Here is a 72089-nt window from a genome sequence, read left to right as displayed (position 1 = left end):
TTTATTTTTTTATTTCTATTATTTTTATTTTTTTTAAATCCTCACCTGAGGATATTTTTCCATTTATTTTATTTATTTATTTATTTTTCCTAGATGCTCCTAGTGGGAACCGAACCTGGGACTCTCTGATCCTCAGGCCAACGCTCCAACGGCTCAGCCAAATGGGCCAGGGCTTTCCATTTATTTTTAGATAGAGTGGAAGAAAGAGAGAGACTTCGATGTGAGAGAGACACATTGATCGGTTGCCTCATGCACAACCCAGACCAGGGCCAGGTATCAAACCGCAACTGAGGTACATATGTGCCCTTGACCAGAATCAAACCTGAGACTCTTTGGTCCATGGGCCGACACTCTAACCACTGAGCCAAATCGGCCAGGGCTCTTTGTTCACATTTCTAAAATAAAGAAACAGACTTAAAGAGATAAGGAATTTGGTCAAGGTCACAAAACTCCTGGGCTTGGACAAAAACCTAGAACCCAAGACTACGCAAGGGTCCTAGATTACTTCCACCTCTGGCAGTAAAACATAATCCAATTATATGGTGCCTGGCTCACCCACTCAGAAACATTACTCATGAGCATTAGTATATCAGGGTCGTACTTAAAGTGCAATCAATCAATTGGAGAAGAAGTGACAAACTCAAAGTCAAGTGGACGTTCCTAAGTGGTAGGAGCCTTCTTAACCACTGAAGGGCAACTGAACCAAAGGTTTTGTGCATAACTAACTGGTCTGAAGCGCTTAATTTTATAACCATCTGCCTACCCTTATGGCTGTGCTGCAGTAGTGATGACTATCAGTCCCAGACGGTACTCTGGAAATCCTGAAGCTCCATCCAGCTACTTCACAGTTGTACTTACATGTATGTGCGTCAAACCAGGATCGCAGCACCTGATGCCTTACTGTTCCCAGGCTGGAGAATTCCGGTTACTGGGCCTCGCTTGAGCGAATGAACCGGAAATTACTTCTGCTCTCAAGGTTTCTGGGGCTAACGTCACATTTGCCACTCACTTCGGGGTTAGGGTGGTAGCATGTTTAGTAATTTCTTCTGCTTTATTAGTCCTCCTGTTTCTTATCTGATCTCCGAAGTTCCTTTCAGGCCAACCAAACACACGCACCTCTGTGGTATTTCCTTTTATAAATTCTGACCATAAAAATTCACAGTACAAATCTTGCCATAAAAAAGCTCACATGAATCCATGGGTTTTTAAGAATAATAAAAATAAGATACCTCAAACTGAACCTTTCATACATTCAATTTCATTTCCTGTTACAAATGAAGAGGCTTACAGTTAGAAAGAAAACTATAAAAAATTAAGAATGTTCTTTGTACTCACTGGGTTTAGGATCCATCCATATCATTAGTTGCTCAAGACTTGAGAAAAATTATTAAAGACCAAGCCCATAAGCAAGACAAACTATTCAAATTTCTTTCCTCCTGCTAGGGGATATTTTTTCCTCTTATAAAAATATCATTAAAATACCTGCGATCATGAAAATCTGCACACCTCATTTCAAAATGCCAAATAGCATAGGTTTGGTTCAATTAAAAATCAATATGTTGTTTTGGAAAGTTTGCATTACTGCCTAGAGAGTGATGAAATTCAAGGTTGGGAATGTATTTAAATAACAAATTGGCAGCTAACATTCATTCAGTAAGCGTGACCGAGATGTGAGCTGTCCACACAAAAATGCATGCTCCCCCTTCTAGAATGTGGTAGGTTTTCTGTTCAGAGGCATCTTCCAAGTCAGTGACTACATTTCCCAGCACCTATTTGCATAAAGACATAGTCACATGACTAGTTTACACCAATAAAATGGGAGCAAAATGATGTGTGTTACTTTGGAGCTTGGGATCTTTTTAAAGAGGGAGATGTGCTTTCTTCACTGTCTCCTTCCACCTGTTGGACCCTTGTGGATGGCGGAACCACAAGACAGAGGATCCTGAGTCCCTGAAGGCCACCTCCACGCAGTAACACCCACAGTGGACTCATGACTGACAAAGAACATTCTATAATGTCAAGCCATTGAAATTTTGTCTCATTTTTTAGTAGCCAGCATTACAGTAATTGAATACTCTGGGCAAATACGTTTCCATCACTAGCATCCATTTTTTATTCTGTCCAGAAAAATATAATGTTTGGAAAAGCCAAGTTCTTCATTTAATATAGACACAATTAGGTCTCATCCACACCTTATGTTTAACCATACTGCCTGCTCTATGATAGCAGTACAAATACTACTTCTTTTTAAAAAAAAATTTTTTTTTGTTTCCTTATTGATATTAGAAACAGAGAGAAAAGGAGAAGGAGAGAGAGATAGAAACATCGATTGGCTGCCTCCTGCATGCCCCTCACTGGGGATTGGGTCCACAACTTGGGCATGTGCCCTGACAGGGAATCGAACCGGCAACCTCTTGGTGCATGGGTCAATGCTCAACTACTGAGCCACACTGGCCAGGCCAAATATTACTTCTTTGGAGAAGTCTACTCTATGGTCCACCTAGTTTTATTCAACTTTTTAGTGGCTACAATAGCACCATTTATCTATCCTTAGCAATTATTACAAATGTAATTTTACATCTAACTTTTGTAATTATATGAATGATGTCTTTTCTCCTTACTAGACTGTAAGATTTTTCATTTCAGAAATAATGTTTTCTTTGTTTTACTCAGCATTGTGTCTACCATGTCTAACACACAACCCACATGTAGTATCCTGAATATACATCTGTTAACTGGATATAATGAATAAATAGTTCAGTGTGGTATTAGGACAAATAAAGACCAGAGAAGGTAAAAAAAAAAAAAATGATAAAAGTACTTTTATGGAACTTAGACTTTTCTCTTTTCCTTCAAGTTAATCACTAGTCTTTTGCTGTCTCAATGGAGAAAATCGTGAATTGGCCAGTGATAAATTGGCATTATAGAACATAAGTCAAATCATAGCAATACTTTTATTTTATTTTATTTTATTTTATTTTATTTTATTTTATTTTATTTTATTTTATTTTATTTTATTTTATTTTATTTTATTTTTATCCTTACCCGAGGACATTTTTCCATTTTTTTTGTTCAGATAGAGTGGGAGGGAGAGAGAGGAAGAGAGAGAGAGAAACACCGACATAAAAGGGACACACCGAGTGGCTGCCACCTGCATGACCATCCAGGGCCGGGGACAAACTGCAACCGAGGTACGTACCCTTAGCGGGAACCGAACTCGGGTCTCTCTGTACCGCAGGCCGACGCTCTAACCGCTGAGCCAAACCGGCCAGGGCCGTTTACTTTATTCTTAACAAAAGACTATATCCATAATATTTTTCACCCAAACTGTCATTTTTTTTACTCCACTAAGAACATAATCACTGGTGCCCAAAATATTACAGTAACATTTGCTGATGTTATGACCTGTAAACTTCCCCCAGGACGTTAATCATTATAACAGCACGTGGAAAGACACGGCATCACGGAGACCCTGTCTGGCAGCCGTAGAAGTGGTTGGCCTGTCGGCCCCCGAGGAGGAAGTGTGACTGTCCCGAGTGAGGCCGAGGGAAGAACCTGGGGATACACAAGCCAGCCTCCCCCGGGGCCCCCGCAGTCAGGACACACCGTGCTCTTCCGGCTTCCAAAACGTCGGCGCCGAATCAGGGCCAGGTCACATCCCCCCGACGCTTTGAAAGCGTCAGGGCTGGCTGTGAGGCAGGAATTCTGGGGGACCCTGTGCTATTACTCAGGCCGAGATACCTCTTACCTTCCCACACCTGTCCCGATGCATCTGGTTAGCGCTAGTCCCTTGGGGAGCTGAGTTTAGTGATGACTGCCTTAGAGAAGCCTTCCTAACATCCTGCCAACTCCATTCCTGGCCAGACCTCGCCTCCGTGTGTGAGTTATATACTGCTGCCTAACAAATGACCCAAAAGTAGTGATTTAAAACAACAAGTATTTATCATCTCACACAGATTTTTAGGGTCAAGAACCCAAGATTGGCCTACCTGGCTGGTTCGGGCCTAAGGTCTCCCAGGAGGCTGTAGTCAAGTTGCCGGTCAGGCCTGCGGTCATCAGGAGGCAGGGGGTTGTCGGGAGCTCCGCTGAGCTGTCAAGTAGCCAAAAATGAAAGCGACAAGCCCTGGCTCATTTATTAGGATGGTGTGAGCGAGAGGCTGAGGCTGGAGAAAGCATGACCCCTTGCGTGACTGCCCCAGGGAATGGTGCACCGGTCAGGGAGCAGGCGGGTCAGCACAGCAGTGGGGCGGGCTCCGGGCTGAGGGGCTCCCGCAGAAGGCGGTCAGAGGAGAGGGAGACCGGAGGGTCCGGAGTAGGAAGCACTGGGTACTGAGCACACAGGATCTGCGGTTTCCTCCTCGCCTCCCCCTAAGGAGGCTCGGCAGAGGTGTGTGAGGAAGGCCTCTGCCAAGGCCCCAGAGGAAGACACCTTGGCAAGGAGGTGCCCCGGGGAGGAAGGCAAGCATGTGCAGAGTGAGCCCAGCCAAGAGCCGAGTCCTTGGCTGCAACTCGCTTCGGGACCGCAGAGCCTCGGCTGGAGGCCGGGCCTGGTGCAGGGAGGGCAGCTTCTCCCACGGCCGCCAAGTGGTCTTCGTGACTGCGACCGTCAGGCCTGAACCATCACACGCGGGCTTTTCACCGGCAGCCGACTCCTCGGGTTCTGCCTCCGAGCTGGCTCCCTGGCACAGCTACTGGCAGGAAGTCTCCGTCTCTGACCACGTGGACCTCGCCACACGCTGGCTGAGTATCCGCACGACATGGCAGCTGCCTTCCCCCAAAGTGAGTGATCTCAGGGAAAGAACAAGGAGGGAGGCACCATGCCTTTGAGGACTGAGTACAAAAGTCATGCATCGTCGCATCTGCCACCTGCAAGTCCCTGAATCCATCCACACTCAAGGGAAGGGGAATTAGATTTCATTTCTTGAAGGGAGGACTGTCAAAGAATCTGTGTATTTCTGTTAAAGCAACAACACTTGAGGAGATCATCTCAAGGTTTAGATTAAGAGCAAGAAGAGGAACTCTGCTGTTGGCCATATATTTAAGTCACAGTTTGGTTGACACTTTTTTTTTTATCCTCACCTAAGGACACTTTTGCATTCATCTTCAGATGGAGCGAGAGGGAGAGAGGGAGGAAGAGAGAGAGAGAAACATCAATGTGAGAGAGACACGTTGACTGGCTGCCACGCACACAACCCCAACCGGGGCCGGGGACAAACTGCAACCAAGGTACATGCCCTTTGCGGGAACGGAACTCGGGTCTCTCTGGACCGTGGGCCGACACTCTAACCACTGAGGCAAACCGGTCAGGGCTTGGTTGCCACTTTTGACCTCCGTTTGTCGGGTTCTGGTTCCAAATCCTGAACACAGAAGAAGATATCACCGAGTATCACCTTTAAGTCCAATAAGCCTGGTTTCCACAGAAATTTTTTAAACTATTAACTCATTGCACTTAATGCATAGATTTATAAATCTATCACTTCAATGACAGAAAAAAATGTCAAGTTATTCATGCATTCATTTGATTGATTGATTGATTATTTCAGATTTTGGCAGACTCAGAGGTTTGTTATAATGATCTTAACTAAGATTATTTTCTCTTTAAAACAGCCAGTATTAAATATCCAGTACAGCTGACATGAGCGTTCTAGTGAAGATGGAAGGGCTGCAGTCAGGAGTGTGTGTCAGCCTAAGAGAGCACACTGAGCAACTTTTCGACCATGGTTTCGGAGGGCAAGACCCAAAAAAGCGAAATGTTACAATGGACTCTTCTCTCTGGAATGCTAACAAACAAGTGAACCGAGGTTAATTTATTTATTACTGGAGGAAGGATGACAGCAAACAGACTTGGAGGGCGTGGGGTTTTGTTTTATTTAATGTTAGGAAAAGCCAGGGAACCACCACTTCCTCTCTACTTACAACTCTTGGGAAAGCGTAGTTACTGGAACAAAAACTCAGTTTATAAACTCTGCGAAGGAAATAAAAGCAACTTGACATCGGTGGTGGCATCACGTTTTACATGGGATTTCCTGGATAACATTATGCAACACGTTGTTACTTGAGATCCCTTTCCGGTGTTGTGAAGTGGCTCATCCAAACAGAATGTACGAAATCCCCTACAGCGTTAGGGAAAGTCACTGGCCTATGGACAGCTCAGCGTCCCTCTTCCAATGGGCTGCTCGGCTCTTAGCTCTGCTGTTCGTTGTTCAGAAAGCAATTTTTCTGTTTCTTTTAGTTGTGTAAAAATTTAAAATATTGCCAACTAAAACAAGTCTCAAGTAAGAAACATCATAGCTGTCGGTTTCCTTTTCTATTTGTTAATGCAGATGATCTCTGTGTTTTCCACATGTGCGTCCCATCAAGGAAGAACTGTGGTCCATCTTGTCCATCGCTATCTCCAGCTTCTTGCTCCATGCGTGACTGACTGGAGTAAATGAGCGAATGCTACCCGTTAGGACAAATTATTGACCGGCCATGAGAAGACAAAGAGGTATTTTTACTATGAATTCCGTGCTGTAGATGGGAGGGACTTTTCAGATTCAGTTTTGAAAAAAAAGTAGATGAATAAAACACTGCATCCTGCTGGCCGGTTTGGCTCAGCGGTTGGAGCGTCAGCCTGCGGTCCAGAGAGACCCGGGTTCGGTTCCCACTAAGGGCATGTACCTCGGTTGCAGTTTGTCCCCGGCCCTGGTTGGTCGTGCGGGTGGCAGCCACTCGATGTGTCCCTTCACATCGATGTTTCTCTCTCTCTCTCTTCCTCTCTCTCCCTCCCGCTCTATCTGAACAAAAAATGGAAAAATGTCCTTGGGTGAGGATTAAAAAAAAAACACACACACACAAAAAAAAAACACTGCATCCTAACTACTATGCAATCTTTCATTCCTTCAGCTGTCAGGACTGTTTTGATAGTTATCTTATTCATAGTTGCAAAGCTTTTTGAATATGGAAAGGTCCAAATGCATGCTGAATTTTAAACATTTTAGCAGTGAAAACTCTGCATTCATTTGAATACTTGGTGAGCAGGGGGCACAGTGATGAACTAGAGAGATCTAAACCCCAACAGCTTGCATTCTAGCACTGAAGAGAGGTATCAAACAACTAGTTACACCAGCACGTACTGGGTTCTAATTGTGATGGGTGAGCACCGGGACAGCAGAGCGGCTACGCGGCACCTAACAAGAGGACCCGAGCTGACTCGGAGCCAGGGGGTCTTCCTTGATGCAGTCACGTCTGAGCTGAGTTCTAGAAGATGAACAGGACAGAAGGTGGGGGTTATGAAAGGAGGAGAAGGCTGGTCCTAGGCAGGGAGCAAAGCAGCCAAGAAGTGTCTGAGCAGACGCAGAATACGCTGCATTCATGAATCTGAGAGAAGACCTGGGACTGGAGTTCAGAAGGCCCATCGTGGTGCTAATGAAGGGCAAAGCTATCTGAACAGACCGACTTTCTTAAAAGACGGCTCGGGGGCCTGTTCTGAAGGACGATGCTGTAGAGCAATTCCCCTGCGACCCTCCCTGCGTTGCGTACAGGAGACCGCGACCTGTCCGTGGGCCACGGCGGACGCTCGAGAGGGGGCTGAACGAGGGCCAGCAGCACCGGCTGGCGGGACGATAGGCAGGCTGCCAGGAGCCTTGGGCACGAGGAGCGACCACGTGGTGAGATGTCGTCCGCCCTCTTTATCATCCAGGTGCTCCCGAACTGGGCACAGAAGCGGTCTAGAACCCAGAATCACCGACAGGCACAGGCAGAACAAAAGCAGAGAGAAAAACCTGTTCTTTCTGGCCAGGGACTGGGAGAGAGAGCCCCAGTCCTTGCTCCCCCCTGGGCCTGCACTGGACTATCCACCGGAGCTGGAGCAGCAGGAGGCCCCGACCAGCCCAGGGATCACCACACAGCCCAGCTCCCAGGGCAGCATCCGCAGAAGCCTGCCTCTCCTGCCCTCCAGCCAGGACCCCGAAGGCCCAGGCCCAGTGGCTCCCACTCCCCTATTCCCTTGCAGAGGTGACACCCGGTAGCCAGGGAAGGACCCTCCATACCTGTAGATGGCAGCAGCAGGGGGTGGGCAGGAGCCTGTTTCAGTCTGCATGGGTTGCTATAACCAAATACCACAGACTGGATGGTTTAGACAACAGACACTTTCTCACAGTGCCAGAGGCTGGAAATCCAAGATCATGGTGCTGCCAAGGTCCTGTGGAGGACACTTTCGTGGTTTCTAGGCGTTAGATACGGGGAAAGGATGTGTATGGTTATAAAGAGATAACGTTACAAGTACTACGATGGTACAGTCTAGTCTCTTGATTGTGAGGGTGGTTACCCAAGGCTACACATGATAAAACTGCACAGAACTGCACACATACACAAAGTGCAGGAATAACCGATGAGATCTGAATGGACTATATCAATGTTAAATTATTGGTTTTGATATTGTACTATAGTTATACAATGTGTTAGCACTGGGGGAGGGGGAGGAAAGGATGCACAAGACTTCCCTGCATGTTTCTTGACAAGATCCTATGAATCTGTAATTATTCAAAATAAAAAACTATTGAGACAGAAAATAATGGGGGGAAAAAACCTCATTTGGAGTAGGTGAAGGTAAATATTGTTTTGGATATGTTCATTTTGAAATACTGAGAAAGTACACTAGCGTAAATGTTATCAGCTGAATGTATGACCACTGCTCAGAAGGAAGGGTTAAAATATATAAGCTTGCCCAGTTGGTGTGGCTCAGTGGTTGAGTGTCGACCCATGCACCAAGAGGTCGCCGGTTCGATTCCCGGTCAGGGCACATGCCCAGGTTGTGGGCCCGATCCCCAGTGGGGGCGTGCAGGAGGTGGCCAATCAATGTTCTCTCTCATCGATGTTTCATCTCTCTCTCCCTCTCCTTGCCCCTCTCTCTCTAAAACCAATAAAGAAAACATTTATTTAAAAACATATATATTGTTGTCAGTGGAGAGCTGACTACAGGGGTGGCTCTGCTAGAGAGTCCAGGGGAAGAAACCATGGAGTGATGAGTGAAGAGGGCCCAGGGTGGAACCTTCAGCCACGTTGTTGAAAGTTAAGGGAGTCAGAAAAAGGAGTATGAAAATGAGAAAGAGAGGTCAGTAGAATGGGATGTCAGACTATGTCCGTTTAAGGCAGATTGAACTCAGAAAACGTAAGATCTCTGATGGTTGGGTTATTCTGCAAATTAGGTGGAATTTGAGGAGCACTCAGGAGAAGGAAAAGATCCTCGGTTGGACAGGAACTGCCCGTTCCTCCCAGTCTTCTCTACGGCAGCGTAGAAGAGGCCCTTCCCTTCGTGGAGATCACTTGCCCCGCCGAGCATCACAGCCGAGGACGCTGCAGCCAGAAGGGTGGCTGCGCTGTCTCCCGCTGCTGTGACCCTTTCAAGTAGCACTGCGCTGGCTCTCAGTTTTCCAGGTCCTCCGACAGAGTCCTACTTGACTTGAGAAAACAGAACCGTATTTGGCTATAAGGTTTTCCTGGAAGGGTCCTAAGTATTCTGTGGACTTCATTCTATAAACAAGATAAATATATAAAAACTCATATATAGAACTATGCTTATAAATATATGCCAGTCCTGCGGAGAACTTAAAATATACCAGGACATACCTAGCTATTTTTAATCAGTCTTCCCAGTAGATTCTGTTACACAGGCATCACCATCACCATCACCACCATCACCATCATCACCCTAACGGCTTACATGTCTTGAATGTTTCCTATGGTCCAATGTTCTGCATATTGTGCTAACTTCTTTATATAAAATTTGATTTAATCCTCAAAAGTCCTGGTGGGTGTTTGTACATATTTTACCTCTACTGTACAGATGATGAAATGAAGACTTAGTGATTTGAGGTAACTTGCTCAAGTTCCCAGTACTGGTTAAATGGCAAAGCAGAAATCTAAATCCACATGCCCAATGTCCTAACCATTATACAATACAATACTGTATTATACAATACTGCCTTTACAAGTATAAGCAAATAATTTTATATTTCATTACTCTTGACTTCACACACATTATTACAATTTTGAAGGAAAGATCATCACAATAAGTATAAGTCAACTGCGTACAGTCATAGGGCACATCTCAAGCCTGCTGATGTTCAATTGTTTTTTTCAAAGAATATATTAACTACAATCCAAAGTTCAAGGACCGTGAGAATTAAGTATGGAAATAATACCCCTCATGAGTGTAGCTAAAATCAGAAATGTGACCTAAAGTATATGGTTTTGAACTGAAGTCCCCATTTTTCCAGCTGGAGAAAGGGGGAACCCAGGGCTAGGATGGTAATCAGTGGAGCCCGAGGCTCAGCAAAGTGACACCTTTCATTGATTTGCAAGAATCGCACAAAGAGAACTGAAGGTCTTGCCTGGAAGTTGGCTTCTGCTTTTCCTTAGACAGTGTTTCCCTTTACACCACTGGAAAGTGGTCACCTCTATAGAAAATGTAATAAATCATATTCATAGCAGCAACCGCACTTTTATTTTTATTTTTAAAAAACATTTTCATTGATTTTTTTTTTTAGAGAGAGAAAGGTAGGGAGAGATAGAAACATCGATGTGAGAGAGAAACATTGATCGGCTGCCTCCTGCGCGCCCCCTACTGGGGATGGAGCCCACAACACGGGCATGTGCCCTGACCAGGAATCGAACCAGAACCTCTCAGTCCATGGGAAGACAGCCTCTGAGCCACACCGGCTGGGCAGCAACAGCACTTTTAGAATAAGCAAGATTGTGGTTTTGTTTACATTTAAAACTACATGAGCACAATCCTCCCCCATTCTCAATGTGACAAAAAAGGGGAAAAAATGTTAACTTTGAGTCCTTGAGAAAGTAGTCCCTCTCTCAAAGTTTGATTTTTACTGCAGATGATGTCTTTGAAATTAAAATATATTCATATATATGTATATATATATATATATAAAATAAATAAAATTTTATTTCCTCTTCATTATAGTAGCAAATCATATTTCAAACTAAACAACTGGTAACTAACCTTTTATGCCAGCTGCCAAGCAGGACAACAGAAACTGTCTTAGCTACTCATAAAGGAAGATATTTACCACAGGGGATTGGTCACACAGGTAGTGGAAGGCTGAGACTACCCAGAGAGTAACCACAAACAGAAGCCGCCAGCATCCCTAGGCTGGAGGTTCAACAGAAGAAGACGATGTCACTTGAATCCTAGAGCCAGAGTCACTCAGTGGAACCTGGGAACCCAGTGGGCCTGATTCAAAGAGGCTGGGGTCACAGGTACATCACGAAATGCTGCACTGGCCAAATAGGAGGGAAACAGCCATCCTGACTTTTTCCTTTGTTTGCCCTCAAACATTCTGTGGGTGTCTCCTCTTGACCAATCTAGGGAGAAGCCAGCTGTCACGAGAGTCTGGGACTCGCAGCCTCTAGGGGGCAGCTTCCACTGGATACAGGAGAGAGCTGAGGAGGAGGGGGTTCGAGGGCAAACAGGTCCAGGACAGGCACAAGCCATGGGAGCAAACACTTAATTTTTTCACAATGTTGTCCCATGTCACAATATATGTTAAAAAATTAAGTCATCGAGCCCTGGCCGGTTTGGCTCAGCGGTTAGAGCGTCGGCCTGCGGTCCTGAGAGACCCGGGTTCAGTTCCCGCTAAGGGCATGTACCTCGGTTGCAGTTTGTCCCCGGCCCTGGTCGGTTGTATGGGTGGCAGCCACTCGATGTGTTCCTTTCACATCGATGTTTCTCTCTCTCTCTGTTCCTCTCTCTCTCTCCCACTCTACCTGAACAAAAAATGGAAAAATGTCCTCGGGTGAGGATAAAAAAAATAAAAAATAAAAAAATTAAGTCATCGAATTCAGAAGTCCATGTTTGAGAACATATTGGCAAGTATAAAGCAAGAGACGTAAGCTTTCAAAAAAGCTCAGTAGTTTATCCAACAAGTGGTTTATTGACTAACTTTTGTGATCCGAATTTTAGAACTTGAAAATGCAAGAAATAAGTAAAGAATAACTAGTAAACAAGTAAACTGTAAATAATAAAAAGCAGTTTGTTCCCGACCCTGGTTGGGTCGTGCGGGTGGCAGCCACTCGATATGTTTCTCTCTCTCTTCCTGTCTCTCCCTCCCACTCTGTCTGAATAAAGAATGGAATAAAGTCCTTGGGTGACGATAAAAAAAAAAGCAAACAAGACAGAGAAGTTTGTTGCTTCATGGAGAGGGAAGCCTTCGGAGGGTATGTATTTCGTTAAACTTTGATTTAAATCATAAATTCCCCCTGGAGCTGATTTTTAGCTTCAAAATTCAATTCACTGATCTTTAGGCTGATGTTCAAAGACACATTACATCCCATTTACACGTGTGGCTTATATTCATAAAGTCAGTGAGGAGGATAAGAAGACAGAGCATTGACAACTGACCGCGTAGTCCTGTTGTGCCTTCTCTGTGTTATTCAAAGGTAAAGCTAACCACGGCATCTCTCTTAGTTTACGTGTGCCCGCAATTTTATGAGCTTTCCTCTCTTCTCTTTTGGTCTGTCTTTGATGTTTATTACAATGATTCTACTCTTATAAACATATTTTGGTACTCAGGATACATTCTTTTGATGAGTATATCATTTTGCTAAAATAGGATCATTTGTACTATATCATTTTATAACCTCATTTTTCTCTTAGCAGTGTGTATGTTGGATATCCTTCTATGATAATATTATACAGATATAGATGTATATATATATACATATATATAATTATATGAAAATATCAATGTAAATATTGTCATCTTAAGTTTGAATGGTTGCATAGTTTGCCATTGTAGAAATATATTATCATTTAATGAAATCACTGTTGATAAATTTTGGTTCTAATTTTTTTATATTTTTAGAACAACGTCATGAGCATGTCTAATTCTTCATGATTATTCACTTTTGAAGTGATTGCTGAGAACAAATCCCCAAAGATGTAATTGCTAAGTCAAAATGATTTTATTAGTCAGCTTAGTCTTCATTTTTCTACAGTAACAAACAACTCAAAGAATGCCAATGGTTTATAACAATTTCTCTCTTGCTAACACAGACTGAGGACAGCCTCTTTCTCTCTCTCTCTCTCTCTCTCTCTCTCTCCCTCTCCCTCTCCCTCTCTCTCGCTCTCTCTGATCTTATAAGGGGAAATGAGATTGATAAGTATGAACTTATTCAAAAACTTCTGGTGAGAAATATTCCAAATCAATCTAGTCACAATTCACTATCCGGAGTCAGCATGAATTCAAGAGGGCAGACAAGCAAAATCCTCCTGCAGAGAAAAACCCTAACACATAATCCTTCCAGGGAAGAGAAGCAAATATTTTGAGCACCAATACCGTAAGAGATGCCCATAAAAATGCATAGTAGGATCACTACTATTACTGTAAAAAAGGACAAGCATAAATGTTACTAGTTATTCTCACTTATTTATTGCATTTCTAAGTTCTAAAATTAGGATCACAGAACACAAAGATTCTGAAAGAAAGATTATCAAGTGTCTCAATCCATTCTTAGCAGATAATTTAAAGCCACATTATGGAGAAGTAATATAAATTTAAAAACCTTGTAGATCAAATAAAGCAGGATAATCATGTACATTTCCACTTGGCAAACACACTCTGCCAAAATATGACCATCACATACTTTCAACCCCAACCACTGGATGACCACAAGCCATAGTTTCTACCCCTACATCACCATGGGCTTCTTGCCCTCATTTGTTCAGAGCAGATTTGATTGCGTGCAATAAAATTTAACCATGAAATAAGAGGCTTTGTATAAAGTAAACCAAACTAACAATCTGTTGATATATTTAAATTCATAGCTTCAAGTTGCTTTTTTCCTGTTGAAATGATACGGAGATACTGTTAGCATAAACCAGCTGAGATTATTAAGATCATTGACAACTGAATGTCGAGACATCAGGTCAGGAAAACAGAATTAAACTAAGATTTAAAGCGAACCTACGCTGGGGAAAGACTTGTCTTATTTACTTTTCAAAGACAAATGCAGAGATGCAAGGAGAAAGCAAGAATGAAAATAAGGTAGGCATGGGAGTTCTAGAAGAATATTAACAACTTGATTCTTAATCCTGCGTTGGCACACTTGTAGCTGACAGAAGACAGCGTAAGTTCTGATGAACAGACAAATACATATTTTCACATTAGTATAACCAAGAGGAAAGTTCTCTTCAAGTCTATGGAGCTTGATAATGAGAAAAAAAAAGTGTGTATCCAAGAACAGGTGTGTGGACAATATATTCAGGGACATTCCTTTGATTGATTGATTGATTGATTGATTGATTGATTGACTGAATTTTCAACTTAAAACCATGTCTAAACCTTTTACCTAAAGGGCAGATTAACACACAGCTCCCAGTTCATTCTCTAGGCAGCCATTTCCAAGTGTATCACTTCCTACAGGCTGGAGGTTAGAAAGCCTACTTCTTCACCCCTCATTCCCTATCGGTTCCAAGTACTCAAAGACATACCCCAGGGTCTAAATGAGGGTTGAAGCTGTAACATCAATCACATTTTCTTGTAAAGCTGGACTGGAAATACAGAAGGAGCCCCAACTCCCACACCAAACACAACTTACTCACCGCTGCAGCCATAGATGTCTGAGATGACCCGGACTTTCCAAACAGAGGGTTCAGACAGGTCAGGCCCTATCCCAGTGTGGTTTGCTAAGAACATACTGGCCAGTGTGTGTGTGTGTGTGTGTGTGTGTGTGAGAGAGAGAGAGAGAGAGAGAGAGAGAGAGAGAGAGAGAGAGAGGCGCAAAACAACAGTAAAAATAGAAAGAAATAGAAAGGAAGCCAAATTTTCCATTCCCAAATGAGTGATGAGGATGCAGAGGAAGACTAGAGTTTCACCCAGTAAGGTTTTTCATGGTATTGGAGAGAAAGTTTCCTTGTAGACATAAGGGAGTAGGATTTTCCAAAGTAAAAGTTCCAATATCTAGAACCACTTTATTCTTGAAAGAGGGAAGACATTGTTCTGGAAGAAATAGTCAGTGAAAATTTAGTAGTATCATTTGTGGAAGAGGTACTTACATTAAAGTATTAGATATTAATGGCACCAGACTGCACTTTCATTTCCGTACCTAGACCCAAAGAGAGTCTTCTCACAAATGCAGGACATCAGAATCCCAGCCCTCCTTTGCAGACCACATTAAACAGGGTGTTGAAAGCTCATTGAGAGAAGCGGGGACTGAAGATCTGAAAACATAATTTGAAGAAGGGAGCAGTAGCTGAGTTATTTACTGTTTCTGATTGCAATTAAAATAAAGTATTTATCAAGGTAAAAGCAACACCCTGGGGTGCCTCATGATTAGTCACATTGCACAGCTGTTAGTTCTTGGATATTTTTGTTAGGAGACCCAGAAAATATTGTTACTCTGGATATGACAACTTTGGGCAGAACCAGCTGAGAAAACAGAAACTTACTACCATAACATCATCCAAGCTGATGCTTCCAATGTACAAGCTGTCACTAGGAGTTGGAATGAATTAGGAATGGGGGTCCCACCACTAAGAGTATCCCTCTTACAATGCAAACTTGGCCCAGGCTTGAGTAAAACCACAGTGAACAGTTACAAGTTGCTGCTAACAGCACTGAACCACTTTCTTGGCTGTTACCTGCAATCTACCTCGTAGTGGGGTTACTGGTCCATTTGGAGGTAAGTTAGGAAATACATTTGCACCAAATCTACCATCTTTTCTTGTATCATTGTATCCTTGCTAAAACTAGTAGATGAATATTTAATACAATGTGACATGAACTGTGTCAGGTCTTTTGATGAATAGAAAGGATCTAAGGAATATCACTGCTCATAACAAGCATTTGTAGAAGAAAAGACTTCTCATGGTATCAGTTATTTAAAGAAAATGTAGCTATTATTTAGGCAGATAGATCAAAATTGTGAGCATGAGAATGGCGGAGACAACTCCTTAGATGCCAGGTAAAGCACTGTTCTATGTTCCCACAACACCTACAGAAGAAACCTCACGGAATCCAGGCGCTATGAGCACATACTCACAGCTCCCCCGCCACCGGTGGGTCTGCAGGCTATGGTGCAGAAGGACAGCTTCTCGCATTCTCTACAGCCAAGTTTCACTTCTCAGTGAAAGGAGTATTAATTAACATCCTAGGATCAATCTAGGTTTTTACCTTTTATAAAATATGGTTAAGTTTATTTACATAGAAAAATGAAAAGAAATAAAGTCATTCAAATTCTCTGGTAAGATATTGATCCCAAGAGTGACTGTGGTAGATTGGGGAGGTAAAGGGGGTTGGAGAAAGGCTTCTCAAAGACATATTCACTTCCTAATTCCTGGAATCTATGAACATTACGTGACAGAGTGAATATCACCTTAGATGGTAAAAGGTGTGACTAAATGAAGTACACTGAGATAAGGGATCTACCCTGGCTTACCCCAGCGGGCCCTAAATGCGCACAGAGAAGAAGGCAGCATGAAGATGGAGGTAAGACCACAGTGATACGGACACTGGTGAAGAAATGTTGAGCAAGCACCAGGAGCTGGAACAGACAGGGAGGGGTTCTTCCCCGGAGACTGGAGGGGTTATGGCCCTGACAACCTTCATTAACGACTTTTGGCCTCCACTGCTGTGGCGGGGGAGACTGGGTTATTTTAAGACACCATGATTGTGGTAATTGTTAAACCAACCTGGGAAATTAACACGCATGCACTGTGCGCGCACACACACACACCCCTACACACACAGCCTGTCTTATACACAGTAATCTTGCACCATAACTCCAAGCTTGGGCTTTCAAATCAGACAGAATTGCATTGAAATCCTGGCCCATCCATTTGACAGTAATGTGACTTTGGAAAGTTGCTGAGATATCTTAACCTTAGGTTATTCTTCATAAAATAAAATATTTAAATCCCCTTTATTAAGTGGAACTGCAAGTATAAAGCATCTAGTATATGGTAAACATTCAACAGAAGTTCTTGGTCTTGTTATGAGCTAAATAAACAGAAGTCTGGTCATCCACCCAAGAGTCTAGTGGTAAAATCTGGCAGTCACTGGGAGGCTATTAAATTTGCTCTGCAAAAACCTGTACAGGCTGACTTATGAGTGTCCAAGACCAGCCTACTGTAGGAAGAGCTGAGGCTTCAGGATTACCCAGAATGCAAATCAGGTTAGGAATCTGACAATGTAGGACAGGGTTAGTGTCCAGTTCTAGTGCCTTCTTGGAGACCCTGCAAAACCATCTCAAAATGAGACAGTGGCTTTTGAACTTAACTGGCTACTTGAGACAGAAAAATAATGATCTTGTTTACAGAATGACTCATCCTTTGGGAGTAGTTAATCTTTCAAAATATAAGTATGAATCATAAAGTCTTTTGTAACAATAGCAAAATCAAGAAAGAAAAGTTAAGAAGTTCTCTGATACACACACAGAAGCGTTCTCTTAATAATCTTTAAAACCACCATGCTTAATTTGAAAATATCTATTCCCTTGTTGCAGAGGAAAATATTGTTAGCAATCAGATAGCAACACAAAGACACCTTTGGAAATTTCCCTGAACAACTTCCCTTTCTCTGTAAATTTTCCTTTTCTCAGAATAAGCTCCCTCTGACTGAAATCTAAACTTGTGTTACTAATGCAGCGATGTTAAAGAATACACGGTTTAAACTCCAGATGCAGCTCCACTCCGATAAAACGTTATAAAGAACAAACACGTCCTGTGAGGGTGTAGCAGAGTAGAGAGTGTGTTACGATTGTCAGGACAAGGGATTTAGCTAGCTGTTCTTTACCACCTTCTTCCCACTTCCTCCAGCTGCCTCTCGCTCTCCCCTGTCCTGCAGCATCTCTTCTCCTTCACTGGTGCTCAGTAGAAAGGTCACTGCAGTCCACACTCCTGTGTGAAGAGGACCACAGTCCACTGGAGCTAAGATGCATGACCCTTCTTTTATCGGAGCGTTCAAACCACCCTGAGAAAGACATGATTTCAAACCCAGCCACGTGAGCCTGGCCTGACACAAAATTTTCTCTTGATTATCCAAGTGAATTTTTTTTTCAAGACCCCAATGAATTGTCCCAAGAGATCCTCTATCCTTGCTTTAATTTTGATAGAACTTTAAAAGTAAATAAAAGACGGAGGAGGAGAAGGCAAGTGTGAGTTTAAAGGAATGGTTGAACATGAAAAAGTTAATAACGTTTTATTTTACTTTTTTATTGGGTAAAATCCAAATTATTTTATTTTTTAACTTATTTTTGTTACAGATGTTTTTCCTCCCCCCCCCCCCGACACTCTCATAGTGGTCTATGTCCATTGGTTATGCATACATGGTTTATCTCCCCCCCACCCCCTCTCCTGAGGTTTGTCAGTCTGAACCCTACTTCTTTGGTGCTGGAGTATATATTACCTGAGCCATAGAGAATTTAGTTCTCTGGTGCATGTCCATTGTTGTGCAATTTGTTGGAAATCACAAAGGTCAATGACGAAGGAAAGTGGAGTAAAAACCGAGAATTTTGAGAAAGAGTCCAATGTTCTCGAGACAAACAAGAATCATACAAGAGAAGGCATTTTATATTATGAAATATGAAAGATACTAATTTATATATTTTATTAATATAAGTAATATAACAATTGTTTGACAAAACTACCTGGTAGGTTTTATCATTTGTATATCTATATAACCACTCTAGACTTTAAAAACCTATATATAGAGAGAAATTAAGAACTTAGAGCAATCCCTAGATTTTTATCATAATATCAGTAACTCACTTGTGAACATGTCTCAAAATAAAAGATAAGCTCTGCCCTTCCATCACCCCCCTCCCCCCCCCCCCCCCCAGACAAACACATCTATCACGGGTGAGCATGAATACTGTGCTTAATGAATATGCGGATAAAGTCAGTCTTCACAAAGTTGGGATCTGACACCAGGGCTCCCGCCAACCCCCTCGCCTCTCGCCCACTGTCGTTCTCCTCATTCTGCTCATTTCACCCCTGCACACTGGCTTCTTGGTTCTTCTCAAACCTGCTGAACACGCTGCTCCTTCGATCTGCTTTACTCGCTGTCCCTCCTCCTCTTGACCTAAATATTGTCCTCCTAATGTCCTGTTCACCCTCCGCAAAACAGCAGGGCACCTAAGATTTCCCTTTCCTCTTCTCTGCCTGATTCACCCCCTGACCCTATTGTTTGTAAGTTCGGTGGCATCGGAGATTTTTATCTGTTTTGTATCCCAACTTTGGCACATGGTAGGCACCGAAAAATATCTGTCAAATGAATCAGGTTTCCTGGCTGTAGTTCCCAGTGCAATGTTATCAGTAAATAGTTGTTCTAATCTTGACCTTAAACAACATGTAGGTTCAGTGTGGACATTCAAGGAGGCTTTCAAGAATGCAGGGCAGAGCACATGCAGGTCCTGGCGGGTAGAGGTTGTGTCTAAGACAAGTCCCAGGAGCCTCTGCTGTCTCAGTACAGACGGAGGTCAGGTGGGTTGGCAGGTCCTGCAGAGAGACGGCAGGGCTGGTGGCCGAGTGCACCTGCACCGAGTCCCTGGAGACAGCAGTGTGGGGTGACGAAAGGTAGGCGGGACTAGGACTTAGGAGACCTGGGTGTTCCCTCTGACAAGGTGTGAGATTGGGGGCCAGTTGCTTAACCTCCCCAGGCCTCAGTTTTCTGTTAAAAAGAGAGGTCAACCAGAAATGTGATTTTGAAACTTTTTCTTTTTTTTCAATTAAAAAAAATTTTTTCTTTTTTTTAATTGATTTTAGAGAGAGAGAGGAGGGGAGAGGGAGAGAGAGATAGAAACATTGATGAGAGAGAACACTGATTGGCCGCCTCCCGCATGCCCCCCACTGGGGATGGGGCCCACAACCTGGGCATGTGTCCTGACCGGGAATCGAACCCACAACCACTTGGTGCCTGGGTCGAAGCTCAACCACTGAGCCACACCGGCCAGGCTTGAAACTTTTTTTTTTACAAAAAATAGGTAACTGCTTTGTTTCTCAAAATGAAGTATATAGAAGGCATTCCACTATTTAAAAACGAAGAGCAGTGACCCGACGCCCGACTGCCCCTCCTCAGCCATCTCCCTCATCCAGCTGGCAAGAGCCACTCCGGGCAGACCTGGAGCAGGCCTGCAGCTCCGAGACCCCGCTGGGAGCCACCGAGGGCCACACCGCCTCAGATGCCTTCTTCTCAAGTGCAGCCGGTGTTCGATGGGGGGAGAAAACAGCAATGCAGTATGAAAGCAAGCTTAGGCCAAGGTCAGAAACATCCAAAAAGTCATTGTTAAAGCTGCACTACCCCTACTCGGACAGCTGGCAGTTACTATTAATGTTTTCTTGTACCCCGAAGTCTAAGGCGCGGGTGCTGGCGGAAGATGGACTCGAACAGCAAAATCCTAGGGTGCTCTCCTTCCCGGATGTCAGCGGACACACTTAACCTTCGTACCTTAAGTGTGCACTGGACGGTCAGATAATATCTGCCTTATAAAGTTGTTTTGAAAATTTGCTGAGGTAATTTATGAGAGTTTGGCTAAAGTGTGGCTCCATAATAAGGTAAGACTTATTAAAATAGCAAAGACGACCAAAAGTCAAATAAGGGTTTTCACGGTCAATATGCAATTCTGCTAATGTCTATTCTTCCAAATATCTTTAGTAATAGACTAGATTGAACTAGTTATTTGGATTATTGTTTTCAAATGTTATTAAATATTAAACATGTTTTGAAATACAGAGCAATACATTTTCAAAATTGCAGCTCACAAGATCCTCCCAAATATGCTCTCTAGATAAAATTGACTATTAAGCCAAGAATGTCATACAAAGTTTTTGACTTGTTTGCTGAGGTCTAAAATTTTGAAATCAAGCTATATGAAATCACTCTATATATGCAATGCTGCTTTGAGTCTTTAAATTATTTAAATCTACAAAAATTTATCATACCACCTTAAATCACTTCTGAGTATTAAAAAGCAGATGACTGTTGTCAGCTACAGAACCTGTAAACTACGTGGAGGGGACTCCTACAGGACGGGCCCTTCTCGAGCCATTGTTGGAACCTTTCAAGACAAGGTCTACCACCAAGCTTGCGATTTGAAGAGGCCCTGAAGGAAAGCTGGTGGTTTCCAGGAAGGACCCCAAAGAGGCCTGGGAATGTGATATTTGCTCTGTCATTTCCCACATTGCATCGTCCATAAGCTTCATGGTTCAGAAATCTAATTTTTCACTATAATAGGAGAGGTTCATCTCTTAAACACTGTCTTAGATGAACCAGGCTCACAAGAGATGAATGTACAAAATTAGGGTGCTTAAATATTAATTTACTTAATTAAGTATTATAGCAATCATGGATCCAGACAACCAGGTTAGCATGACCAGTGTATTTGTTTTCTCTAGGTAAAATGGAAAACTAGATAGAAAACCAAATTCTAATCAGAGGGTTGCTCTGAATGCCTGAAATCAGTTGTGTAATTCAAACATGTGGCAGGGAGGGGCTACTCTACAGAGGGAGACTGTGCAGCTTGCAAGTTTCCTTAGCCCTTGGGTAACAGAACCCTGAGTGGAGGCCACATCTGTTTGTCGCCAAAGTCTGTGCCCTGTTTTAATAAGTGTGACACGATATTTGATGTCATGAGACATAAAAGAGAAGTATGTTTCCTCACAGAACTTGTAATCTCGCTAGGAAGCCAACTCTAACATTTATTTCACTGTTGGAAAGTAATACAAGGCGATATGAAGTTGATGCCCATGGCCCAGATGGTAATGACAGTAAGAGAACGTACAAGAAAATCCAAAACTTTCAAGGCAATGCTTCAGAAATGAGGCAGACTATATCTTAATTAGAACACTGAAGGCAAAAATCCTGGCTAGATGTCTGACTATCAAATACTTTTACCTCTCCTCATGATTGAGTTCACAGCCACTCATGGAAAGTCAGGACAGGAATTGGTTTGGTAACACAAATCCCTGTCATAATGTAAATATGTCTTCTCAAGGCGCATCTGAATACAGCAGACATTAGTAGAAAATCTATAGTGGATACTATGGTCGTCCCCAAAGCGCATCATCAGTGAACTCTAATGATTAATAAGTAGTAATCAACTTAAATTGTTTTGTATTTTGTTTATCGATCACAGACTCAGTTGTGAAGCAAAAAGTATGTGGAACTTGACATTGCAGTGAAGTCATCCTAAAGCAGAGGTTCTCCACCTGGAGACTTTGCCCTCCAGGGGACATTTGGCAATGTCGGAGACACCTTTGATAGTTTGCATGGGCGTGACAGGAAATGCCACCATCAAACAGTGCACAGAGCCCAGGAATGCCGACAAATATCTACCCTACCATGCACAGCACAGACCCCCAATAACAAAGAATTTTCTGGTGTGAAATGATCTCATGCTGAGATTGAGAAAAGCAGGTGGAGGCTGAAGACATATCCTCTTATATGTACCGGTACCCAAACCTAACACACCTATGGTTTCCATTGTGTCCTTACTGAGGTGGACAGAAAAGAAATTATAGTCCCATTTTAAGATGGAAAAAGACTAAAGCCAAGAGATCTACCTCCAAGGACACACTTCTTTTTCTTATTCTTTCCTTCATTCAGATTCCTCTGGTTCTTCACCTGATTTGCATCAAGATTTGCGTTCTAGGGTTGAACTGGGCAAGAAGTGTGTGCGTGTGCGTGTGTGTGTGTGTGTGTGTGTGTGTAAAGCAAAATTTCATTTTGGCCCTCAGGCCACTCAATGGAATTATTATAAAGTTATTCAGGTTTTTTTAAAAGAATTCTGCATAAATATATTCTTTTACTTGTTACCTACAGGAGGAGAAAATGTTCAAATTATGTAAAATGCATGTCTATAAAGAAAAAAAATTCCTTAATGATTATGTTGTATTTTTAGCTTTTCAACACATGTTTATGCCTACGGTTTTCACTGTATCCTTACTGAAGGTCAGAACAGAGTTGCAGTCCCATTTTAAGATGGAAAAAGATCAAAGCCAACAGATCTACGTAGCATCCCCACGGACACAGTTCTTTCCCTTAGTCTACATTAAGCCATATCTGAAGTTATTGAGACATAGGACCTCAGAACACAAGATGAAATAAGAAAAAATCTAAGGAGGAGTAAAAAACAAGATGGAAAGACACTTATCTGAATCCACAGGAATCAAAACAGAATTCAATCCCTAAGTGGGAAAAAAATGGCCATATTTTCCTGCAGAAAATAATAACAAGCAAGCTATAGAGTTAGTGACAAAGGGATTAAATCAAAGGAATGGGATTATTTCATGACTACTGAAAAGAGATACAGCCCAGCCAGTGTGGCTCAGTGGATTGAGTGTCGTCCCATGGACTGAGAGGTCCCGGTTCGATTCCCAGTCAGGACACATGCCCAGGTTGTAGGCTCGATCCTCAGTGGGGGGTGTGCAGGAGGCAGCCAATCAATGTTTCTATCTCTCTCTCTCTTCCTCTCTAAAAAAACAATAAAAACGCCCTGGTCGGTTTTGCTCAGTGGTTAGAGCATCAGCCTGTGGTCCAGAGAGACTCGGGTTTGGTTCCCACTAAGAACACGTTGCGGTTTGTCCCCAGCCCTGGTTGGTCGTGCGGGTGGCAGTCGCTCGATGTGTCCCTTTCACATCGATGTCTCTCTCTCTCTCTCCCTCTCTCCCTCCCACTGTATCTGAACAAAAATGGAAAAATGTCCTCGGGTGAGGATAAAAAAAAAATCAATAAAAAAAATTTTTTTTAAAGATAATAAAAAGAAAAGAGATACTGGAAGCACATTTTCCAGAAATAAAAATCACAAATGCAATGTCCTCACTTCTTGGCACCTGTATTTCTCTTCAGTCGGGACCTCCGACAAGAAACGGGACTTGCAGGAGGAGCTACTCTAGCTCAGTGTCCCTATGTGGTTGTCCAAACGTGGCCCCACTGAAGAAGAGCGTCTGAGACCCACAAATGGAAGTTAAAGTTGGGAACCCACAAACGGCAAACAGCAACGCAAATGATAACAATGCAGAACGCTTCAGGAGTGATTCTGTAGGAAGGTCCTTGTGTTTAGATGAATCGCGCTCAACGTGATCTCTATTTGCTCTTATACTTTGATATGATTAGAAATCCACCCTCTATAAATAACCAGCGGGGGTACCCTCCCCTCCTTCCACGTGGAAACAGAACTTCTCTCTTCGTAGTATTCCAGCCAAAGTTCATTTCAGTGTGTGATCCATCTGGATGTGGTCTTCAGACATTTCTCCATTACTGCCAAGGATTTGAATGAATCTGTCAAAGATCATGATTTATTCAGCCTCGTTCATGTAAAGATGACAGTGATTTCACTCCTCGAAGAGTAAAAGTTTACTCTAGGAGTAAATTTTCACTTACAACATTGAGAAAACAAAATAACCCCAAATCTTCAGTATTTTTACTACTGGAGAAAATTCCTGGAAGGGGCTCTGTTCTTTCTTTCTGAAGCCTGGAGATAATTCTGTAGGAAGTTCTTTCCCTTGTAATAAAGAATCAAACTTCCTAATTTCAGAAGTATGTAAAATGTACATCTTTCGGATAGAATTCTCACCACCCACTAAATGCATTCCAGAACACACTGTATGATAAGATTAACTTATTTCTGGTGCCCTGGAGTACTCAGTTTCTCCTTCTCTCCCTCTCTCCCCAAGTTCTAATAGTAACAGAGGAATCTCTAATTAGATTGTGTATATCATGTAACTAATTTTGTTTTCTTTTAGAAATGTGGGCAATTCCATTTGAATTTCCGTTCTTTTTTTTTTATCCTCACCCGAGGACATTTTTGCATTTATCTTCAGATAGAGCGGGAGGGAGAGAGGGAGGAAGAGAGAGAGAAACATCGATGTGAGAGACACGTTGACTGGCTGCCACCCACAAAACCCCAACCGGGGCCAGGGACAAACTGCAACCGAGGTACATGCCCTTAGTGGGAACCGAACCTGGGACTCTCGGGTCCACAGGCCGACACTCTAACCACTGAGCCAAACCAGCCAGGGCTGAATTTCCATTCTTAATAAAATACATTAGAGTTATTTTTCCGATCAGGATTCAGCCTGAATGTATGTTTCGGGCAGTGTGCACGGACAGTGGCCCACTCATTCTTGTTTCTCATGTCTTCAAGTTCTCTATTGCCCTATAGTTTTGTGTTCTCGGGTCTTCCTTACATATTTGATCAAATAAGCTCAGAGAGTATCAGCGCAGGTAACCACTTTTTAAAAATATGTTTTCATTGATTTTTTAGAGAGAGTGAGTGAGTGAGAGGAAGGAAGAGAGAGACAGAAATAGCGATGAGAGAGAAACATCCATCGGCTGCCTCTTGCACGCCCCCTACTGGGGATGGAGCCTACAATCTGGGCATGCGTCCCGACGGGACAAGGCCCAATTCACTGAGCCAAGCCGGCCAGGCTAGGTAACCACTTTTAACAGTGGTTAAGAGAGCCCTGGTGGGTCTAGGAGGTATCAAGTGGCCAGACCATGTATCTACTTGGGGATTTATTTCATTGTAAAAGAATCAGTTTCAGCACTCTGCATAATCTCCTGATTTAGGTATTTTACTGTCATTTTGACGGACTGACAAGGTATGTGCTCAATGTATGTACAATTAAATAAAAAATGAACCAAGATCTCACATGGCTGGAACACAAGCCAGAATTAATACCAAAAGAGAGTTTCTAAATAAGAGCAATGTGTACATGATCTTTAATAATACCAGGCCTATGTACATATCACATACAGATGATTTCATTTCATCTTCACATTAAAAAAATATATATTATTTCCATTTTACAGACTTTAAAAAAGGCTCAAATAAGATATGTAATCTGTTCAAGTTCAGGAAATTAGTAATAGGCAGAGGTAGGGTTTGAATTTAGGTCTGTCTGAACCGATACCGAACAGTGTCTCCAAAGGATATTTTCAACAGTGATGGGGTGGAGGTGGGGACCACAGACACTGTAACTGAAATGCCACGTGAGACAGCCTCGGGGAGGTGCCAAGGTCACGCGAAGGCAGCCTGAGGGCAGCAGACGGGCAGGCTCTGGCCAAAGCAGGAGCCTCCCCACTCTGCAGGTCAACGGTGAGAGGAGACACAGAACGTTGCGCTCTGGCTACGCTCCGCCTTAACTATGAGGCTGAGAAGTTATTACTTGTAATACAATACACATAACAGGAGCATTACATGGTCACAGGGACATTTCTGGACAGTTACTGTGGCAGCAGCATGGTAAGAGCTGTTTGGACAGGGGAGAGACAGGAGGAAGCGGAGAGGAGTTCGTAATATTTCTGGCAACAGAACATGAGTCTCACTGGTGGTGACGGCGGCAGGACTGCGAACGCAGCACAGGTACAAGGAAAGGCTCCCCGTGTGGGGACACCCCGCTGCACTGGGCAAGGATTGGGCGGGATGAGCCAGAGATATCGGCAGCAAGCATTCTGCGTGAGTGTACCCTGGGCTGATCGGGACACCCAGTTACGTGTCAAAGGAAGTGGAGGAAGGGGATCTCCTGGGAAGGAGGTGACAGAGCTAAAGGTGACCTGTCAGGTTTTATAGATCATCCTGGCACTGAACAATGCTAGGCCGAAAAACGCGAAGTATCTTATTAGGATCAAAAGAATGATCCAGGGTGGTGACCACAGTCCAAGCTTCTTAAAAGTTGATATTCCACAAATGAATGACATCATAAGGTAATTGTGGAGGGGGTGGGTGGGGCTGCAAGAGGGCATAGAGGGGATAAACGATGATGGAAAAATAAAATAAAATGATGACAAAAGTGTTAATATTATTTTGAAGTCAAAGATACCCAGAGGGGCATAGAGTACAAGTATACACTTCATTAATATGCATGCCTTTTAGTTCAGGTTTCTAAAAAAACAGAACCAGAAGATCACTGAGAACTTGCTACTAGGCTTTCTGGTCCCACTGATGTTGGAAGTTGTTATCTGGTGTCCTTTCTGCAAAACTTGTCTGGAGAGGTAGATACCTCTCAAGGAATAAAGTCCAAAAATTTAACTTTCAAAGACAGAAAGAGAAAAAAGACCGAGACACCTGAAAATTAGTCGAAGGAGAACTAAATGCCCCTAAAATGTTATTTAGGAGGCAAGAACACAACCAGGGTGGCCAGTGAGAAAAACCAACTGAGCAAAGTTGGTGAAATGTCCAAAGAAAGTTTCTCCCAATGACCCTATGACTCAGCTATGACTTGGCACAGCACTACAAATCAATGTTTTAAAATAGAGGTGCTTAACTGTCACTTTTGTTTCTAGAAACAGAGAGATGCTGCCAGCAGGGAAGTTTCAGAAGAGACCAGGTCAGGCGAGGAGACATTAACAAGAGAAAAAGACCCACAGGGTGGAGCCTGGGAAAGGGATGAAAATGACAGAGTCATTTTAGCATCTGCACTTTGTAAGAAGAACTGAGCAGGAGCTGTTTGAGACCTGAGATGTATTTTTAAATATATTTACATTGTTTGGAGGAAGTAGGTGTGAAGCCCATGTAGTAAAAAATGGACTCAAAAAGGTTACACACTAAATTAAAAGGTATAGGAGAAAATAAAGGTGAATCTTCAATTGGATTTTGGGGTCTTTCTTTTCATTAAGCTGAATTTAGAGCATTTATATTCAAGTCAAATCAAGGCCAGCCTTAGAAATATGTGGCACACCGGCTGGTGTGGCTCAGTTGGTTGAGTGTCGGCCCATGCACCAAGAGGTCGCCGGTTCAATTCCTGATCAGGGCACATGCCCAGGTTGTGGGCCTGATCCCCAGTAGGAGGCATACAGGAGGCGGCGAATCAATGTTCTCTTTCATTGATGTTTCTATCTCTCTCTCCCTCTCCCTTCCTCTCTCTAAAAAATAATAATAATAATGATAATAATAATAAAAATAAAGAAAAAATATTTAAAAATATATATATGTGGCCCAAATTCAAGAGCATTATAAAAGTCTTGCCCAAAAGAAAGTCTCTATCTGCCTGCCACGGACTTGGAATTTCTGTAATTATAGATGAAGTTATCTTTGTATAATCTCTGAAAAATTTCCTCTCGAAGTGGGAATTTTCCTAAAGGTGGCTTACATCCTATCTTCCTATCAGTCATTCACACCACAGAGAGAAAAAGACCCCGAAGACCAGCTCCGCAGAGGGAACCAGCTCCGGCCAATGCTGAGTAACCTGGAAGGAAAACACGGACGAGGGCCGCTGTGCGGGGAACCCAGTGCACTCTGACGGGCAGTGATCGTGATCCCCCCTTCAGTCGGTTCTCACTTGTTATTTTCTTCTGGAGTCTCCTGGAATTCGCTTGCCTGTTCCTCGTCTTTTCCGCAACAAAACGTTTCGCCCTGGGACTCCATCGTCTAGAGCAGGTGTTGAAGCATAATTTCCCTCTAATTACTCATGTTCCACAATGAAGCCATCAATCCTGTCTGCATTTGCTAGGACTGTGTGGGCCTCAGATGACTCCTGGGGAAGGAGACGGGCACCATGTGCCTCGAGGAGGTCACAGACCGGAAGAGCTGTCAGCCACCAGTCACCTTGTCTTCACCAGCACAGGCCTGCGACCCAGCCACGCGGCGCTTTAAAAACCGACAGTCAGACTTGCCAGCCCTCCATCGAACGAGTAAGCCCCAAGCAACTGTTTCTGAGCTTTGTACCCACGGCCCACCACCTTCCACCCTTCGTAGAGATAAGCCACCGTCAGCACAGAATCCAGGGGGTGTCCCAGACCAGCACCCCGGCTGCTTTTCCCCACGGAATCCTGTGCGGCCACCTCCTGCCATCCTCTCGTGTGCAGTAAATCAGTGAGAAACAAAATGTACATTCTTCGAATTAAAATGACCGCAGTTTCTACCCAAAATTGCTCTTAGGCCTTTCCCACCCCTGCCTCAGTAGAACCACTTTAAAAAGAAGGTTTAGGTTGATCTGATCTGATTTTCACTTGAACCATTAGGGCGCTCTGACTAGACTTGGGGACCTGGAACTTGGGAGTGGAATGTGATTCCGGTGCTCTTTGGGCTTAGAGCTGTGATCTCACAAGACAATCCTACGCACCCCTGCAGCGAGAGGCCTGACAGCATTCACCAGGCCCCCCTCCTTCAGCTCAGGCCCGTCTGGTTTCCCTGATGCGCTCCCCCGAACCCTGGGCCCGCCGAGGAAGAGAAGGGTTATCACCGCCAAATCTCACTGGCTACAGTTTGCCTTACTTTCCTGTCCCTTTCTGGACTCGAAGAGAACTTTTAGGTGAAAATGTATATATATATAAATACATCCAGGAAGTTTATGAATTGAAAGCATTGCTAATGAGTGACACTGTTTACTCTCTGGACTTATCTACACCATGGTGGACTGAGACACGAGTTCCCGATGCCTCAGAGCGGGGGGTATCCGCCCCCATTCTCATCCCCAGTGTGTCCCACCAGACGCCTCTTTGTTAGACCCTGGCTTGGGAAGTTTTTATGAATGATGAGAAGTTAGATGCCCCGCTCCCTTCCCTTGCCAAGTAACAATCGATACATAATTTCTGGCATTGGACAGAAGGTCACATCGGGGTTGAGTTTTCCGGACAAGATGGGGCGATGGTGGGTGAGGAAGGGAAGTTCCCCGGGCTGCGCGAGACCACTGTGTCCATCACAGCTCCTGTGGGTAAGAGGTGTCGATACTGACACTGCGCTGTGTGCTGGGTCTGGCTCCAACCTGCTCCTGAGAGATAATGTGAACACCTCTGTCCGAGTCCCAGTTCACCGATGCCGCCCTTGCTGTTGGAAATAAACCATGGTGGGAATTTTGACACAAGGGAAACCAGGTAATTTTATTTCTGGACAGCCAAATTGCCAGCACACTGCAAATTATAATTTATATTAGAGAAAAGGAAATGTAATAGAAGTCCTGGCCAACATACATACAGTGCTCTACGTGTGTGTGTGTGTGTGTGTGTGTGTGTGTGTGTGTGTTGAGGGAAAAGCAGATGTCAAGGGAGATCAGATGTCAAGGTGTATTATTCAAGGTTAGTCTGATTTTAAGATAGAAGAGATATGAGAAGATATGAAGGCTTATTTGTGATCTGTTTTTAAGATAGAAAATATGCAAGCTAACGTGAAAGAAGCAGTCACAAGGGAAAGAGAAAATACGGCGAGGATAAGAGTAATCTGAGCAAATTCCTCGAGAGGCAGAAGACAACACCTGAAATACAGATAATAAAATTAACCTGGAACAAAAACAAGGCCACATTTTCCACATTAACATTGTCATATTTTACAGACTTGCTCTACCCTCACCCCACCAAATTTGTTTTAAGAATAAGTGCCTGCAACATCATTTCTATAGCTTTTTTGCTTTTTTAGCAGATTCAGTATATATCAAGATTTATGAACAACCAGTCTGTTGAGTGCTCAGATAACATAAATAGTGAGTTGGTTTTGCATGAAAGCTGAATTAAAGCTTTCTGTCACAGGCGTTTCTAAGCAAATTAATGTGATGAGTCATCTTTGGTATTTGAAGTGGAATAAAAATTATAATGGCCAGATATGACCTTCAATAAGGGCCATCATTTACTGAATGCCTACTGAGCTAGGCATATTATGTCAATTATTTTGTTGCTTCATAATATTTGTGCAAGGCAGGTGTTATTAGCTATATTTTCCTGAATGGATTGAAATTCAGAGATACCTAAGTTAATCAATTGCCCATGATTTTATCATAAATATTCCTTAGTGTGATGGATGCCAAAGCTTGCATACTCATTTATTTTTATTGATATTACTGGCAAAATTGGCAATGTTAAGAAAATGCTTCAATGTAAATTTCATAATAATAGAGTTAATGTAGAAAAAGGTCAAAGAAGACTTGCCCAATAATTTTCCATGGAAATAATTGCAAAAACCTTGATTCTCCCTATTCGAAGAGTAACTCTGAATTACATCTCATGAAAATGGTTTCGCTTTTCGCTGCTCAGAAGCAAAAAGTAACAGAAATGAGTACCTTGCCAGAACTTTCATAACCTTTTGGTTTGGGGACCAGAACTGAGCAATACAAAATGGACAGGATTTTAGTAGACTTCATGCTAAAATCAACCCCTTGGTATGGACACAGATCAGACCTCTCAGCATCTCCTCCCGTAAAATATTTTCAGTACTCTCAGGATTAACTACTTAACTTTGTTTTTTCCTGCCCATTGGGCTTTCCTAAAATTATGAGGGAGAACCATTAATGTCCACAAGGCAATGCCAAGGTTACTGCCTTGGCCACCTTCGTGTGACACTGAGCGGTGACAGACACGTAGAGCTCCCTCGCTTCCCGTGCTGGCATGTGGTTTACACTGGAGAAGCGCCAGGCTGGCCAGACCCTCGGCCACACATCCCTGGGCCCAGCTCTGCAGCCGCCCAAGCAGCGGATTCCCCCTGGCTTTGGGGACGCTGATTTCTCTCCTCCAATCAAATTTGGTTTTAAAAAAATCCTCTACTCAATGGACTAGAACCAATGCGTTATTATTGTTAAATAACAATATGACATTATTATTCAAATGTATTATAAAAACATATTATTTTTTTAAACTTATCTTTATTGTTGAATGTATTACAGATATCCCTCCCCCCTCCTTGACTCCCCCCTCCTCACTCCCACCCCCCGCCTTCCCCACACTGTTGTCTGTGTCTATTGGTTTTGCATATACGCACACAAGTTCTTTAGTTTCTCTCTTCCCACCCCACCTCCCCCCTCCCTTTGAGGTTCCTCAGTCTAACAACCAAGTTGTACTTCTTAATTCCTTCATCTTTTTCACCCATCTCCCCATCCCCCTCACATCTGGCAACCAACAAAAAGTTCTCTCTATCTATGAGTCTGTTTCTGTGCTGCTTGCTCATTTTGTTTGTAGATTCAATTGTTGATAGATATGTATTAATTGCCATTTTATTGTTCATATTTTTGTCTTCTCCAAGAAGACCTGTCAACATTTCATATAATACTGGTTTGGTGATGATGAACTCCTTTAGCTTTTTCTTATCTGGGAAACTCTTTATACACATCTTATTTTTATATCTTGGTAAGCTTTGATGCATGAAGAGTAAGTAGTTTTCATCCATTTGTAATTTACCTTTTACCACATGAATTAAACATGAACTGCTACTCTGGGGCTCACCGACTCTCATAGTGAAATCCAACTCATTACTGAGCATTTACTCAGTCTTTCCTCTGTTACTGGGTTATGACCTCAAGCAGTTTTCCTTATTTTATTATTATTTACTTATTTTTGTTAATCCTCACCTGAAGGTATTTTTTCCATTGATTTTTAGAGTAGAAACGAGGGAGGGAGGGAGGAAGAGAGAAAAACGTTGATGTGAGAAAACACGTTAATTGGTTGCTTCCTTCAGGACCCCAGCCGGGACTGGGGATCGAACCTGCAACCCAGGTACATGCCATTGACTGGAATCAAACCTGTGACCCTTTGGTCCCTGTACCAATGGTCTAACCGCTGAGCCAAACCGGACAAGGCAGTTTTCCCTCTTTTAAAGTCTCTACTTCAATTAACTACTTTTAAGGAATAAGAAAGTGACAAACACTCTATATTACAGCAATATATCCTATCTAGTTGCCTTCCCTAGTTGGAAATCACTTGAATCTTGCTATCAGCCTGAAAAGAGACAATGCTATTATTTACTTTGCACAAAAGAAATTACATATTAAAAATATATGTATGTATATTCATGTATATTTCTAATATATGTGTGTATTTCTATATAGTCAATAGATGTCAACTCATCAGAACTCCAGCTACAAACACTATCTAATCTTGACTAACCAATTATCTGTACATGAGAGAGTTTTGTTTAGTATTATAAGTTTTAGTATTTTAGTATTATATTTAGTATTTTGGTGTTAACAATTTTATAGTATAGCTTTCTAAGATGAACTTGTGTGCTTAGTATTTTCTAATCACTTCATGTACATTTTGCAAAAGGAAAGTTATCTTAATGTATGAAAACATACTAATTGAATGCTTGCTAACAATTAACATGGAGAAACTATATCAACTCCAACGGGTCCTAAAGTTATCCTCCGTCTCATTTGTATCAATGGTGTTCATAGGTGGTATACTTTGGCTCTTAAAAACTTGGTCTAATGCATAGTTCTTCCGAGTAAAGCAAAGTAGAATTTAATAGTCATTGTGAAACATGAACTCACCTAAGCAGTTTTACAACTTTCCACGCCACTTTGCTTTCAGAAAGAATAATTAAAATAAGATACAGTAATTCTGTGTTCCAAGGTATATATGTTTATAGGGATGATCTACTAGAAATTTTAGCCTGAGAGTTTAAATATCTTGATATTTGAACTGAAAACGTTGTCATTTAAGTATTATAAGCAGTTTTCCACGCCCCAAATGGTAAGATTTTAATGGTCCCCATAGACTGTCTTGTTCCATCGTCCTGAAAAACCTCTGGAACGTGGACCCTTCCGTTGCACAAGCTTAAAGCCAGAACTCTTCCCTTGTATTTTTCATAAACTGCAGTCACCACCAACTTAAATGCAAAATTTTCAGCAAGGTGTTTCATTTGTTCATGTAAATTGTAGTAGATAGTTGAAACAAAATTCTTAGCTTTTAGGTGTTTTAGCTTTCTAACTACTAAATATGTTTATTTGTTATTTGGGTAGAAAGGGGCTGTAGAAATTGGAAAGATGAGGTCAGATATGTCCCTGGGCTTTGTATAAATTCAGAATGCCAATTCTGGTGGAATTGTGTTCTTTTTTGAAAATGTATTTTGAGTGGTTATTTAAATGATGAGTTGGGAGGAAGGGAATAGCAGGAAAGATGTGCAGGTATTTACCGTCTCGTCTCTGGAATAAAAACTGTGAAACCCATGAAAAAAGACAGAGCTAGATGGTGATGCTGCTATTGGTGGGAGAACTCCACATTACCTCCTGTTACTCGTGGGAGTGGACTTCTTTCGATATCCCAAGAAAAGGAATTTTCTGAGACTTGCATAGGAGGATGAGGTATTGTAGAAAGCTTTATTTCTGTGGAATCAAATCCCTGAGTTTCCAAGGTCCCATTTCCCTTTGTTGGACCAAGGAAGAGTGTAGCTGTGGCTTCGTGAGGGCTAGAGTCAGAGCCAGTGTGCAGCATTTTCACTCCATGTTGGAGCAGTGTCCAGTCCAGCATCAGGCTAGCTTAGTTTGTGTACCTTGCTGCAGTTCATCAGTCCATTGCACGTGGGGTCTGCAAGGCCGTGGGCCACATGGTGAATGCAAGAGAGCCAGGGGCCTAAAGCTCCCAGAAAGCGAGCTCCTTTGTTTAGGGGATTATGTATTCCCAGATTTCTGTGGGCTTGCAGCGGCCCCACCCATTCTGGCCGATGATCTCTGTTCTCAGGTTTGACGGACAGGCACCTTCCCTAGCCACCCCAACTTCACTGTGCATGTGTCTATCTCCCCTTTTTGGAGCCCTTTCCCCCGTGACCTGTGGGGAATGGCCGGTGGTTCCTCGGGGAATGTGGAATTACAGCTTCCTGGTGAAGCTGCCCAAATGGCCGTGTTTATAATGTCTGGCCTCCCTTTGTTCCTTCTCGATTATTTATAACTAGCTAATCACCATGACATCAATAGTACAGCAGTAAGTCACAGAGACTCCGAACTGTGGAAATGTACACCCTGCTAACAGGGTCTTCCAAAATGACAGCATCGTGGAAATGGATGGGAGAGCTGCAAGGGACAGTTTTTCTGCGGGGACATGGCATTCCCACGGCTTATCATTCTGGACAGAAGAACCCTGCAACAGAAAATAAGATAGCAGAAGAGGGTCCACACACTTGGGTGAGAAGAAATTATGTATCCTTTCTAGACACGGACTTTGAGGCTCAGGCGCTCTCAGAATACCCCTAGTGATTGTTTGTTACTGCAGGGTAACCTGGCGTATCCCGATGTACACTTAATGACTAATTTCATGTCACTGTGGGCATCTCTTAGGTTTTTCCTATGTAACTAACTGAAGTTTTCCTGTAGATAACTTTCTGTGTAATTATATACGGAAAACCCGCCCTATTCCTCCGCACTCCGCAGTATGCGAATCCCGGGGACAGGCTGCAGATTGAACTCCCCTTAGCCAAACGGGAACAGAATCTAAAAGTGACACCTAAGCTACTCTTCCTCACAGCCCTTTGCATGCTGAAGGTCCTGCACTCACGGGTGGTGATTCTGCAGTTTATTGCAAGTGGAAGCACGGCCACTCACCTACCCTCTCATCCCCTGCTCTGAGCGGCTGGGCTGCGCTCTGCCTGCCTTCCCGTGTGTCCTGCAGACAGGAGGACCGGCAGGAGCAGAGCAGGCCCTGGCAGACAGAGCTCCCGGTTTCTGACTCTGACAGCAGGGGCTGGGTGCCTGGCGACCCCAGAGCCCTGCAGTGACAGCAGCCTCTGGGGACCCAGCAGCACGGATGGCCCCATGAGCTCCACCCCAGGGGTACTGGTTGTTTCTTCACCTCGGGGTGTCACCCCTTCTTCCTTTCGGCTCCTCCAGTTTTCCCCCCTTCTCTCTCTTACACCTCGACCATTCCAGAAGTTTCTCACCGATTCCTTTACAACGCCCTGCCCCCATTTCTGAAGGAACGCGCTCCCTTTCTCCTGTCTGTGCCCGCACGTCAGGGGGCCCAGGGCCCCGTTTCCTTCCTCTCCCCTGATGAGCCCGCACTAATCCACCACGGTCCCCCGCACACGAACCCATCACCTAGGGGGCCCTCGTCCGGGCCGCTGTGCTTAGTCTAGTCCCGCATCTTGGCAAACTGAAGCTGCAGGCTTCCAGCTGAGGTGAGAACAGGCACTGGAGTCGGCAGGGGGCCGGGATGACCTCAGGGACCCATGAAATCGTGAAAACGCAGCCTTGTCTCCCTTCCAGCTATACTGGAACCTTCGCTGGTCGCCGTGGATACGTACAAATAAGGGCAGCAAAGTAAACAAACGAACACACAACAATACGGCAGCAAGCAGACACACCGAGGGCGCGGAGACTGCAGCCCCACCACTAGGTGGCTTGTCATTCCGATGTAGGCGTCCGTGTCTGCGTGGTGAGCGGCCCTGGGCGCAACGCGACACTGCTGTCTCCGCTGTGAGTCCCCGTGAAGAACCAAAGGCCTCGGCCCCGAGGTGTCCTGCATCATCACGTGGCTACTCTGAGAACACTTCCTGTCTCTAATGGAACGTGTAAGTGTGAACTCGGTTCCCCGTTTACTCACAGAATTATTCTGTATATTTTTTTTCCTAAGAAGGAGGTGGGGACAGAGAAAATGGCTATGAACATAAATGACTATGGCATTAAGACAGTCAGAAATGAAATATACGCTATCATCCACCACACTGTCTAATCAGAGCCAAATTCATGCACATTTATTTCTTCCTTGTGGATAAGCTGTTCTTCATACACATTAGCTGAACCATCTTTAAAGATCGGCTTGGCCACTCTAAATCTGTTCGGTTCTGAAGTGTGGTCACAGCCCCTCTCAGCACAGTTTGTACCCAAAGAGCCCTCAGCACTTCCCTGCCCAAACACGGGGAATGTTCTTACCCACCACCTCCAACACGATTTGGAGAAAGGGGGGACTTGAGGCAGTGTGGTGACACCCTCCTGCTCGGTGGTGGACCTCCTAAGGCCCGAAGTCGTGGCAGGGTCTGTCACTCTCCTCTTTGATTACTGCATGATGCTATTTCCCCTGTGACACACTGGGACGTAGATGTTTTGTTGTTTTGTTTTCCATTTTGAAAGATCATCCCGTAAAGCGATGCGCCACTCCTTGGCCCTCTGCTTGCTGGACTCCATGACACCTGGCACATTTGCACAATGTTGGACATTCGCTCTCTGGACCAGGTTGGCGCCAATGCCCTGAAACCCTTGCTGACGTGCCTTCCTCTGTGTGACCTTCGGCAGGTGAGTGAACATCTCTGTGCCCAGTTCCTTGTCAGCACAATTGAGATAAGAATACTCATAACATTCCCTGTGCCTGAAGTGCTCTAAGCCAGTGGTTCTCAACCTTCCTAATGCTGAGACCCTTTAACACAGGTCCTCATGTTGTCTGTGGGCGTATCTGCATGTGGGCGGACCCCTGGAGACGGACAGAGGAGCGGTGTCTCGGTTCCTAAGACCAACGGAAATCTGTGTTTTCTGATGGTCTTAGGCGACCCCTGTGAAAGGGTCGTTCGACCCCCAAAGGGGTCACAACCCACAGGTTGAGAACCGCTGAAGCTGTCTGTAAGTGGCAACTGACTACACATTTATTATTTGAAAAATTAATCTCTCAAAGAAAAGTAGGAAAATCAGGGCAAGTCTGAAGTGCACAGAAAGAACATTGGTCTGAACAGGGCAGCCTGGTTCCAACGTGACCACCAGGACTGAGCCAAGCCCTCCGTGTTCAGGCCGCAGCACTGAGCCAGGTAACAGACAAGAGCGGATGAAACCATCACCAAAGACGCTTCCACCTGTAAAATCTTTGTGACTAATTTCAAATGACAGAAACAGGTTTATTTGCCTCTCGGCCATTATATGTAACCTGGCTTAACTCTTTTTCTTATCTATCTATCTATCTATCTATCTATCTATCTATCTATCTATTAAATTTATTGGGGGTGACATTGTTTCGTAAAACCATACAGGTTTCAAATGTACAACTCAATAAAACATCAGCTGCATATTGTATTGTGCACCCAACACCCCAAGCAAAGTCCCCCACCCCATTTCCTCCCCTCCACCTACCCCCAACTCCCTTTCCCTGTGACTGTCACCACACTGTTGTCTGTGTCTGTTAGGTATACATGTTTTGGGTTAATCCATTCACCTTCTTTCATCCAGTTCACTCTTTTTCTGACACAGAATCACTTCTAGCTTTTCCCTGATTTTCCAGCTTGGAGAAGACCCAAAGAATCAATTTTTGACCAAATTCTCTGATGATTAATGTATGATTTTCTTATCTCAGTATTTTACTCACTTTTTCCATCTAATAATCCAAACAAAGTATTAATGTTTACAGCATGCAATACCTGCAGTTAAATTACCCGTCTCTCTAATGGATTCACTATAAACACATGTACTTATTTCCCAGAAAACATTCATTTCGATCTTTAGAGCAGAATGTTTCAAGGTGTGTTAATGAGATATCACTTATCACATGGTTCAGTATACAGCTCTTCCCTGAACTAGTGCCAGTATTCTGATCTAAATGCAGAACTATGCCTCGACGGGGAATAAAAATGTTGCAGAGAAATCTAAAACCAAGTAAATTTACCACTCCTGGGGAATCCTGGCACCGTAACCATTCTAAACTCTACCAGTAAGTACATCCCCTCTTGGAAACATTCCAGAACTACAATAACACCGATTCTCAGCAAATGACTCAAGTTAATTTAGTTCCCACATTCTCCTTCTTGATAGACTCTGAAAGCTCCCGTATATCGTAGTAAACTCACTGAGACTGGGACTTGAGATACTGTTAACCTTACTCTTCCAAGACATGTGGGTTCTTCTGACAAACTCATCCAGTTTCTCTGAAACCAGCACTGACCAGGCCTTCGAGTATCCTTTCCATGGAACACCTGTACATTCACTTCAGGGCACAGCACTTGCATACATGATATTCAAATGATGTCCTCCGGGTCTCAAGACAGTGATGGATTGACATAAATGAGATTCACCAGCACTTCCTGCCTGGCTTGGCACTCACTAATTTTATTTGATTAGGTATTTAATCGAGGCTGCAGAGATTGAACCAACGTTGTGACTCTGTAGCCTCGCAGCCCTGGAGTGTGTGGTATTCCTCTGGCCGGAAATATTGCCCGGGTCAATCAGATGCACGCGTATCACCACCAACCTGTCCACTAGTCACTTCTCACCTTGGATTTCTCAGAGCCATGTAGGGTTGTAGAGTTTATATGATAGTGCATTTTAATTTGCTTTGTGAAGGCCCCAGTAAGGTCCTTTAAATGGAATAGCTAGACAATTTTCAATTTTAGATAAAATTAAACTGATACCAAATATTGAAAGCTAAAGCAAATTTTTTTATCAATCTGTACAAACATTTTTAAAAAAGATTAACACCAAAGATTGCTGTTAGTGGTAGTACATATTTAATGGCCTCATAGGGGGAAGGCAGAATTTTTCTCTGCGGAGAGTACTGAAGAGATCATAGCTCCATGAAATAAGCAAACAGCAGCTGCCTTTTGAAAGGAAAACTCACTTGACTTGCTTAGCTTGTCCACTGAACTACTTATGTTTTAATCTTCTAGGGAAAGATGCTACAGTAGCCTCTTTAAAAATATGAATCAAATGTCTTCTCTTCTTGTTAAATTAAATCTCATGCCCAAGACTGCCATTATGGAAAGCTACTAAACCCGAGGCCAGGGGTAAACATCACTAGAGGACTAGAAAATAAGGACACTGCTGTTTTAGGGCTTAAATGGCTTAAGGAATCTTGATTTTATGGATGGATGATGGACTCATTATAACAATGACTATTTGCTTAAGGTAATTAGACTTATTATTGACATGCAATTATTATGTTTATTAGTTGATAGATTTATTATGAGGTAAATTACTTAATATCTATTAGTAAAATGTCTTTAGAGATGATAAGACCAGATGTAAATATATACATGTGCATATGGGGTGTGTGCGTGTGTGTGTGAGAGTAAAACTACAAACACAGTTTATCTGGAAGCCTTTAACCTGAGAACCTACTGTAATGGGTGTTCCCTCATATTTGCATTATGACAAATGACATCCTTGGCAATATCAAGAAGATCAGTAAGATACCAAAGCATCAAATAATTAAAAATTGATTAACTCATGTTCAGTAGATTGGTAGTGTTCTTGTATAAAATTTTAATTACTTAAATCAGTAACACTTAAATTACACACATGTCTAGACTCTTATTAAAATATCCCATCTCCTAAACCTCCTTTATGTTATTTGTTAGAAGGTAGAATCCATAAGTTATCAATTTACTTAATATCCCAACGACTTAAGGCAAGGGACATTTTGAAAAATGTATTTACTCATCCAAGGTTAGACTTCCAGGAGTCTCATAGGGCTGATAAAAAATATTTGCACAACCCAAGCTGAAGCCCACACATTAAAATTTAATTTTCAAAGACGTTTAACTCAGTCCAGGAAGAAAAAAAGTTACTTGCTATAAGCTGTAAACACAGATCTTTAGGGAATATGAAAAATTTCTATCAGTTCTCTTATTAAATTGGGTTAGAGTAGAAGAAAAACATATCTGAGGTAGGGAGTTTTATGGGTAAAAATGAAAATACTTCAGACAAAGGGAATGAAATTAGTACTTATTGAATGCAAAAAAAAAAAAAAAGGCCAGACAATATGCTAATTATCTTTGCTACTTTGTGTACACTTAATGAATAACTTAATTCAGTTTGGAATTCATAAATGTAGTGTCATAATCATCTTATTATTTTGCAATATAATCATCAGTTCCATCTAACACTGATCTTTAGTAATAAATTCTAATGTTAATCATCAAATCTTATTTTCAGACTTCATTTCTTCAGGTTATTATACAATCAAAATGGACCCTTGTCTTTCCCAAGTCTCACCATCAGAACCTGACCTGAGAATAACACAAGGGACCTTGTCAGTTCTTCCAGAACAGTATCTTTGTAGAATACCAACTTCATCTTTTGCTTGTATTTTTTATTATATGCTATAAAATCAAAACTCAGTCACTAGATATCCGCATAAACACAACAAAAACTTCACTGAAATGCCAACTCTTATCATCAACTCTTAATTGATCTATGTGAGACCAAAAAGAGGATACAATCAATCAGGGAATGTAACTAATTATTTTAACAAGATCTAATAGAGCTAAATGTCATTGATTTCATGTCTAAGCCCCTTAATTTACTAATACAGACTCTTAAACTCTAAGAAAACAGTGATTTCCCCTTAACTGGTCTTAAAAAAAAAAAAAGATAAGCTTTAGTAGGTTATACTTATTAGCTTATTTTTTTTTCTAAGAAATACTCCCCCTTTCAGTGGATTGTTTTTAAAATAATCATTTTGATTATAAAAAATACATTATTTTGCCCTGGCCGGTTTGGCTCAGCGGTTAGAGCGTCCGCCTGCGGTCCGGAGAGACCCGGGTTCGGTTCCCGCTAAGGGCATGTACCTTGGTTGCAGTTTGTCCCCGGCCCTGGTCGGTCGTGCGGGTGGCAGCCACTCGATGTGTCCCTTTCATGTCGATGTTTCTCTTTCTCTCTCTTCCTCTCTCTCCCTCCTACTCTATCTGTACAAAAAATGGAAAAATGTCCTCGGATGAGGATTAAAAAAATAAATAAATACATTATTTTATTTCTTGCAAATTTTTCTATCTGCTATAAATGTATTCTGAAAAATGTGGGGCAACAGTCCATAGGGATTACAGAAAGTAAATTTTAAAAAATGAGATAGCAAACAGATAAAGAAAAAAGAGATAAAAGGATCACAATATTGGTAAAGACACATTGGTCCCCAACTGCAGCATCCTCAAAAATATTAAGTTAGTCATGACAGTGTGGCTCAGTGGTTGAGCATTGACCCATTCACCAAGAGGTCGCTGGTTCGATTCCCAGTCAGGGCACATGCCCAGGTTGTGGGCCAAAGCCCCAGTGGCGGGCATGCAGGAGGTGGCCAATCGATGTTCTCTCTCCTCGATGTTTCTCTCTCCCTACTTCTCTCTCTAAAAAAAAAAAAAAAATTAAGTGAAACAATAATTATGATTCCTTTTATGAGAATTTTCTCTCACTTTTCTTCACACTTGCGGTATCTATTTAATATCTGTTGTGTGGACTAAACAACACAAATTAACAAAAGTAATGGCTAATAAAGCCATTGTTAGAGTTACGAGATGTAATAGTTTCCATAGCTCCTACAAAGCTTCCATTCTGAAGTCCCAAGATCAACACCTCATCTGACCAACTGTCTTGTGCATGTGGCAGTCTTCACCCAAGTACTTGTCAGAGTGGAGTTTCATGCCATGGAGGTAAACTGTTACTCGTTCCCAATGTGACTGGAAGAAAAGAAATGGGATGACTAATTACAGCCTACCACTTCCCTAAGGAAAACACTCAAGAGACTGCATAGAGGGCTTTGCACGGGAGACTTTTAAAAGCAGAAGTAGGAAGTGTGATCTTTAACTCCTAGTCCTTCCCCCAGTAGAGGCTTAATTCAAATAAGGGGATAGGAAGGGTGGTTTTAAGGATTATCCTTACTCAAAACATGGATAGGGTTCAGAAGGCCCTGCCTATCGGTCAGAAGATGGTTCTTGCCAGATTACAATCTATTCGTTTATTCAATAAACTTTTATTGGGTGGCCTGTAGTCCAGTTAATGGAAATACAAAGATGAATAAGAGAGAGTTCTATCCTCAGAGAACCTTTATTCAAGTCAAGGAACCAGATAAGAAAGACAAAGACAACACAGTGAAATGAGGACTAGGATGGACTCAAACTGAGGGCAAAGGGAGAGGCCAGGGAAGGCTTCGCTGAGGGGTACCCCAGGAATTATGTGTACACACACAGTGTAGAAGCTGCATTTGGGGAGACAGGAAACAAGCGCACGGGAGGAAAGTGCTCCAGGTGAATGAGGAGATGCTCCAAATGTGTAAAGAAAGCAAAGCGCTGGGGACACTGTGTTCGGGCCCCGCTGACTGGACTGCACAGAGAATCGGGGGCTGTATCCGGTAACCCCTTGCATGCCACCCTGGTTTGGAGAAAGGCTTTGAGGAACAATGGACGGATATTGAACAGAAAATGTTTTTAGAAAGTTCATGCTATATTAGAGGGGAGCCAACCATAACAGGAAATCATCTTGGCCAACAAAAGTCTAGGTCATCATGATAGGGAAATGAGGTACTGAGGTATCAAAATATGAATGAGGTTGAATTAAAATTCGGCTGCAGATGGGTATCCTGTATTTCTTTCCTGGTTTCCAAAGTGAAGCGCTCTTACTATTCATTACTCCTCAAGGACTTCCTCAGATGACTCTTCTTCTTGCTTCGTTGTGCTCCCAGAGCGTGTACGCCCTGTGTGCAAGCTTAAATGAACCGCAATTAATCTAACATGTTCAATAACTGGTTTATCTTCCACAATACGTGCCTCTAAATATCTTACTCGATACGTTTTTCACCTCAGGTTGTAAATTCAGAATTATAAATGACTTCTTCAGAATTCCTCCACATTAAAAATATCAGCCAACTTTGACAATATAGGATGTTTTTCTCTCTCAGTTCTATCTACTCTCTTCATTATTTTAGATAAACAAGCACATCTTTAAGTGTTCTGATCTATTATGCCCTATCTGAGTCTTTTCCTGCCCAATAGAACCTAAATGTGATATTATCTCATCCTGAGTGTTTATCAGTTTTTGTTCGCCCATCTCTTGCCCGTTGTTGACACCAAAGCTCCACTTCTGTCCTCCTCCCTCCAACTCGTCTCCTGAAGCCCCACTCATTTTCCCAGGTCTGTAGATGCCCTAAAACATGGCAGGTGTGTGTGTGTGTGTGTGTGTGTGTGTGTGTGTGTGTGTGTGTGAAGCCAGCCTTGACATCTAACCAAGGTGCTCCCTAGCATCTAGATAGAGGCCACTCATTTGCTAGCATAGTCTGGGACCCTTAAGTAGCCCTGACATTAAAATCCTCATTCAAGACATTAAATATTGTACTCATAGAGAGAAAATGATATTCCACCATGTCTGACCATGACATGAAAGAGAAAAATCAGACTCAAAATAGTTACCACACATAGAAAAAGGGACTTATCTCTAGAGGATGCCCTGCAGCCAGCTCCAACAATGTTCTTAGTAAAGATTCAAACCTTGCTTGATATCTGATCATCTTTTAATTACCTATGGACTCCTTGGTCCTTAGGCTTTGGATCTGGTTACTTTTCACTTTTACCTCGTGGCTACCTCCACTCCCTTACCATCTCTAGATACCAAGTTTGATTTTCCTTTTTTTCAGCTGCCCTTTTAAAAGATGTCACATTTCATTCAAAGTCTCCCTCAGCTTAGCACTGAGCTCTCTCCATACTTTCTGATTAACCCTGGCGATCTATTTATTCCTTCATTCTGAGAATAAAACTGACGTCCTCCTCATAACCTTGTGTTATTCCTCAGGAATGTACGCACCTTAGCAATGAAACGATGTTTATGTGTACACAACCACAACAATCAGTGTGAGCTGGTGTAATTCCTCATCTCACGAGTGGAGAATAACCGCAAACCTCGGTCATAGTGATGATTTAGAGGTCACAGAGAATTTTTATTGGTTTGAATTGCTTCCGTTTTTTGTGTTTTTTTAATCAGTCTTCGAGGTCTTTGACTTCTGCAGGCCAACGATACAGTTAATTTTAGTTTGCGTCAAGCTCTTAAATTATTGTGAAAAAGCATTTCCGTAAATGCAGTTCATTACTTTTTGAATAAATTAGAAGCTTCGTAATGAAGAATGCCTGTCTCAATAACTATATCCTATAAAAGGAAATTTTCTACTCAGACGCGACATTTTATGATCCTAGTATTCCTGGAAGATACTTTTATATCTCTATTAAGTTGAAGGACGAAAGACATTACCGCCTGAGTGCAAGCAGATGAGTTGGTTGTCTGAGCAGCGTGTGCCTTCAAAGCAGCCAAAGCTTTAGTCACGGGGCACATCCGCGCGAATTCACACCCGCATCGAGCCTTGCTGGGGGAGCACATGTGTGCCTGCGTTGCACAATCTCCCTCTTCTCTTCAGACGCACACTCAACCACAATCACCATCGGTGGCAATGGGGATGAAGGCCTAGGAGACTTCATTTGAGACTAATTACTTTATGGAATTTATATTTAAATGAAGAAATAAATTGCCATTATCTTTTCCTGCTAGAGGAATTTGACAATTGCTCCATCTGCTTAAGTACATCACTTAATCCCAACATTAACAGTAGAGAGGAGAAATTACCAATTTTGTAAAATTATAAATCGTATGCAAAGTAGCTATGTCTTTAAGAAGTTATTTCAATATTCTTCTTTTATTGTCCAATCCCAGTACTTAGAGAGCAATACCCTTACTCTCAGCCAGTTCTACCAGTTTCTGAATTACAAAAGACTAGTTTACATCAGTTAGTGAAGTAAATGACACTAGGCAAACTTTATCTTACAATAATATATATGTTAAAATGGGCAGAGGAACTAAATAGACACTTCTCCAAACAGGACATACAAATGGCTAAGAGACATACGAAGAAGTGCTCAACATCACTAATCATCAGAGAGATGCAAATTAAAACAACAATGAGGTATCACCTCACACCTGTCAGAATGGCCTCCATCAACAAATTATCAAATAACAAGTGTTGGCGAGGGTGTGGAGAAAAGGGGACTCTAGTGCACTGCTGGTGGGAATGCAGACGGGTGCAGCCAGTATGGAAAACAATATGGTGTTACCTCAAAAAATTAAAAATTGAACTGCCATTTGACCCAGTGATTCCACTTCTAGGGATATACCCTAAGAAGCCTGAAACACCAATCAGAAAGAATATATGTACCCTCATGTTCAAAGCAGCACTATTTACAATAGCTAAGATCTGGAAACAGCTCAAATGTCCATCAGTAGATGAATGGATAAAAAAGCTGTGGTACATGTACACAATGGAGTACTATGCAGCTGTAAGAAAGATCTCTTATCCTTTGAGACGACATGGAGGGACCTGGAAAGTATTATCCTAAGTGAAACAAGCCAAACAGAGAAAGACAAGTATCATATGATCTCACTTATTAGTGGAATATAATGAACATAACAGTCTGAGGAATGGGGTAGTTTCAGAGATGTGGAAGTGGGGTACAGACTGACAATCCCCAGAAGAGGGAGTGGTGGGGGAGAGATAAACCACAGAACTTATATGCATGTGTGCATGAACAATGGACATGGACAACAAAGCTGGGGACAGGGCAGGGAGAGAGGGGGAGGGTGCAATCGGTGGGGGAAAAAGGAGAAACATCTGTAACAAAAATAAATAATTTAATTAAAAAAATAATAATATATATGTTGAAAAAAATGTATTCACTGAGATTATTTTAAGAATAACTACTTACTTTTATTTTATTTTTTAAAATTATCTTTATTGTTTGGAGTATTACAGATGTCCTTCTTTTTTCCCCCCATTGATCCTCTCCACTACTTTACCTTTAAAAGGTCAAGATTAAGATTTAATGACATGTAACTATATCATCCCATGTTACAACTTCTCCTAACTTCTCATTAAATACAAATGATAAAATAGGGGGAAAATGTCGTCACAGTGAATTGTGTAGTTGACCCTGAACAACACGGGCTAGGGGAGCCAACCCTGCACAGTAAAGATCTACATATAACTACAGTTGGCCCTCTGCACCTGCAGATTCCCAACTGCAAGTGGAATGAACAGCTGAACCTTGAACAATACAGGTTTGAACTGCGGCCACTTATACACAGGTTTGTTTTTTAAAAGTGGATCCTCACTGTTCAAAACCATGTCGTTTATGGGTCAACTGTATACAAAGAAAGTCAAGCAAAATATCCAATAAACAGAGATGAAGTCTCCCTCTTCGTTTACAATTCACAAATCAAAAAAGGTCTCTCTTCCTGAATAGGTAAGTAAAGTAATTTCATTATCCAATTGTTTGTTGCTACAATATAGAAATATAATTCATTTTTGTACATTAATCTTGTATGTTGTAATTTTGCTAAATTCACTTATTAAATGCATTAGACATTTTACTTATTAAATTTATTAGATACTTGAGATTTTCTACACATATGATTATGTTACCTGTGAAGATAGTATTACTACTTTCCAATTAACATGTCTTTTTTTTTTTTTTCTTATGTAATTGCACTGGCTAGGCCCTCTAGTAAAATGTCAAAAATAAGTGATGAGAGGACATCATTGTCTTTCTCCCCACCTTAAAGGAAGTATTCAATACTTCATAATGAAGCTTGATATTATTATAGACATATTTTATCAAGTTAAGGAAATTCCTTTAATTCCTAATTTACAGAGTGTTTATTTGAAATGAATGTTGAATATTGTGAGAAAATTATTCTGTATATAATCATGTCTTTTGTTCTTTTTAGTCTGTTGATATGGTAAATATTAATTTTTCAATATTACACAAAACTTATATTACTGAAATAAACTTTACTTGGTCAAATATTAAATAAATCTTGTATTCCTGAAATAATCCACATTTAGACATTTATATATTATGTTTTACATATATTGTTGAACTTGATTTATTATTTTTAAAATGAATTTTGTATCTGTTCATTAGCGACATTGGTCTGTAGTTTTCTTGCGATGTCTTTGTCTGAATTTGCTATCAGATTACTCTGGTTTTATCAAATAAGTTGGGAGGTATTTTATCCTTCCATATATTTCGAAAGAGTTTATGTAGGACTGTTGTATTTTCCTTAACTGGTAAAATATACCAATAACGTTATATAGACCTAGAATAGTTTCTCTTGTGGAATTTTAAAGTTATGAGTTTAATTTTTTAAAAAGACATAGGACTAGTCAGATGTCCTTTTTTTTAAAGCCAGGTTTGGTCATTTGAGTCAATACATTCCTCCATTTTATCCAAATTGTCAATTTGTTGGCATAAAATTTGTATTTATTTTCTATTGCTGAAAAGCAAGTTACCAAAACCTTAGTAGCTTAAAAGAACACACATTTATCTGAGTCCATGGGCAGAGGAGCAGGCAGAGCGTAGCTGGGCTTCCAGCTGGGAGCCTCATGACCTGCAACCAGCTACTCACAGAACTGCATTCCCTCTGGAGCTGGAGGTCCCTGCTAGGGCAGCATTCGGCTCCGGCTCCTCGTCTTCTCACTTCCCGCCAGCTGGGCCTCCTGCTGCCTTGGGGCTGCCAGCTTTCCTTGCCCCGGGCTGTCTCCCAGGCCCTCTCAAAACACAGCACTTCAGACTTTGTCAGGATGGCGGTAGGTAAACGCGGTATCACCTCCTCCCACAGCCACATCAAAGTCACAGCTAAACTACAGACAACATCCTTCAGGACCGCCTGACACCGAGCTGAATGAAGTCCTACAACTACGGAATTAAAGCAGCAGCATCGAGACTGGTAGGAGGGCGGAGGGGACGGGCTGGGCCCACACCCACGTGTGGCGGATAAAAATCAGGAGGGCACCTCGGCTGGGAAGGTCCTCCCTGAGGACTGAGGGGTCCCCGTCCCACACCAGGAGCCCCGCTCAGGGTTCCAGTGCCAGGAAGAGAATCCCCATCACTTCTGGCTGGAAAAACCAGCAGGACTGAGGCTCATGGAGGCTGAGGCGGCTGGAGCCCCAGGCAGCTCCTCTTAAAGGGCCCGCGCACGGACTTATCGGACTCTCTCCCTCTAAGCTTGGAGGGGAGGCAGCTCGAGGGGCGCCAGAGACATACAGGGAAGAACTGAGCTGTTTGGCCTCAGGATGAGGGCTAGAGAGGCAGCTTTCTCTCAGACAGACGGCTGGCGGAGGCTGATGTTCCTTTGGTGAGCCCTTCCCTGACACAGCAGACGGCCACCATGTCCGGAACTCCAGCAACCTGGCTCACAATGTTTGCCCCACCCTGGTGGTTCCCTGAGACCCTTCCCCACCCAAATTTTGGGCCCACCCAAGCTGTTTCCAAAGACTTTACCATAGGATTGGCCTGTCTTGGCTCCTGCTTCAGATTTTCCTAAAATCTCTTAAACAAGCAGCATCTGGTCTCAGCAAGCCCCATACCTCTCGTTAAGTGGCCCCAGGTCTGGCACTAGAAGCAGCCAGCCTTGGTTCACAACTTGGCTTTGCCTGGGCACCTCCAAGCCCAGCACAAGAAGCAGCCATAAGCAGATCACTCTGTAGCTTATGCCGGGTGGCCCTGGACAGAACACAGGCAGTGGCTGACCTTGCCCCAGAGCCAGCACACCCAGTGGACAGCTTCAGACCACACTGAAACACCACCACCCAACCACCTCCACAAGTGACACACTCAATGAGTGGACTCAGTGAGTACTAGAGCCCTGATGAAGTAACTCTTGCTCTGTGTGGTGGGCCCCTGCACAGCTGATCCCCCAAGGTAGTCAGAGGCCAATGGTCAGTGGGCACAAACAGTCCTAGCAACTGACCAGCCTGAGTAAACCCCTCCCATTGACATGCCAGCAGCAATCAAGACTCAATTACAAGAGAAGGGTGTACAGTCCACACTAGGGGTCTACCTCGAGGGCCCAGCTTGGGTGATCAGGGAGACTGTGCCACTGGATCCTATGGGACACCTACATAGGCCACCCTACGAAGCCTAGGAGACATAGCAACTCTACCTAATAAGTAGAAACAATCACAGGGAAGCAGCCAAAATGAGGAGACAAAGAAACATGTCCCAAATGAAAGAAAAGAACAAAACTGCAGGAAAAGAACTAAACAAAATGGATATAAGCAATCAATCAGATGCAGAGTTCAAAACACTGGTTATAAGAATGCTCAAGGAACTTAGTAGGACCTTCAAGGAACTTAATGAGACCTTCAAGGAACTTAAGAAGAACTCCAAGGAACTTAGTGAGAACATCAACAACATAAAAAAGGACCAGTCAGAAATGAAGGATGCACTAACTGAAATAAAAAATAATTTACAGGGAATCAATAATAGAGTAGGTAAAGCCAAGAAGCAAACCATTGATTTAGAGTACAAGGAAGTAAAAAACACCCAATCAGAACAGAAAAAAAAAAAAAAAACCCCGAAGATAGTGTAAGGAGCCTCTGGGACAAATTCAAGCATGCCAACATTTGCATCATAGGGGTGCCAGAAGGAGAAGAGAGAGAACAAGAAATTGAAAAGCTATTTGAAACAATAATGACAGAAAACTTCCCTAACTTGGTGAAGGAAACAGACATACAAGTCCAGGAAGCACAGAGTCCCAAACAAAAGCCAGGAGTCCCAAACAAAATGAACCCAAAGAGGTCCACACCAAGACACATCATCATCAAAATGCCAAAGGTTAAAGACAAAGAGAGAATCTTAAAAGTAGCAAGAGAAAAGCAGTTTGTTACCTACAAAGGAGCTCCCATAAAACTGTCAGGTGATTTCTCAAAAGAAATGTTGCAGTCCAGAAAGGAGTAGCAAGAGATATTCAAAATGATGAAAAGCAAGGATCTACAACCAAGATTACTCTATCTTGCAAAGCTATCATTTAGAATTGATGGACATATCAAAAGATTTCCAGAAAAGAAAAAGCTAAAGTAGGTCATCATCACCAAACCAGTATTACATGAAATGTTGGAAGGGTCTTCTTAAAGGAGAAGAAGAACAAAAATATAAACAATAAAATGACAATTAATACATATCTCTCAACAATTGAATCTACAACAAAATGAGCAAGCAGAACAGAAACAGACTCATAGATACAGAGAACTTTTTGTTGCTTGCCAGATGGTTGGGGCTGGGGGGATGGGTGAAAAGATGAAGGAATTAAGAAGTACAAATTGGTTGTTGGACTGATGAACCTCAAAGGGAAGTGGGGAGGAAGGATGGGATGAGATAAACCAAAGAACTTCTATGCATATATGCATAACCAATGGACAATGACAATAGTGTGGGGAAGTCAAAAGGAGGGTGAGATTGGGGAGGAGGGGGTCAATGGGGAAAAGGGGGGGGACACCTGTAATACATTCAACAATAAAGATAAGTTAAAAATATTTTTCTTTAAATTAAACATGGCAGTTTACTTCTTCAAAGTCAGCAGAAGAGCTTCTCATTCCAGTCTGGTAAGACAGAGTGTTACACAATATGATGATCCCATGGAGTGATTATTCCATCACATTCACAGGTCCCATCCACATTCCAGGGGAGAGGATTACACAGTGCAGGTACTTCAGGGAATCTTGGAGGTCATCTTAGAATTCTGTCTACCATAATCTTGTTTCTAAATTTCCTTATTATCCTTATAATTTCTATAAGATCTAAAATTATTTCCCTCCTTTTATTTCTGATATTGGTTATTTGTGTTCCCATTTTTTTTCTTGGTTAGTCTAGTTAGAAATTTATTAATTGTTTAAGTTCTTGGTTGCATGGACTTTAACAATTTCTAGAGTACTAGAGCCCTGATGATTAACATGTTTATTGATTTTCAATTACATATATTATTTCCTTCTTTTACTGTTTTGAATTTTATTTGCGTTTTTTCCATAGCTCAAGATTGTCTTTTGTTTTAGAGCATTTCTCCTATCTATTATAAGCATCTAAAGCTATTTATTCACTTCTAACCACTGCTATCGTAACACTCTATACTTTTTGATTTAAATATTTTTATTTTAATTAGGGTTAAAATATTTACTAATTTCTCTTGTGATTTCTTCTTTGACTTATTTAGAAGTACTCTATGTAATTTCCAAATATTTGAGGGTTATCAATTTCTAATTTAATTAATTTTTATCAAAGAATATACTCTAGAATTAGAATGTTTTAAAAGGTAGCAATTTTAACCCTTTAACATTATTTAAACTTGTTTTCTAATGTGGTCCATCATGATGACCACTGCACATCCACTTGAAAAATGTCAATTAGGACAAGTTGGTGGGTAATTTTATTCAAGTCTTCTTCATGCTTTCTGAGTTTATAATTAATTGATTGACTCTTGGGAGAGGAGTACTGAAATTTTCACACCAACTGTGAATTTGTCTTTTCTTCCTTCCAGTTCTATCCATTTTGTTTTATATGTTTTGAAGTTTTGTTATTAGATACATACACCTTTAGAATCATTAAATCTTCCTGAGGAATTGACTCTTATTATTATGGATTACAGCTCTTTATGCCTGATAACATTCCTTGTCCCGATGTCTTTAACTGTTTGATACTAACATTGCCACTGCAGGTTTTCTATGATTAATATTTGCAAAATATTTACTTTTTCATTATTTTAGCTTGGTACATATTTGTATCTTTATATTTAAAGTGGATTTCATATAGCTGGGTCATGCTTTTTTTGCCAATATGACATTCTCTATTCATTGAAGTATTCAAGGCATTGACATTTGATATAATTATCTGTATAGCTGAGTATGAATCTATCATCTTGCTATTTGTTTTCTATTTTCCCATACTTTTGTTGTTTCTTCTTCCTCTTTTCCTTCTTTCTTGTAGATTTCATTTTTGTTTTGTTTTATTTTGTGTTTTACTAGTTGTTTACTATGTATACAGGTCAAGTTAATGTCAGCAATATATTTTTAATCCAATACATTAAAATATTATCCATTAACATGTAATTTATATAATCAATACTGAAATAAATTGGTATCTTATTTTTCCTACTGTGATGCACTGAAAAGATTACAACATTTCTGTGGTTTTCTACCAAAAATGAATAATCTGAACATAATCCTAGGAGGTATTCAAACAAAAATCCAGGGCTATTTCACAAAACAACCAGCCTGCACTCATCATGAAAGACAGTAAAAGGCTGAGGGGCTGTTCCAGGTTAGAGGAGACTAAGGAGATGTTACAACTAGATGCAATGTGTGATCCTGTGCTGGATCCGGGATCAGGAAACATAGAAATGGTAAAAAGGACATTAGAGGGATAATTGATGAGATTTGATAATACACAGTATATTAGATAATAGTATTGCATGAAAATTTAATTTAGTAAACTTTATGATTTTTTACTCTTTTTGTATAAGAAAATGTTCTTTATTTAAGAGATAAATATAGGACTATTTAGGAGCAGATATTCCTTGTTCCTGAAGTTTATTCTTAAGTAATTCAACATCAATATAAATAATAATAGATATTTTATATACAGAAAAAAATGGTGAAACAAATGTGGCAGAATATTAACAACTGGTGAATATTTCAAAGTGCTTTGTGCTATTTTTGCAACTTCTCTGTACTTTTCAAAATAAAATTTTAAAATGGTAAATTTAGAAAAGTTACTAAATAATAAAGATACAAAATCCACTGTATCTCCATGTATTAGCCCAACTATGTATAAAACTAAGTTTAAGACATGATGCCATTAGCAACGGCATTAAAATATCAAATACATAGAAATATATTCAAATTATAATGTAAAAAATCTCTACATGGAAAACTATAAAATATTAAAGAGAGAAACGAAAGAGGAACAACAACAACAAAAAAAAGATCTATCATTTCATGGATTTGAAGACTCAATACTGAAAAGGTGACAATTTTCCCCAAAATAAATCAATACTTTATGTGCTATCTTAAGAAATATCACAGTTCTTGCTTCTTTTTAGATTAATTAGTTGATTCAAAAATTCATATGACAGAGCGAAGGACCAAGAACAGCCGAGGCATTTTGGAAGAACAATGCTGAAAGTCTTACTGACCAGATATTAAGACCCCCGATAAAGCTACAGCAAACAAAAAATATAGTAAATAAGACACTATTGCCTTGGCCTGCTTTGGACAAAGTGACCAAAAGAACAGTACAGTCTAAAAATAAATGCAAATATATATTTATGAAAAATTAATTTTAAAACATTTTTTAAAAAGTAACAGTGAATTGAAGTGAGCTCACGTACAATGGTCTTGTAAATAAATGGTAGAGTTCATTACTCCTACCGTTTCAGCCCTCAGCCAGAAGGTGGTAACGTCACTTTTCAGAAGTATCCAGGGCCCCAGTGTGGTTTTGCTCATTCCTGTAACTATGGATTAAAGATAACGAGGGAGGGTAAGGGCATGGTGATTGATACTGGCACCTGGGCACTGATACAGAGAGAGGACTTGACCCACCTTCCACCCAGCAAGGGATAAGGGGGCATTGACCTAGTTAGAGAGGCTTGTCTGGGCCAGGAGTGGCTTAACAATAAAATCTGAGCCCAGTCTCCCTGAAGGCCAATCTTAGAAAAAATTGCCCAGGGAAATTCCCAGTCCTTGCCCAGAGAATTCCCAACAGATTTTGAACAAAGGAAACAAATTCCCTCTAAATAGATTAACGGAGCATGAATTCAAGGACAGCATTTGCATACATTTCTCATCATCCCTTTCTGTGACTGCTTACTTTACATAGAAAGATACCCACAAATCATTATCTCTATTCAGGGTTTTTCCTGAGTTTTCCCAAGCATCACACTGTATGAGAGAAAAAAAAGGAGGGAAAATGAAAGCTAGCATAATAGGGCTCAGAGGCAAGAAAATAGTGTGACTTTTTTCAGTAGGTGGAGAGTCTGTCTCCCAGGTTGAGAAGCATTTAGGTTAGAAATTGAAGACAAGGTATTAGAGCTAAGCCCCCACATGCTGGCTAGGGGAGATGATGCGACCTTGTGTGGAGGTGGTAGAGATGAAGAGAAAGGTATATGATCCAAAGATACCAGTAATAACCAATCAAGTGACTAGACAACTGATGGAATGTGAAGGGTCAGAGGTGAAAATATAAAGAGAGTATTATCCTAATACTAAGCGAAACAAGCCAATCAGAGAAAGACAAATATCACACACTCTCACTTATTTGTGGAATATAATGAACAAAACAAACTGATGAACAAAATAGAACCAGAGACATAGAAGTAGGGTACAGACCAACAAACCTCAGAAGAGGGGGTGGGGGCGGTGGGGTGGGAAGAGATCAACCACAGAACTTACATGCATGTATGAGTAACCAATGGACATAGACAACAATGCTGGGGGCGGGGGATTGGAAGGAGGGTGTCAATGGGGGGAAAAGGAAAAACATCTGTAACAAAAATAAATTAATAAAAATAATTTTATAAAAATAAAGATTCTGTCCAAGTGTCTGGCTTGAGTGGCTAGAAGAATTGACAATGCCATTAAGAAAAAAGAAAAATCTCCCCCCTTTGAAGGGAAAGAAGAGTATGAACCTGCAGGCACTGGTCAGACACACTGACGGATATCCAGTAGGTACCCACATGAAAGGGATACAATGGTCAGAGCCAATAATAGTGGTGCTCAGCTTTCTGTAACACATTAGAGTCTTTCAAGTGCTTGTTTGATTTCATTCTCACAATAACCCCAGTAGGCAACAAGGAAAACAACACATACTCTCAATCTACACATTTCAAGATTGAGGCATCGTGATAAAAAGTGTGCATGTTCATGACAGAGCTGGCAAACTGAAGATTCCCGATACATTCTGTACACTGATGCCATGAACCGCCATAGCAACGTGACCAGTCGAGGTACCCAGATCCCTGCATTTCCACGTATTAACCCAACTACGTATAAGTTTGATTCGGAGCCTGAATATATTATCAACTGATATATTGCTGAGAGAATGTCAAAGGAGTCTAGACCACTCTAACAAGAAAAGCAATACCTTGGTTCTCAGTACATTGCATATATTTTAAGTGAAAAGTAAAATGCTGACCATTTTCTTTTCACATGGTCCACATGTGTTAACCGACTCACAATCAATGTGTTTATCTAAACCTCTGGTGTACCCGTGTATTAAACACGCCTTTTCTTTCCTGGTGCTTTCACCCCTGGGGCCCTTGCCGACTCTGCAGGGGAGATATCTCCAGAGTTAGCGGATTTCTGGAGAAAGCGAACTGCTCGCCGGAAGAATGCCGTGCCTGTGCAAGCCAAGCAATCAAGAACCCATGCCTCCCGCACTTCCTTCATCAAACTCTCAACTCTGCACCACTGCGCCTTACCAATACCCCGCCAGCACCAGACCACTAGAGGCAGCCTGCCAGAGCCCAGGGGAATTTCTCAGACAGTCGAACAAAACCTACCTACCCTGGCTCACCTGCTCCTTCCATTGGAAACCACATAAAGGCTCTTGCCAACGCTCTCCCTCCGTTAACCCCTCCACCCCTCGCCCGTGGCTTCCCCGTGTGGCCCCTCGGCGGGCATGTCTCCTTGTCTCCAGATCTGTGAGCATCAGGCCATCTTTTCAATGGCTGGCGCCTCCTGACCTGCTGGCCTTGCCACACCTAAATGGTAATAAAAACCTGTATTACAAAACAACCAGTGAGAAACTAGAGCCCAAAATAATTAAGAAAGCTCAGAATGAATAGATTCCCATGTGAATGGTAACACAAAGAACATAGCCATCATGAAAAAACAAACAAAACCCAGCAAAACTGACATGATGAGTTATAATAAATGAATAAAAGAAATTTTATGTAGTCCGGCCAGTGTGGCTCAGTGGTTGAGCGTTGACCCATGTACCAAGAGGTCGCTGGCTCAATTCCTGGTCAGGGCACATGCCCAGATTGTGGGCCCAATTCCCAGTGGGGGGCATGCAGGAGGCAGCCAATCGATGTTCTCTCTCATCGATGTTTCTATCGCTCTCTCCCTCTCCCTTCCCTTCTCTCTAAAATCAATAAAGGGAAAAAAAAATTAGAAAAAGAAATTTTATGTATCTCATATAACTGTTATACAGAAAAACAGACTACTTCACCATTGTTTTATTCATTTTAGCGCATTTATAGGTTTTGATTTTTAAATTGTTTCATAATATTAAATATTATTATTTTTAAATCAGTCTATTTTTGTAGTTTGATATCATATATGCACAGGATCTCAAAAATAATTTCACCAGCCGTGGCCGGTTTGGCTCAGCGGTTAGAGCGTCAGCCCGTGGCCCAGAGAGACCCGGGTTCGGTTCCCACTGGGGGCACGTGCCTCAGTTGCAGTTTGTCCCTGGCCCCGGTTGGGGTTGTGCGGGAGGCAGCCACTTGATGTGTTCTTTTCACATCGATGTTTCTCTTTCCCTCTCTCTCTCTTCCTCTCTTTCCCTCCCACTCTGTCTGAGCAAAAATGGAGAGATGTCCTCGGGTGAGGATAAAAAATAATAATAAAAAATAATAATTTCACCAACAATAACCACTGTTCACACTTCAACATTTCTCTAGCTCTTCAATCATGTCATTTTTATGTAATAAAATTGTTATACAAACTGACGTATCATGAGTTTTTCATATAATGACATATTTAATATCAACAATCTGCAGTGTACAGGCACATCTGGCCTGCTGAGTACGTCTATGAAGAAAGTTTCACTGGACCACGCTTGCTCATTCGTGCACTGTCCACGGCCATACTCCTGCTATACTGGCAGAGCTGAGTGGTTACGGAAGAGATCGCATGGCCTGCAATATAAATATAAATAAGGCTAAAATATCCACCACCTGGCCCTGTACAGAAAGTGTGCCAGCCCTGATATGTGGTGCACATTTCTCATACTGTTTCTATTATAACAATATTATTTTCCATCCTGTAAGTATATCCATTACAAATATACATTATAGTTTCATCAATTAAATGCTAATTTTTAGGTCATAATACTGAATTCATGATTCTCAGAATTAAACTTTCTCAATTTTATTTTAGACCATTGAAGTTTCATGGTCTGGAAAGGCTACTTCCTAAATAATAGAATGTTTTAGTATTGTTAAACTTTAGACTGAATTGAAAGCAAAATAATGATTCTGTGTATTAGGATTTATAATCCATTGTACTTTCAGAGAATATAAAACAATGCCATTGTCAATATTGAGTATGATACCAAGAAGTCATTTCTATACACACAAGCATTCAAAATTCCCATGTTTTGCCTAATCACAAGGTATTCTCTCTACTCGGTTGTTATCTTTTTAACAAAGCAACACATCACATTAACAGTTCCTAAGCTCTTCTGTGAATCTCCCTCCATTTTATGCCAATTTGACATAGAAGAAAATGTTTGAGGAGGAGGAGGAGAAGGAAGAGGAGGAAGAGACTAACATGTCTGTGCCTTAAATAATTCTTTCTCAAAGTATTCATCAATGATGATGTTAAAAATCTAAATATGTGGTGATATAGGGACAGACCAGAGCTTTCGCTCAGGACCCCAGTTCATTCCAGATTAGACTCTCATCTCAGCTCTTCGTAATGAAATCAGGGATGTCAAAAATAAAGCACAGTCATGGGATGTACACCAAGAAGAAGACATTTATACTGTGGTAACAGTAATAAAATATTTGGGGTTATGGTTACTTCTTAAATGAACTGTAAGAAACAAAGATTGACTTTCAATCAGTCGTATTTGGATAAATTGACCTATTGCTTAGACTTTCTAACTCATGGAAAGCAACTCTAGGCTGATGAAAATGATTTTAGTATAAGACAAAAGTAAATATATATATCATACCACACTGTATTTAAACAAATTACTATACACATGTCTGTCTTCCACATTCAGTTTTGATGAGGCTCCTTAACTTTATAACTTTTTATAAACCCCATGTATCATTTTTTATGACATTGATAGTGAAAGAGTAATGTGCTAAGGATAAAGAAAGGAATCAGTACAGGCATCCTTGGGTTGGGCAAGACAGAGATGATCAAGGTTACTGACCAGCCGAGGTCTGAGGGCTTTTAAACAGTTACTCATGTCCTTAGAGCTAAGATTAGGGAATCATTTGTAATCAGCAGGTTAATTAACTTAACCTTGAAAATGGGTGGGCCATTTGTTCATGATTTGTATAAGCACCTATATTTTGAAAACCATAGCATCCTAACACTGATAAAAGCAAAGATAAGTAAGCAGTATGTGTGCTTGTTAAATAAAGTCAAGTAAATGTTAATAAATGAGTCGATATGAGAGAGGAGGGCTACAGCTTTACTTTCTCTGCCTCTTCTCGTTCTCTCCTTAATCTTTTCCTTTAGAACACTAATATTTAGGAGACAAGGTAAATTGAGGGCAGCGATGAGTCCATAAAACCATGCTCCTGGTTTGTATTATCAAACATACTTCTTTAATCCGTCACGATGTGCTTTAAACTGACGCAGAAAGCATTACCACGAGGACGGCTGAGGCCAGACTGTCCATAAATAATGATAAACAAAGGAGCTGTTGACTCAGTCTGTCATGTTCCGGGAGTCAATGATGCACCAGTTTCCCAAGCCCTACAACCACCCAACACATTTGCCACCGAGTCCTTCCTCTGTGCATATCAGGTTCTTACCCCGCGACACACATGTCATAGCTAACGCCTCGCCCATCCTGGTTTGTTCTGCTCCACGAATTCGCAGGGGAGCACAGGAGTGATGACCTTACCGACAGAGACCTTAATGTCGGAGGACACTGTGTTGTCGTGCCCTGGAGGAGATCGGGGCTTGGTCGATGGGTCAAGCGCATCCTCTTTCAGTGTGTGGAAGAAGCCGCCCCACGTGTGCACATTACATGGAGAGGGGCAGCTTTCTCTCCCATTCCAGCATGTATTTCTCTCCCATTCCATCATGTATTTCTCTCCCATTCCATCATGTATTTCTCTCCCATTCCATCATGTATTTCCTGGCGTGTGCGGAGAAGCATTACGCATACAGGTTATGTAATGTCACCCAAATAGTCTCGTGAGCAGAAAGAAACACAAGGCCAGGTGTCCTGAAGGACAAGAGTGGATGATTTCCAAAGCCAGTGTCTAGATATCTGGGTAACAGTTAATATTCAAGTCCGTCTCCATTACCTTAGAGGGCTCGTCGTCACTCGTATCCTGCTTCCAACTCCTCATAACTTTTTTACTACTGCATTTTTTTCACCCCACATTTTGTTAGACTTATACTATTTTTTTAAAAATATTTTTCTGGTTGAAAATAATTAAAACATTACATAGTGAATGGAAATTCTTCCTTTGCTCACCCCTGCCACAGTGCCAGGCCCCAGGGGAAAACACTCCACGGACCGATGTAAAACACCAACACCTTTGGGCCACACCAACATGTAGCATAGTTTGTATTTAAACAAAAACAATATCATCCTATTGTATTTCTTAAAATATCAACCTAACCATATACCACATACCTGTGGAGACCCTCACATTCTTGAACAGCAATATAATGTTCCTTTCTATGGTTATAATGTAATCTACTTAACCACCCCTCGTTGAGAATATTTTTATTGTTTTCAATGCTTCCATTCTATTAGCAAGCTGCAATGGACATCTCTGTAGACGTGTCGGCATGGTGGTTATTACACTATTCAGAAGATAGAGCATTTACTATCTTCCTGGCACTGTTACAAGTGCTTGGTTTCTCCAGGTCTCATAAGAAGTGTTTGAATTCAGTACTATTATTATCTTCTCTTTGGAACTGGAGGGAAAAAAAGGAGTCACAGAAAAAGCAACTTTCTCACATGGCTATTAAGTGACAGCGCTGGAATTCAAACAGGCTTTCTGCTCCAAAACCAAACCTTAACGACTGTGTGTGTGTGCTGCCTCTAAGTGCCTTTGCTTCGGGTGAAGATCCCAAAATTTAAAATGTATCTCTGCTTTGTTCTGGGCATGCTTAGACCTTTAACTACAAGCCCATCATCAGATTAACTTCTCCTTGATACCAAGTTTGTGTGGACAAATCCTTCTCTTGACTGCATCCAAATTCTTTGCTCTCAGCCCAGTCCTGGTCCCCCTACTCCAAGATTGCAACCTTGCTTCTATGATCTAAGCTTGCCTGTAGCCTTGGCTTGGAAACAGAAGAAAAATTTTATCAGAGTCATCAGTTTAAAGAGCCATGAACAGCTGCTGTCAGTAATGATACAGCACTTGTAGAAAACCGTAAATATTTAGGATGCTAAAGAAGAGCTTTGTTATAAAATCATTGACCTGAGCTTAATATTTGGGTTTGTGACCTTGGGACTCAATTTTCTCACACAATGAAGAGATTTACCGAAATTACTCCTGAGGTCTCTTTCAGTATTAAAATTCAATAATATGACTTAATTATTCAGATATCAGCTAAGCAGTTTGTGGGTTTCTCCTGAACCTATGAATCTGAACCCGCCTAGTCATCTTAGCCTTCATAAACACCAAAATCAGCAGTGCAAACCAGCCATCAGTTCCAACTTGACTGATCTGGCTGAGCTGATGGACCAGTGCAAATGGATCAGTGTCTTCTCCTTCCTCTACACATAGACATATTACACAAGAACATTAATAAGAAATGAGACCATCAGAAGAAAAGAATCCTTGATGTGGGATATTTGCAATGAACTTTGGAGAAAGGTGCACTTGGTGTATAATTTGAAAGAGTCCCCCGTAATCGTGCAGGTCTTGGGCTCTTGGGCCAAGACCATGTGCTGAGGTGGAAGTCAGCCAGGTCAATGAAAATAAGGGAGCTGTGGAAGGTGTGGAGGGGGAACTTGATAGTAGAGACTGAAGAAACAGTCCAGGAGTGTCTCTCTCTCCCCCCCATTCCCCTCCTCTTCCCTCTCTCTCTCTGTCTCTCCCGTATGCCTCCTGCGCCTTTCCCCAGCCCCTTGTTTCCCCAGCATGAGCACTCTACCCTTTCTCCAGGCACCTATGTTCGTGCTGTCTCTTTCCTAAGATCCAAAGACCCTTATTTTGCCTCTGTAACTTCTTTCCTGAGCCCATGCAGCCCAGCTGGCTCACTTCTTCCACAGCCCCCCTTCTACCTCAGTGACTTTGTAAATTAAGTGTTGCTTGGAAGGAAGGGAGGAAGGAAGGAAGGAAGGAAGGAAGGAAGGAAGGAAGGAAGGAAGGAAGGAAGGAAGGAAGGAAGGAAAGAAAAAAGCAAAAAAAAAAACAGACCACATGAAATGGCAGTCCAAAGGAACAGGGTTTGGGACTCAGGATAGAAGCCAGAGGCAGAACAAGTGGGTTTGGGAGCTGGCAGCTGATGAAGCGTCAAGACAAAGACATTCTGTAAAGGTCATTTATAGACTTGCCCAGGGCTCAGGATGGTGTACTGGTCAATCTTGATAGAAACCATTTCTTAAAGTAAAATTTTAATTATTACATGGCAGATGCATTCTAGGAACAAAATGAGGACAAAATATATACTTCTTTTTAGATGTCATTTGGTTACTAATATTAATTGTGTGAGCTCAGAAAAAACCCTTAACTCCTATAAGCCTCAATTCAAATTATGAAAGGAAGAAATTGATTTCTTCCTCCAAGATCTCTTTGTGGGTATTAGCTGAGTTAACACATTTGGAAAGGACTTGTCAACTGTAAATATCAAGCAAATAGAAGAAGAATTAATCTTGTTTGCATCGTTGGGTTTTAATTTCTCAAAGCAGAACTCCATCTGCATGAATACGCATTACTGGGGTGCCCTAGTCTCTTTGGTTATTTGCCTGTTTTCTCCTTCAGCCAGTGACATGCTCCAGCTGGTCTATAAGTGACTACCAGCAGAAATTATGCAACAAATTCTACTTGTTACTTAGTATTCTCACCCAGCTGTTCTCAGAGTTCAAGACCTGATTCCAACTCTTTCAGTTTTCATGACCAATCCAGTGAATTTACTGGAACATGATTCTTGTGTTTGAATCCTCCCTGGTATTTTCATTTCTTGGGATTTCTTTTCCCGCTTTTCTCACAAATAATTATAGAGCTAGGGGGAGTTGGATTCCTTTACGTTGTGAAGTAATAACAATTAGTGACCTACACTTTTTTCTCCAGAATTGTGCAACTATTACATGTCACTGACCTACAAACCAGCGACATTCAGAGATGGACTGGAAGCAACTGGGCTTCTGAAACCAAGGTGTAAACAATGCATTCTTTGAGTAGAGGCTGACATTCATAGCAACCGTATACACATCCAGGCTACTTCTATCATATTTATTCTAAGACAATTCAACAAGACAAGTGGTCCCCAACTGCTTTCCTGGAACCAGAACTAGGCCAGTTACATAAAAGTCATCTTGGGAGCTGTAAAGAAAATGACTAAATCCTCAGCCATGCTGCTGAATTATGGAATCATAACCTCTGGATGTGAAACTCAGAAATCCAAGGAGTGTTTAAAGTTTCTCAAGCCAGGCTTGGGTAGCAGTGTTAGGTACCAGATTGGATGATGTACACGTATCTATGGGTTGGATTCCCTAAGTCTAGGTATCATTTATCTATTCCTTATCAGTAGCTGTCAAGAATTCATGTTTTCCACTGCAGAGGTTCATCACATAGCACAGTGTGTGGCACATGGTGCTCACTTACTGCAGCATCCAAGGCAAAGACTGAATTCTACTGAAGTCTATCTAAACACTACTTAAGACCAAAAACTCCGAGTAACATAAAAAAGGGAAAATAACTGAGACTGAGTACATTTTCCATTGCTGTTACCTAAACAACTGAATTTATGCAGTGATTCAAACTTATCTGTGGTTCCTTTTCATTGAAATAAAAAGTAGCTAAAAAGGAAAATATCAGGATTCATGGAAAACCATGCACAATCTTGGGTGTCAGAGGGAATACAACTTTCAGACAATATGAGAAAGGATAGGGTAGACAGTCTTTAAAAAATACACTGGGGGAAAGTTAAATTCTTCAATTCATATAAAATTAAAATCCAGTCCACGACTTGAACCACAGTAACTGTCATAAAACAGATTGAGTTACATCTTCTCATTTCAGCAGTGGTACTTGGGAGACAAATTTGCTTAAAGTGGCCCATTTCTCTTTCTAGTCCTCTTGACCATAAAAAAGTTATTCACGCAAATAATTTCTAGTTTTACTTGACTCAATTCCTCTTCCTTAATACTGGAACAACTCAATTAGATTTTATACATTACTGAAGAAAGGATAAAATCCAATGCAGTCATGGCTCAGAATATGAAATACACATTTGTGGGCTTTTTTTATTTCAAACACTAATTTTTTAAATATCCCATTCTTCTTCCCATTATCTAATATACAGACATATATATACACATATACATATAATTCCCCAGATTATTGGAGAAATTTTATTGCTTTCTTTCCTTAGAGAGACTTTAATTTCTCTAAGATTAAATCCATCCTCTCTTTTCTTAAAGAGTAGGTATTAGGTTTTATAAAGTACTAATTTTACTCACCAGGTAGCATAAAATCTAAAACACAGTTGGTTTTTTTAAAAAAATTAATTAATAGTTTTAAGGGTTTGGACAAGCAGAGCTCCACAAAAAACAATTTTTGTCAAAATAGAACAATTCTATTCTAGAACCTCAATTTCCAAGCATGAAAGTAGAAAGACTCCCCAATATTCAACTAACACTGAATGATACTACACCCCTTCCAAGATATATGTCAGGAGTCTTTCCTTATGAAATATCTTTTTTAATCATCTAGGGGAAAATCCCTTGATAAGACTATTGCTAGACTCTACCAGAGGGTTAAAATGAATCTACCTATAAAGAGGTAGACAGAATATAATTATTGCTTTCTTCAGTTTGTTCTTACTATGGTAGACTGTAAAAATGACCACCACCCCTGTGATGAGACATTGCAGGATCTCCAACAAAAGGTAGAATCTGTTTCTCACCCCTTCAGTCTGAGTTAGCGAAAACATCTTCTTTAGCCAATGAGATATCAGGAAGCTAGATACACACGGGGGCACCAAAATGCTGTTATGGGGCTTCCCCCTCTCTTGCTGATCTTAGAAACTCTGGAAATGCCACCATGTGGACAAGCCTGGAATTACCTGATGACTGATGAGGGACACATGGCTCCCAGTTACCCTCATTACCCTAACTGTCATCCCAGCCCCCAGAGACAGCTGCCAGAGTATAAGGTCAACCGCCATCAGAGCGCAGAAGCATGAGTGATCACAGGAAAAGAGCTGCCCAACCAAACCCAGACCAAACTACCACTGCACAGAATTGTGAGCTAAATAAGTGGCAGCTGTTTTGAGCCACTAAGTTTTGGAGAAGATTGTTAAGCAGCAAAAACTAACAGACCCAAGGAGATCAAGTCAAATTCATAACAAGGAAGAGGCGGAGGAAAAAACAGAGTTCTGCTCTTGTTTGATTACCCTAGAAGGAAAGCCTAGAGTTGACCCAAGGAAATGGTCATCCTGGCACAGCAGACTTTGTACAGTTCTATGGTTCTCTACCAAAGAATGAAGAAGGAAACTAAGATTGGATGCATGCCTTCCATGTGTTAGATATTATCTGGCCATAGTTTAATGTCCATTGTCTCAGTTAATCTTAGCAACCCATGAGCTGAGATTCGCTATTACTGTTTTAAAGATGAGAAAAGTACTGCTCAGAGTAACTGCCCCAAATCTATATGCTTAGAAAATGGCAGAAGTGAAATTCTAACACCTAATTCTAGGTCTAATTCTGCCTAACTCCAAAGCCTGGTAAATCGTGCCATCAATGCAACCCCATGGGGAGAGATAAACTGGTTGGGGTGTTTTCCTATTCCCTCCCCCCAGCAGCAATATTCGTGAGCTATGCCCAGGACAGACAGTCGTTGCTGGTTCCCAGCAGAGAGGGGGGAAGGGCGTGTGTGGGGCTGCATGCCCACCCCACGTGGCTGCTGCTCCACACCCCGGGGCCTGCATCCCAGAGAGGCCTTTTCAGCTTCCCACCCCACGGAAATCTTCCTTGTGAGCATTCTGTGAGCCTCCATGGAAAATTCCCTTCAGTCTGCAGTCCCAGGGGTTCTGACTCTCACAGTAGACCATGTTTGGCTCTTAACAATTCATTAAAAATTTAGCTGAATCATTCTAATGTGTCCGCGTGGCGTCTGGTGTAGCTTCCTTCCATGCTGTGTCTCAGGTGAGCAACTGCTCTTGCTCCTTCTCCGGGGAGGTGGTCTCTCTCCTGACTGCCCGGGGACCTCAGCGCCCGCTTGCGTTCAAGCGAGGTCATGACTGCTGGGCTGTCTGGCTTCTCTCATGTTATACAATGGGGAGTTACCCTCTTTGCAGCCTTCTACAGTAGTAAATTATATACCTTAGTAATTATTACCGATATTACTTTGTTTTTAATCCTCACTGGAGGATATTTTTCCATTTATTTTCAGACAGAGGGAGAGAGAAAGAAACTTCAGTGTGAGAGAGACACATTGACTGGTTGCCTGCCGCATGATCCCAACCAGGGCCGGGGACTGAACCGCAACCAAAGTAGGTGCCCTTGACCTGAATTGAACCCGAGACTTTTTGGTCCATGGGCCGATGCTCCAACCGCTGAACCAAACCGGCCAGGGCAACTGATATTACCTATTTTTTCCAGCTCTTGTCCAGAACAAATAATGGAACACTGTGTCTCCCCTGCCCTGGAAGCTTTGATACAAATGGCAAACTGTTTTCGAAAGTGGTTTCACCGGTTCACGTGTTCGCTGGCGGAGGATGAGAGTTCCCAGTCTCCTCATCTTGACCCGTGCTTGTTTTGCCAGATTTTTAAATTTTTACCAACCCTGATGTATAAATTGTTCTCTCAATCTTAATTTTCATTCCCCTGATTATTAATGAGGTTTAGCCTCTTTTCATGTGCTCAATGATCATCTGGGTGTGTCCTTATGTGAAGCTCCTAGTCAAGTCTCATTCTCATTTTACCTTTGGGAAAATGGATTACCTTTTTTTTTTGTATTGGTTGACTCTCCTTTTTTATTGATTTGTAGAAATTCTTTATATATTCTGGTTACTAATCCTTTATGCATATGTGTCGAAAGCAATGTCCCCCACATCATGGTTTGCTTTTTTCTGTTTGATGGTATTTTTGATGGAAATAAGTTATCAGATTTAGCATAATCAAATCTTCCCAACTCTTCCTTTAATGCTAGTACTCTTTTGTCGTGTTTAAGAAACACTCCTCTAACCAAATCCATGACAATCGGATCCTGTGTGATCCCAAGTTCTGCCGCTCATGCAGGTCCTCATCCGCACAGGACAGGTGACTTCACAGTAGTCAGGTCCCCACCGGTCAGTGTCCCCATGCTGCACCGACCTCTTCCTCCCGTCCACAGGAGTCCATCCGAGCACCGTCTCATGGTGACGCTGTCCACTCAGTCACGCGCCGTGGCTTCAGGTGTGCCGCTTCCTAGAAGGAAGTCAAGTCATCAACGATGACGGTCGAGAACAAGCTTGTTCTGGGCACTAGACAAGATTCTGGGGAAAGAACAAGTGACAGCCGCTGCCTTCGGCGTCTCGTGGCCCACTTCAGGGCGTCTTTCCTTGTTTTCTTTTTTTGGTTGATCTGGAACCTTGGACAGTTTGGCAAACTTATGATTGCCTTATTATTTTTCTATTTATAAAAATAAAGCAAACAACATAAATAAAGGCACCAAAACAGTTATCAAAGTGTTAGAATTATAGTGCAGTGATATTTGTCCTTCTTGGTGCATAAAAATGCAGTCTGCTCTCCATTCTACTCTAGTTTACTTTTTAAAAACTTTGGTAGGAACCCACTAAATTTGTTTCACAATTTACTAATGGAATATGCAACATTTGAAAACATTGGTCTAGTGGAGATGACAAGGTTCCTTTATTTTTTAAAAACAAACGAGTTTCTTCATCCAAATATAAAGTTGTTTTTTTTTACAAAACTGTTAGAATTTTCCCTTTGTGTCATAGGTAAAGGTTTCAGGGCTGTCGCGCTGACCCACAATGATGTATTCAGTGACTGTCTTAGTTTCATGTTTCTTTTGACCTAAGGCCTCGTGAAGACTAAGTCGACGCCTGAATCCAAGGCCTCATCTCGCGCTGGTCCAGAGCCAACACGTTGGCCACAGTGCCCAGCAACCGGGGGGCTCGGCTCCCAGTGTGCACCGGGCCACGTTTCCACGGTCACCTGCCCCAGGAACGGGCGCCCCAGTGGTCCCAGGGCTGCTCCCTCCTGGTAACCAACCACAGAAAATACAAAAATGACTCCTTAATCCACTAAAACCAGAGTCACTGCCTGTCCTTCGCTGGGCTCCGGGCTCACTTGTCAGAGTGGGGTGATGTCTGTCGCAGGTCTTCCAAGTTTTCGCTCATAGAGACCCTAAGAGAAGAGCTGTCCCAGAGCTACAAGGTGAACAGGTGTTCGGCACCGCGGTTTGGACCGACTCTTTCCCTGCTCAAGCTCGGTGGTCTTCCCTCCCCCGCGCAGCATCCTTCCCGGTCTCCCTCGCCTCCCCCCGCACGTCTCTACAAGGCTTCTTTACACTGAACTATCCACTGTGGAAATGCAAGGACTCCTATTAGAGAAATAGCAACTGTAGCATTTCAGGAGTAAGAAAGCAGACATGGCAGCTTTAGGCAGAAGCTGAGCTCAGGAAGAGTTTGGGGACAGGTTTGTAGCACACACTGGAATTACAACTCTCTGCCTAGCTTATCGAGAGCCAAGGTTACTCATCAGTGAAAGTAAGGGAATCTCACTGGCTTGGATGCGTAACAGAATTTTAACTGAAATCAGAGTTTGGCTTTGTGGGTTAAAACATACCAATGTGAATATATTATTACTGTGTACATTTATCTCTCTTGCCTTCAAATGAGAAGGTTTATAAGAAAAATTACATTTTAAACATACTGACATGGAAGAACATTTTGGACAAGTGGAAAGTTAAATTTTCAGTAACTTTATCTTAAAAATAAAAAGATTTTTGTTGTTTTGCCTTTTTTCTTTTAGGGGATTTATGTAAAAGAAAAAAATGCTAGGTAATCTAATGTTCTTTCAATTAGGCTCTTGTATGTGGGTATTAAAAGTTCATTTATTCAACATACATTTATAAAGCACCTATTAAGTGCCAGGAATTTATTTTAAACACCAAAGAACAAAATTAAGAACACTATTATAATTGTAGAATAGAGTAAATAAACATCTATATATCTCTCTATTTATTCATATCTGTATGCATTTCAATATATATATTTGAAATTACACTTTTAGTGGGTGCTGCAGAAAAAAAATGTTTTATAAATGGCAAAATGTGTAATTGCCAACAGATATAACCATCTGAATGGGATTCAGCTTTCTTGCTTCTAAAGTAATTTGTATTGTCTTTCTGTTTTGTTTTGTTTTTTTTATCCTTACTCTAGAACATGCTTTTACTGACATTTTAGAGAAAGGGGAAGGGAGAGACAGAGGGAGAGAGAGAGAAACATCGTTTGGTTGCCTCCTGCACATGCCCCAACCAGAGATCAGGCCCACAACCTGGGTATGTGCCCTGACCAGGACTCAAACCCACAACCTTCTAGTGCACAGGATGATGCTCCAACCAACTGAGCCACACTGGACAGGGCTGTATTGTCTTTCTTATTATGAGAATGTGTTCACTGCAGAAAAGACTGAACTGTATCAAGGGTAACAGTAATAATATCACGGATAATCTTTATTAAAAATTGTTACCATAAGCTTTTAATGTAGTATCTCATTTTAATATTCATAAATGTCCAATGAAATAGTTATAGGCATTATCCCCATTTTGTACATGAGAAAACTGAAATGTGAATGGATTATCTTTCTCAAAATTTACATATACTGAGCGGCAGTTTTGAAATACAAATGAGGTATGTCTGTGATCTATCTTCAAGGCCCACACCATTGACCATTATTCTGTGTGTTGCGGTTCAGAGAATTGCCTCCCAAAGATGTTTATACCCTGATCCATGGATCCCATAAATATGTTAGATGCAAGGAGGGACTTTGAAGATGACATGGGCGGAATCTCAGGACCTCAGGCCGACGCTCTAACTGCTGAGCCAAACCGGCCAGGGCGACATGGGCGGAATCTTAGAAAATCCTGGGTTATCCAAGTGGCTGGATCTAATTTGTCGAGGCCCGACCACACAGAGGGGTTCTTCCAGCTGGACTCAGCAGAAAGGTGCCACAGAATAAAAAGGCCGGGCGTGGAGAGCGGGACCTGGTTGCTGACTTTGCAGCTGAAGGCAGCCTCATCCACAGCCTCGTCCACAGCCTCATCCACAGCCTCGTCCACAGCCTCATCCACAGCCTCATCCACAGCCTCGTCCACAGCCGGCAAGGAAACGGGGACTTCGGTCCTATGACCACAGGAAGCTGAATTCTCTTAACCTGGAAGAGCCTGAAAGTGCATTTACTCCAGAACCTTCAGGTAAGAACCCTGGCCGACTGACACCTTGATTTTGGCCTTAGGGGACCCAAGGCAGGAGAATCAGTTAGGCCTGCTGGACTTCTGACCTACAAACACAAATAAATTTGTGTTGTCTTAAGTTGCTGAATGTGTAATGTTCTATTATACTAGCAACAGACAATACATATACTGTTTCACCTTCCATAAACAAATAGAGAATCTCTAATCCCACCACCCAGACAGAATCCCTGCGATCATTTTAGTGAATACCTTGTTATCCTTCTTTGTATGCGTTAGATATATCAGTATAAATTTTAGAATATGCTGAGCATGCTCCTTTTAACATACTTTCTTTCAAACTTAACATTTCATTGTGACTCCCCTCTCCTATTTTTAAACATTCTTCTAGAATAATTTTAAGGGCTAATGATAGTCCACTGAGTTGATGCACCCTAATTTTGAATATCTAAGTTGCTCCGAATATTTTACTAATATCCACCTAGGCCAGATCCTTAAAGGGACAGCCTACCCCCTGAGAGTTAGGCTGGTTTCCCTGAAGGCACTGTGGTTTCCTCCACAGCCTGAAGGGGCAAAGATTTCAGGAACAAGAAGATGCTTGCCGCTTTATGGTGGCCTCTCTTTGCTCGTGTCTGCAGGCTATGTAGCTTTCACATTCTCCAGAATAAATATTCTGACCCTAAAGCTAATGACTAACTTAGACTCTATTGAACTTTTTGTATGTGAACTTAGAGGATGGGCTCAGCTTCCGTCTAAGTTTTTCACCAGTTTTAACATGATTCACTTTTCTTTTTTTTTTTTTTTTTTTATCCTCACCCGAGGACATTTTTTGTTCAGATAGAGTGGGAGGGAGAGAGAGGAAGAGAGAGAGAGAGAAACATCGACGTGAAGGGACACATCGAGTGGCTGCCACCCGCATGACCAACCAGGGCCGGGGACAAACTGCAACCGAGGTACGTGCCCTTAGTGGGAACCAAACCCGGGTCTCTCTGTACCGCAGGCCGACGCTCCAACCACTGAGCCAAACCGGCCAGGGCTGATTCACTTTTCTTAAACTAAAGTTAGACTTATAGATTTTTTTTGTGTTTCACAGCATTGCAATAAATATTCTTTTTTTTTTCTCTTTTTTAAAATTTATTTTTAGAGACAGAGAAAGAGGGGGGGGGGAGATAGAAACATCGATGAGAGAAAACTTTGATTGGCCGCCTCTTGCATGCCCCCTGCTGGGGGTTTTGCCCACAACCTGGGCATGTGCCCTGATCGGGAATCAAACCGGCGACCTCCTGGTGCATGAGTCGATGCTCAACCACGGAGCTACACAGGCCAGGCGCAATAAATATTCTTATACAGACATATTTATACATATTGCTGAGTATTTCCTTAGGATAAAGACCTTTTTGGGGAGTTACTGATTCCACAAGTATGCACATGTTCAAAGCTTTTTATTCTTTTTTCACAACATTCAGTTTCTTTTCATAAACCTTCAGATACAAACCAAATCCTGACAGAATTATTGGGAAGATATTTGCATTAAAAGCCAAAAGAATTATGTTTATTGAGATTTAATTGACATGTAACATTACATTAGTTCCAGGTTTGAAAGTAACAATTTTTGACTCATATCTGCAAACAGCCAACTTCCTCTGGTTTTCGGGCTTGATGTTTCTTCCCTCGTGTAAAATTCGAGTCTCGACGACAGAGGGTCCCGTTACGTAATGCTTTGAGAAGCAAGTTCGGGGCTTTATTAACGCCTCAAAAAGCAAGCAGCGTATATTACAATAAGGAAACAGGATTAAGTATATTCCTTAAAGCAGTTGCCGCTCTCATATTGAATCTATTCAAGGAGAAGTTACAAATATGCTGAAACCTCTTATCTTATTAGAGCATATTTCCTTCACAAATAGTTATTATGCAGGAAATAAAAGGGTTGAACCTATTAGAAAATTTTGTGCATTGCTCATATCCCTAATTATTAATAAATATTGTTCTTCCACATCACAAGTTCATGTCTGAACTCATAATTAAATGACTAATAAATATAAGGTTTTGTATCCAGTAAAGGAAATAGCCAAATAATTTCCTATATCTGATGGCATTTGGGTTCATTAAAAGCACATGACCTCATTCTTTCTGATGCCAACACCGGGAGCCCTAGAGAGAAGCGGCGGTGACAAAGCCTGTCGTTCTTTGGTTAGGATTTTCAGTATGACACACCAAAATCTACCTGTTTGTATAAGAAATCACGAGAGCAAAAGCCAATTCTTATTAACAGAGAGAGGAAGTTTCTAATGTGTTAACACAAAGAATTACAATGACTTGATATATAATACTTGGAGAAATTTCC

This window comes from Molossus molossus, unplaced genomic scaffold (assembly GCF_014108415.1).
Source record: "Molossus molossus isolate mMolMol1 unplaced genomic scaffold, mMolMol1.p scaffold_m16_p_3, whole genome shotgun sequence".
NCBI classification, from domain to species: Eukaryota; Metazoa; Chordata; class Mammalia; order Chiroptera; family Molossidae; genus Molossus; species Molossus molossus.
Note: the sequence above shows the minus strand (reverse complement) of the source record.